Here is a 72,089-nt window from a genome sequence, read left to right on the forward strand (position 1 = left end):
TTATGTGGTAACGTATCTGTCGGAAAACTTGGCATTAAGTTGTGAGACACTGACGCACAAAGAAAAATCATGTGGAAGTGTTGCTCTTTTTCACCTCTCTGTCCTTTTGGTGTAAGAATATAATCCTGAGGTCCAACAAAACGAAGCATGTAATGTGTAGGGATGAATTTTGACCAGATTTGATCCCCCAGAAAGCACAAGACCAATGAGCAAAATTCGGTCACGTATCTGGGGTAACGTATCTGTGGTAACGTATATGGTCGATCATATTATTATGAGAGCGATATCTACCAAATATTTCTCACTTGTACTAAACTTTAATGTTGAATCGATGCGTCATTCCGAGGAGTAATGTATAATATACAATTTGTCTGACATTGCAATATCTGTCGCAGTGGATGGCGTGAAAAGTATGTAACGTATCTGTCCAAATAAAAGTGTAGAAAACCGATATTTCAAACATTATACCGTATTCTCAATAAAGAGCTGTTGCACAAAAAATCTAAGTACTTGCAGTGTATGAAGTATATCCTCAGGGTTTCATATACACAGGGTCATTGCATAGTCTTGTTATTTTCCCAATGCTGTAACACTAAAGAAACTGGTAACGTATCTGGCGGTGAATTTGGCGACAGGTTTCAAAAGGCTATAAAAAAAGAAGTCAATAAAAATTTTGGAACATTTTGAGTATTGTGATTAGCACATATGATATGCTCATCGTCCATGAAAATGATATTTGGAAAGTGTGTTTGTGGACGGAGAGGAGCAATAAAACATAATTCTGAAATAGTCGGCGACACTGCGTTTTGGGGGTCTTAACGAAGTTTAACAGCAAAATTTTATACAAAAAGGCAGACAACCGCATATGATCGTGTTTATTTTTAACAATTTAAGTCCTCGTGATATATTATAAACATTTAAATAGTATCTAATAGGTTTCAGGGAACCGCAAACTGTAATGGAATGTCGGCGACACCAAAATTCCGTATTTGAACGCTTTTACTGAGAATGGGCCATTAGAGTAAAGTTCTTCCTCGTGCATGGCCTGTTAATTGGGTGCACGTCATGAGACCGAGACCCACGAGTCATACAGTCCCCGAGTCATACAGCTCACAAGTCATACAGCTCACAATCATGTCAAACAACCCATAAGTTATACAGCTCACGCACGAGTCAGTTCGACCAACTAAGCTATTAAACAAGGCGAATGAGACCGACACACTAGCGCCGTGTTGTATCTGGCGAACTCTGGGGCTGTTGTTTTTACTTAGTGTCGAACTAATCCAATGGACTTTATTTGCCTATTATAGTCGAACTCATGGGCTGCATGACTCATGGACCTTCGGAGTTTTTTCGATGTAGAACTCGTATACGAGAAAATCAATCAAAACACAATTTTGACCTATTGCCTATGTTGTAAGGGCGCTCACCTTTAGGTGAAACTTTTGCATGAAAGATATTCTATATGGCAATGGATCGAAGCACTTACAGCAAACAACATTATAGGCCTAAAGGCTTGGTCTGAACTTGACTAATCCTTGGCAAGCCTCTGCTATGTCCTACTTTGTCCACATTTATACATGCCCCCTTTTTACATTGTTTATTTCTCACAGCGTGCACTTTAAAAGGGTGATTACATATAGAACAGACAGCATAATCATGTTGGGCTATTGTTGTCTGAGAATCTAACTAGTTACAATCGTAATAATATAGTCGAGATAAAAGAACAAATTTAAAACATGCCATCAGGCCTAGCGTTAGATCAGTAGGCCTATAGATACCAAGAAATTGAAATTCTGAACAGGTCCTTCAATTCTGTCTGCAAGAACTACAGCTTATTGAAGGATGCAGATTTAACCAGAAGAAGACGTAGAATGCACAACTTCGTCACTTAAAATTCACGATTTTCATGATATTTTTCTCACTCTCTTTTCACACATTTGAGTCTTAAAAAATACATATGAAAAACAAACTTTGATGATTTTAGTGGAATTCGATACATAGGCCCGGACGTTGAGTAGAATCAGACGGCAAACACAGCAATTAAAATTCTATGATATTAAAATGATCGGAAATAATCATTATATACAACCCCCTTTCTAGTTGACACATTGTTATTGCTCATTGCAGTAAAGTTGGATGTCTGGACAGTAAGACTTAATAGATTAGACAATCTTAAACAACCACTTGAAAAAAAAAACCAACATCAATATGCAAAATCTCTTCATTTCTTTTGAGCACAAATGTTAGACAATATCATAGAGTACAATAAATTGATATCAATGACGATTACAATTAATTCAACGCATAGTTTTTGTTAAATCTAAAGACAAAAGAGGCGGCTTCATGCTTGTTACTAATGTCCGGGCCAGCCTCCGCCATCCTTGAACGTTTGATAGATCCAGAAATCTACATTCAACCTGAATGATGAAACAAATGGTATTTTCCTGGATCTTTTGACATGGAATTTGGGAACTGAAATAATGATAAACCTGTTGATGATTCGGTGTAGCTACTGGTACAGCTTAATGCACTGCACCAGTTCTTGAATTCACTCATTATTCTTTGCTGAAAATTCCTTCTCCCTTCTTTCATAAAACTAGTAGCCTGTGTCATGAATTATGTATGTTGGTATGTGGGTTTAGCCTGTTCGGCCAACGGTAGCAGGAAACATGAGGCTGTGACCGTCTGAGGAGGCGAGGGAAAAACAAAGTTTTGTTACTTTAATAACGTCTGATGGTATTGGTGGTGCGTGATTTGTGTCGGTGTCAAAATAATGTGTGGCATGTTGTTTTGCCACCGTTAATACCTGTGTCTCACACAAACACATTTCATTCGGGAAAGTGCAGCTCTCCTGTAAGCTTTACCCGCTCAAAGCTAGTTGGCGCGCTCCTCGGCAGCGTTGTTGACCATCTGTGTAGGAGCTAATGTGTAACGTGCTGGCAGCAGCAGCGCAGTTACAAGCCACAGCTGATCGTCACTCGTACTGGCATTGAGCCCTGCTCTGTCCGAGATCACCTCACATACTAGAATCATGAAGCTAACTATATTTGGATCAACTGGGAATACTGGGCTGGAACTGGTTAAATTGGCCTTAGACGAAGGACATGAAGTTGTCACAGTTGTAAGGAATCCGGCTAAACTGAGCTCGATTCAACATGAAAAACTGCAAGTAAGTAGAGTACGGACTACTGGGTATTTTGACCGACAAGTAAATTTAGGCCTAACTTTATGTCTAATTCCGCGAAAAACTTCTCAGTTATAGCAATGACCAATGATGACATTTGCTGGGTCAGTTTTTCGCTTCTGTCTAAAGAAGCGAAAAACTGACCCAGCAAATGTTATTACTATAGAATCTAAATGAGATTTTTTTTTCGCGGAATTAGACATACTTGTCGGTCAACACCTGTTTGTAAGTGACAGTATTTCGGCATACGGTAGGTAGGTGCCTATATCGCTACGGTCACGGCTCAGTCTGGGCATACGCATAGCATAACCCGGGCCGCTTGGATGAAGGGTTTTCTGTGTTTTACTGCGGTGCTGCTCCTCAAAGCTTGTTCAGCAAATGTTCAGCAATTGGATTATGGCCAGGGTGTGGTACTGTACTAGTGGTAGGCATAGATTCCCTACCATCATGGTGTTTCTTACAGTGCAGTTTGTACTTTGTGCTCTTACTAATCTTTACTGTAAGGTGTAATATACAAATAGCGACTGCTGCAGAGGGAGATTTCGTCGAGGGACATGGCACTGTTGAGAAATCACCGAGGTCAAATAGTTTTACCATGGCCCGAAAGAAAGCAGTCGATATTTGTTTTATATCCCTCTCGAGCATTACAGAGTGATGATGGTTCCCTTTTGGAAAAATGTGCAGGTTTCCTGACGTTAAATCTAACGTAAGGCCGTAGCAGTACAGCAGCAGCAGTGCGTGCAGCGCGTAGCGAACGACACCGTTGATTCTACACACGAGCTACACTACAGCGTGCAGAACTCCGAAAGATCGAGGAGGTCCAGGACTACGTTAGAAGTAGGTCTAAAGCGGCTTGGTTACCCACATCAGCTTCAAAATTGCTTTTAGTTTATTCCTAATTCGTACCTGATCTGATATGGTGTCCTTATGCTGCAATCATTCCTCCGTTACTTGAAGCGCAGTCACTTTGTCAATAATGAGCTGAACTGCATTGATCACACTAACGAATACACACACACACACGCCGCCATCGCACCACAGATTTCTGTAATAAGCGCTGCTAGCGCTAGCTACAAGCCACGCACAGGACTGTCGCTCAAAAGTATCGCTACTACGCGCACTGCGTACATTCTTAAGTGAGAAATGTACAATGTAGATATCGATCACACGATCACGATTGGGTGCAGATCGTGGATTCTCAAAAGTACTATATCCCGCTGGCTAGTAACCAATTGCACCGCATCCAGCTGCTCGTAGCTAGCTAGAAATCTAGTAAAACTACACCATGTTCGTGCTCTGTACAATCCTATGGCAAGAAGCTTTACATGAGGGATATAATAATTAATATGCATGCTCATTGTGCAAGTTAAAAAGGTCTCTACCATTGTATGTAAGTTAAATTAGTTTCTAGTACTGTATGACTGTCTTGAACTGCTCAACAGAGGGTATATGCCCCATCGCTATTGTTTAGTTCAAATGATGTGCTGAGAGAGTCCATCCCATCCTTGACCGAAAGATCGGTCTTTATCTTTTAGTGATCGTGAATTCTGTAATCTCATTGGTCAATCAACCACGTACATATCCCGTATTACGTGGATATGACGTCATGATACTGCATTACACAGCCAGCTACGCGTGTACCAAAGACGCTTATAGGAAAGTGCGCGCTAATCCTGTACAAAACAAATGGACAGCGCGCGGTCCTCAAGCGTATTGCGCACATAACCTGAGACCACTAGTAGACGCTTGTGAAACAACAGCAACCTATCTGGCTACTGCACTGCAGTATCTTATGGCGTGCTATGTACGTGTACGTATTTGTATGCGCGCATGGCATGCAGTCATCAGCTCGCGAGACGTAGGCCTATCAAGTCAACATGGTCATGGCTGACAGCTAGCCGGCGATTTCAACATCATTCACGAGGGGAAATCAGCGAGAAGAAGGTTAGCACTTACACTAAAAGATAAAATCGTTACCCCCTGCTTGTTCTTACGAAATATGGGAAATATCTACGGTCTGGTGCCATATTCCATTCGGCCTTCGGCCTCATGGAATATGGCACCACCCACGTAGATATTTGCCCGTATTTCGTGAACAAGCAGGAGATAACTAATAGTATCTGGTCATTGGGTATACAGTATCATAGTATGTTCTGCGGAGACTGCGTCTGGGTTCACAGATCAGAGGAGAGTGATATAATGTCAAAAAGATAAAAGACTCCTCCGGGCACACAGATCTTTTTGTCTAATCCCATCCCAGTCTCTAATTGTCTTCAAGGGAAGAAACTGTGTATGGAGAATTTGTATAGGCATCCAGGGTAGAGCTGAGTCTCATGAAGCGTTGATTCTGGCGGCTTCGTGTTGTTCTTGGCCTCAGTTTGTTTGTTTGTTTGTTTGTTTGTTTGTTTGTTTGTTTGTTTTTAGGTAACTTGGTCTGGTATGAGTATAGCAGTATGGTTGTTTATTGCCTCATGCCATGGACAGTGGTAAGGAGAGCATGTTTTCTTTTTTCTTCTCGAGTTGGGAGACAAATACTTTCCCTCTCATAGTCATGCTCATTCATAGCCATGACACAAGCCACTAGCTCTCACCATCTAGTACTAGTAGCTACTTAGTAGGTTCCACACACAAAGCGAATAGCTCTTCTTTGAACTTTCTCCAGCATGCCTATTTGGTTAGGAATGATTTGTAGGAATTCCATAAAAATAATTTGATTTTGGGATACAGACTACACTGTATACACTATTTAATAGTCAGTACAAATCAAGAGCCACATTCGATGGTCACATGACTAAGGAAATAATTTTTAGAAATGGTCATTATAGTGCTACGTCTATGTCCTCTACCTTCTCAGGACTTCTCCTCTTCCTCCTCTTACTCTTCCTCCCCTCCTTCTTTTCCTCGTCCTCCTCTTCCTCCTCCTCTCCCCCCTCCCCTACTCCTCAACCCTCTCCTGTCCCCATTTCCAAAATGGAATTAGGAACAGTGAGTGAGTTGATGTGTAAGCCAATGCTTTGGGGGTGTGTAACCTTTTTTGTCTATATTCTTTCAGGTTGTGGAAGGCGACATCTTCTCAACAGAGTTTTTGCAGACACATCTAGATGGCTGCGACGCCGTCCTGTCGTGCCTGGGGTCAAACAGTCTCACTCAGGCCACTACCATCTACTCGGGCTCGATGAAGGCCATCGTACCAGCCATGCGGGCAGCCAAGGTCAGTCGCATCATCATCATCACATCGTGGTATGTCAAAGGTGAGCATGCGGTCAAATCAGTCTACAGCTGTCACCCAAGGGAGACAAAAAGAGTGGCCATTGTGGACAGGTTGATGGTATAGACAGGTTCTCTGAGATGTTTTGTGTGTCACTCACATTGAGGCATGTATCATTGTTGTATACACATCGACATGCTAAAGTACATTCAGACGTAACATGTAGTTTCATCATAACATGTACCAACGCGCTTTGCACTGTTGCAGCGTTTTGTATATCAGGTGTAAATGTAATAGTTTATATTGTTTTTATAGTACATCAGGGCCCCCATTTCATAACAGATGTTAGGATAGCAACTTTTGTTGAAATGGTAACTTCCTATAGTAACAGCCAATCAGGAAGCTGGATTCTTGTTGTTACCATGACAATTGCCACTCTAGCAAGAGTTGCAATCATATCAAATTTGTACGAAACGAGGTTCAGGTTTCTTTCTGCTGTAAGCTCTGGTCGCTATGCCCCCACCCTTTTTATTTGTGTCTAAGGGAGACATATGTACAGCATAACTATTAAATTGTGAATCCCGTTCCAATGTCTGTGTCGATGCTTGCAGTTGACCCCAATGATGACCCTGGCCGCATGGCCCGCTGGGTGATACGACCGATGCTGTCGAAGCCGCTCAACGACATGGCGGTGATGGCCAAGTACCTTGAAGACGAATGCCAGGACATTGATTACACCATGGTCCTACCCCCGCAGCTCACTAACTCTGCAAGTACAGGTATGCTCAGCCTCTGCGGAAATATGTGTCATTTTTTACAAGTGGAAGCACCCCATCTCGCAAAGATATGGTGCGTTCCCATTCCATAACGAACAGGGTTGTGTCAAAGTCCTATTATGAAACTAGTGAGGTATAATTCAGGTCCCAAAATTATTATCTGCTTATCGCTGTATGTGTGTGTGTTATTCTGTATACCGGAAGTTGGCAGCCCCCTAACCCCGGGACGCTCCGTATACACAGTTACACACTGTGGGAGCGTCCTGAGTCAATAGAGTGCTATATCGGTAAGCTTGAAAAACATACACAGTCTGTCACAGATTTTCGCACCTCCGTAGGTTTCGAATATCACGAGGAAAAAACGTACTTTTATAGTATACATAAGATTCTTATCTAATTAATACCCTTCGTTCACCTTGTTCTTGTTCACATTGGTCCAATGATCTTGAAAAAACGTTTTTTTCACGGCCATATACGGGTCCGTAGTCCTAGCTCCCCATCCCATTCACCATTTTCGAAATCAGTATGCAGTACACTGCGCATGTAAATATTCATGTGCTGGCGGAGTCGCAATGCGTTTAGCCTTCTGACAAGGCGTGCGCGCGCGCACCCACCCAGAAAGCAACGCAATATACAGCGAGAGGGTTTGCCAACAGTATGATAAGGCCTTGCCACAAAGCTACACGACTTGATGGCCAGCGCATGCGCACAAATCTCAAATCCATTTACTGTATAAGATGTAGTTCTCCCGAGTTCCTCTCGACCGAGTCGCATTTAACTCATCAAACCGAGCAGAAAGGGACTATTACCAGAACCAAAAGTTGAACGCAGTCAGTCTTCAACATTACATCTTCACCTGTAAGTCTTCATATTGCGGAATTTTTGCGATTTCATATTGATTTTTAGGCGCTATACTTCGCCTGTCATGATCATGTCTGCTACAATGCGCAGCCCCAACACTGCGTGTTGGGGCTGGTCGCAGTTAGCAGCCCCCCATCTTACGAAGATATAGTGCATTGCAATTATAACAAACACGTTTGTAACAAGTCCCATTGCAGTAAAGTTAAAATTCAGGTCCAGAGATCTTAATTATTCTCATATATAATGTAGGTATTTTATTTCATCCGCTGTAACAACAAACTTTAGGAATAATGAAAGAAAAGTGTTATTTTATAACATTAGTCGCAAGTACGATTTCTGAATTAGTGTACAAAAGGCACCTCCCAAGTCTCTGCCTGTAATTCATATAGTGCAATTTTCTGCAGTGTTGAATTAGGTTGCTGCAATGCATTCCATATTGTTTCTTTTGGTGTATTCTTGATCACTGATTTAAAGACAGGATATTTTTTTCTTCTTTAATTTTTTTTTTTTTCATTTAGAAACAATTGATGAAATATCTAGTACTTTCAAAGCTATTATTTTGATAATCCTTTTTTTTTTTAAACCTGAAGCTAAAATTCTTGCCTCTTGATCCAAAACACCAATTATCTCTTGGTTGTTTTCACAGCCAAATTTGTTCTAATGCAATTGTATTACTGTGATTTATTGATAGAATGAGAGTCAGTGATTTACACACATACCATGATGCTTTACTTAGTGGGGGTGGAGGGATGGAGGGGGGGGGGGTTCGCTTGACCCAGTTCCAGTAATTAACAGTGGAACGTCTGTCCGAAGTTTAGTGTAAATATTGCCACAGTAGTTATTACCCTTGTATGATGACCTAAATGCTGTCCTTTGAAATGAGTTTTAGAGCTCTCAAAGTCATGTTTCCCTCTCAACTTGCATGTCTTGAGACTTTTTCACTCTTATGTATTATGTGCAATCACATTACTTCCTTGTGTTCTTGCAGTGTCGATTGCCATACAGAACCCCTCCCCCCCCCCCCCCCCCCAAGCATTGTACACACTTTCTATGTCCTTGGTACAGAAAGAGTCAAAAATGTTCACAGAATCTTGAGAGTTGCACATGTTACCAACAGAGAGGTTATGCCATTACAGCACAAGTCCCCTATTGGCTTGTATCTAAAAATAGTACAATACATTATGAAAAATTATATTTGGGTCGGTAATATACTGTAGCCATTGCAAGCTCTTTCCCCCTATTACAGTCACTGTTGGGAGGGTAGCAACAAGACCAATGCGGATATTGACGTAAAAGTTATTATTTGGTGTTATTTTGGTTTACGGAAAGCATGGTGAATAATTTAATTCACTGCAAGGGATCTGTTTAGAAAACCAGTAGGATTTATACAATACATAATGGGTGAGCTGCATTTTGGATTTGATGAAAAGGAAAATTGTTTGTTGAGTGACATTTAAGTATTGTTCAATTGTGAAGCATTATATTCTTCTCTCCCTTGATGATGTTTATGGCTGTCTAGGTTAAACCTCATGGTATGCTTTAGTGTGCTGCACAGAAGGAGTGCACAATCTTTAACACTACCTACACAATACCCAATTTTCTCCTTTTATTGCTGGCACCTATGGCCTCACTGCAGTAGGGGAATAAGTTCACCCTTGACCTTTTATCAGTGATACTGGAAAATAATGCACGAAGGCTCATCATGGGCAAAGTTCAATCTGGTGGAGCTAAATTGCTTATCCCTTATTTGAGTAAATGGCAGAGTTTGTCTATCCAGAACAAACACCATTTACTACCAGTCAGAATATTTATCAAATCTTGTCCTCTTTTGTATCTAAGGCCCTCAGCTGCAAATTTTAATATGACAAGAGATGTCTCTTGAGTGGAATTAACCTCAAATAACTCTTTTGTGACTCTAACCTTTCTTCAGACCATTGATTAGAAAACAAACTTGTAGTCCCCATGAAACACAGGGGGACACAGCAGAATTTGTTGCAGCATTTGGCTGCGTATGTACATGTATGCATAGAGTCTAACTTCAAATGACACTTGTTTTAAAGCATGCATGTGTATTGATAAGGACTTGAAGTTAAGCTACATGATGATTGCAGCTGAACACTGCAGAATACTGCAGACACAAACCAAGGTTGTGGTGCGACTTTAGATGAGATAAGGCTGTCAGTGACATAATATTGTGCTGTGTGTGTGATGCAGAAAGAGAATTGAACAGTTGCTGTGAATTGATTGATGTGCTTTCGGTTCACAATGATTTGATACTCCACTTAATGTGGTAAGAAATGCTTTAGATATCTTACACTATTATAATAAAGTGGAGACTGTACTGTACAGTGATAAAGAGTGCCAAAGTGTGATGTCATAGCCATTCATAGCCTGTGAAACTGATTTTAAATAAGTTATCTCTTCTAGCCCAATATTTGTGAATTATATTGTTGCTACCCATGCTTGCACATTTTACCTAGCAAAGCTTTAACAAAACCAGGAAATCATCACTTTGGATCTCTGTAAAGGAATACATGTATACAGAGAATTCCACAAAATTTAATTTTTCATAGAAAATAACACATTTGGGCAATCTCACAATAAGTGGGGCACATAAATGGGACATTCAGGCTGCAAATTAAGTTTTGCTAATTAAATGCCATTTTATTATTTTCATGTAGCGAAATATGTGTTCTGCCATAATCAAAATGTGAAAAGATATGTTAGGACCACCTTTTCTTTCTACTGGACCTTGGATCATCATGTTCACAAAAGTGAAGGTATGTAACATGGACAGACATTGGTCCCCTTCAGCAGTATATCTTATTCAGAATTTGAAAGAAGCTGTAATTAATATTTTCAGGTACCATGCACAATGAAAGCAAAGTTGAATATTTCCGGGGTATGTACATTATTTTATGAAATATTGTGAAATGTTAACATTGATTAGTCATAACATTATTTACATGTTTAGTTTAAATTCTCTATTAAGCCAATGTGGAAAGCAAGGGCCTTTCAAAACAACTTTTGTTACTTTTTATACTGTGTATGAATTACTTAAAGTAAATGCTCTTCATAGAAATACAATTGTTTAAAGTTACAACACAATGTTAACCATGTGGTCAGGGAGCTTGTGTCATTGAAGGTACAAACATGGACAGACGTCTGTCCATGTTCGTACCTTCACTTGTGTAATGGTTCAAAATTTCTAACAAGAGACATCTGTATGCTCTGATCTGCTAATGGAAAAAAAAATTATTACATGAAATGAAATTATTTTGACCATGTAAAATTACATCACCTGAAGGATAATAATCATGAGGGGAATCTGATCTTAAAGGTACGAACATGGACAGACGTCTGTCCATGTTCATACCTTCGTCTGTCCATGTTCGTACCTTCACATGTGGAATCATCCAAAATTTCTTATTAAAACCATCTGAGCTCTCTAATCTGCTAATAAAAATAGTGTATGACATGAAATAAAAGTATCCAGATCATGTTTAATTCTATTACTAGAAAGATGTCACCATCATCTGTCAAGGAAGATACGAACATGGACAGACACATGCGTTTACTGTACAGGTTGTCTGTCCACACACGAAAAAATTAATTCACACATATTTTTGAATGATCCACAAAGGAAAGTGATTTCAGACATTGTAAGTATATGATGTCTTTCTGAGGCCATAAACCTTGATGACTCATCTTTCTGTATTTTTTATTAAATTTTATATTCAATGAAGGTACAAACATGGGTGAAGGTATGTAACAAAGTGGACAGACAAGTTTTTGGCTACTGTCAAGTCACGGCAGAAACTTGTGGGACTTCCCTAGGGAGTGGAAGTACAATGTATACTGATTATGTAGATGCTGGCCTGGCATGTCTTATGAATCCAAGCAACTGCACTGATATGGCTTATTTTTCAAAAAATGAGTCTCCTTAAAATCTGTTACATACCTTCAAAAAGTGGACAGACAAAGCAACACTTAAGTTTGATTGCCAATTGCATTAAATTTGCTTTCAAGCTAAGCTAGTTTTGGTTAAAACATTTCAACTTATCCCGTAATGAAACTACTTAATCACCAAAACTCTCTTTCTGCCCACTGGGAACAAAAGAAATTAAAGATAATAAAAAGTTTTGGTACCTCAAAAGTTTCCTTGAATTTCCTTGTCTTAGTTTGTGTTTCAGGTTAAAGTACCTTTCATATGACTAACACTGTGAGACTTACTCGCCCCAAAGTGCTCTCATGTCTTAGTAATCATGCAATTAACTACGACCAGCAGCCCCATACGCATAGCGACCAGCAGTCCCATACGCATAGCGTAATCGGACTTCGCATTGTAGCATTCAGGATCATGACAGATTTAGTATCGCAGGATGAATGTCAACTTAAAATCCCAAAAATTCTTCAATTTGAAGACTTACCAATTAAGGTGAAGTATTGAAAACAGACTTCGGGCAACGTTTGGTTCTGCCTATAGTCCCTTTCTGTTCGAATTGATGACTGAATGTGACTCGGTCGAGAGGACCTTGGGAGAGCTACCATACACTGAATACTACAGCCAGTGCATGCGAACACATCACATGCGCACAAATTTCAAATCCATCAACGGATAAGATGTTTGCGTGCGCATGCGCTGGCCGTAGTAGTCAGTGTAGTAGCTCTCCCAAGGTCCACTCGACCGAGTCACATTCAGTCATCAATTCGAAAAGAAAGGGACTATTGGCAGAACCAAACATTGTTCGAAGCCTGTTTTCAATACTTCAACTTAATTGGTAAGTCTTCAAATCGAAGAAATTTTTGGATTTTAAGTTGCCATTTACCCGCGATACTAATTCTGTCATGATCCTGAATGCTACAATGCGAAGCCCCATTAGGCTATGCGTATGGGGCTGCTGGTCGCAGTTAGCTATGCGTACAATGGGCTGCACGCTGCTGGTCGCAGTCAGTGGTTTCGTACAATATTTATCGACACCGTACGGCGACGGCTCTGGTACGAAACCATTATTGCATGATTACTAAGACATGAGAGCACTTAGGGGCGAATAATTCTCACAGACAACGTACTTTAACGTGAAACACAAACCAAGACAAGGACATTCAGGGAAACTTTTGAGGTACCAAAACTTTGTATTATCTTTAACAGGTGAAGGTATGTAACGGGATGGACAGACATGCCTATATCATACAGGCTATAACTGAAATCCATTTTCATTTAATAAATGAAGTAAATCTGAAAGGTAGAGACATTTCTTATTTCAAATCTGATGTAGATTGTACAATGGAACTCTTCTGGATTCAGTTTCATTGCTAATTTTTTTTAGATTACTGTTTAGATTTCTGATACTTAAAATGTCCCGTTTTCTATGCCTGTTTTACTGTCTAAATTGACGTTTAATGTGATATAACAAAAAATCTGCCCATTGAATGAACTCAATGTTATCTATACTATCTCTCACACTTATTCTTTTCAAGAAAATATATTAACATAAGGAGGCAAATCTGAATTACTTTTATCATCAAAGCTCAAATATCAAAAGTGGAAAAGGGAATAGTTATTGTGGGATTGCCCATTTCTTAAAGTTGTTACTGATATATGTTTTACGTAATACTGTAAAATGAGGACTGTGCACATGCATTTTAATTTCGCAAATTTTAGGAGAGCCAACATTCACGAAATTAAAATGCATACCTGATGTGAAAGATGTTGACACTATATATGCATTGAATGTCAGAGGCAGCTCACAAAAAATTCATGCCATGAAGAAGGCTGTCGGCTCCAATTTGCAAAAATTTCATGCCACAAAAATATTGTGTTTTACAGTACCATCCCCAAGTCTTATCGAAGAGCTAGCATCAAGTGCTGTTCCATTATGCAAGAGAATACAGATCAAAATACATGTACAGTATAATTTATGTTGAATTTTGTTATACTTTTGAACGTTTTACGAACGGGAAAAAAAAAATCTGCTTTAACAGTAAAAAAAAAAAATCTGGTTTGACAGTAAAAGAAAATATAACTTGGAATTCAACATAAACAATACTTTTGCTTTTCTAGCAAAATGCAGGAGCACTTGATTTAGGGCCTCTTTCAGAAAGTGGAGGAATAATATTACTCCTGACATGTCAGTAACAAGTTGAGAGAATATTGATTATTTATAAACAATTTGATCTGTGGAATTCTCTTTGTACAAGATTATCCTTTTTGTTCTGCAGTGATATGACAAACTGTTGTTATCTTCTCATCCAGTGATGGCAGACAGAAAAAAAAAATAACCTTAAGAAGCTTAACTCTGAGATGTATATACACATGGATTGTCTGATTTTTCTCAAACTTCACTGATATGTTGCTGCATTCACTCAATCCACATAATATATACAAGTCATTTCTCTTTAAGGCTGAATGCACATAAATTGGGAATGCTATTCTTTTTTATCTGACTCTTGATTAAGACCATTCCTCTTCTTTTTTTTCCACCCCTACTCCCACCTTCAGGAAAAGATCTGGTATTTGACATTGGACGACAATTTACATCAAAGGGCGATCATAAAATCCCAAGAGCAGATGTTGCAAAGTTCATGCTGCAATGCCTGAAGACATCAGACTTCAACAAAAACTGTGTTGCCATCGGTGTTCCAAAGTGAAATGTATGTATACCTGACTCTATGCCTTGGTCGATTTGGAAACCTGTACATGATGAGATTACTTCCAATACTTGTTTATTAGAAGTACAGAAGTAGAAGTTGTAGAAGTATTCAGTGATAGAATGATGAAAAGATAACTGCCACCAATTCCTATAGAACTTATAGTGAAAAAAAAATGTGTATATCATATTCTAGAAATAGATTCATAAAATGTAACTCTCTCCGTTTTGAGTCCCCCCAAACACAGCTCAACCTCCAAGAGACGTGCAGTGTTCACTCCAGACAATAGGAACTAATAACAGTCACACCACAAAGCACAAGTCTTGGGTGAGCCTGGGTCTGGGATGAGTCTGGTTTGAGTCTGAGGTAAATATCACGCTAGACAGTGTAGCACGAGTTAGCCACAACCTCCAAGAGTTGTGCTAGACTCGTGCTAAATGAGGGGACTCTAGACAGTCTCAGAGTGAACACGGCACACACTTCCGATGACCTTCGTTGTTTATGACGCACACAAAAAAGCTGCCACCTCTCTCAAGGAAAAATGACCCCCCCCCCCCCCCCCCCCCCGCCCCCACTGATTTCCATAGAAATGTATGCCAACCTCGTGCTAGGCAACCAGGGGACTCTTAAAGAGGGCATATTTTGTTCACTTTTTTTGTTTTGATTGGCATGTCCTCCAAACGGAATGTGTGGATGAATGGATTGGCGGCTTTGTTTTTGCCTACTTAATACTTAGAATCCTGTCAAAAAAAAAAAAACAGAAAAAAATGTGCCTGCTACACTGTATGTTCAACTTGTAAGCAAAATAAATGTTACAATTCATGTCCCGAGTGTAACTCAAATCATCAGTCTGAAATATATTTGTATTTATGTTCAAACAGTTAGGGAAGCGTTGTTCTGTGATACTGTGATGGTATATTAGATATTTAATAGCACTCGCAATAACTCAATCATTCCCTACATAATATGTAGTTGTGTCTTCATTTTGAATGGAGCACCATTTAAGATTTTATATTCTGTTGTTAAAGGGTGTGTACAGTTCTGGTCGAGGTGAGGATTTAGCTTTTTACATTTTGCGAGATATTAGAAACCACTCTTTGAGATGTCAAAAAACATGCAATTCTGAGGGGTATTATCAGTTTATTTGATGAAAATTGGTTTTGAAGTGGCCGAGATATCCAAAAACAAGGTGAAACAAAGAGATCCTAATAAAGTTGTTGCCTGTAGTCTTTCATTATTATCACTTTTTTGGATATCTCAGCCATTTGAAAACCAATTTTCATCAAATAAATATTGAATCCTTCTTGAAATTACATGCTCTTTCATATTTCACAAGAGGTTTCTCATTATCTCACTTAGGAATGTAAAAAACATGAATCCCCACCTCAACCAGTACTGTACAGCCCCTTTAACTTGTTATGTGGGCATTCTCTTTCATCGATTTGCTTTCATTAAATGTACAATGTGCTTCTGTATACTTCTTTTTCTAAACAAGGTTAATTATCATTCAATGATTTCTTCCTCGAAACTTGATATTCCTATGCTCATGATTTTTTATGCCTCCGCCACGAAGTGGTGCCGGAGGCATTATGTTTTCGGGTTGTCCGTCCGTCCGTCCTTCCGTCCGTCCGTCTGTCCGTCCGTCCTTCCGTCCGTCCGTCCGTCTTTCCGTCCGTCCGTAATGAATTTTGTGGACAAGGTAACTATCAAAAGCTGTTGAGGTATCCTAATGAAACTTGGCATGTATGTGTATTAGGGGGTGAAGTTGTGCCTATCAACTTTTGGGTGCACGTGCTCAAGGTCAAAGGTCAAAAGGTCAAGGTCAAATACATAAAATTTCACTATTTCCACCATATCTATGCAATGCCTGAAGATATTTTCTTGAAACTTAGTGCATACATGTATTACCCAATTTAGATTGTCTGGTGAAAGTTTGGGTCATGAGGTCAAAGGTCAAAGGTCAAAAGGTCGAGTAAAAGTATTAAAACTTTTTTTTCTGTAAATTGGAAAATTGTTCAAGGTATCTTCATGGAACATAGTATATACATGTACTGACTGGCAGTGATTATCTAGAGAATGTAGGGTTCATGGGGTCAAAGGTCAGGGGTCAAAGGTCAAGTGCAACACTTCAAAATTTTACTATTTCCCTCATGTTCATGCAATGCCAGCAGGATTATTATTTTTTTTTTTTACACTTGGTGTATGCATGTGTAACCTAATAGAAATTCTCTGGAGAGTTTTTTTTTTTCTTTTTCTTTTTTTTACCTCAAAGGTCAAAAGGTCAAAGATCAAGTGAAAGTGCTGAACTAACTTTTTCCTCCATATCTCGGAAGTGGCTCAATTTATCGTGGAACTTACTGCATATTTATGCATGTTCTACCTGAAAGTGATTATCTTATGAATTTTAGGGTCAAAGGCCAGATGAACATGGTAACAATTTACTATTCAGTACAGAAATTGCACTTTTTTTCCATACCGGTACCATGAAAATTACTCAATGCATAAATGTATGAATGGGTCAAAGTCAAGTTAAAGTCCTTAAATCCCCAAATACATGCTCTCCTATTCATCCAATTAAACCAAGGTCAAGGAAGGAGAACATTCAACACATTTGTGACAAACTTGTCATTTCAGTATTTTGCCAGTTTTGTGAAAATGTAATCACACATTGTCCACATGTACTATCTAGACCTATTAGGAGAATCATGCATTATGGCGGAGGCATACCAGTCGCCATAGCGACATTTCTAGTTTTGTTGTGTGTGTGCTTCATTTGTGTTTGTCTGGATGGTAGTGTGTATTTCATCAATTGCATTAGGAAAGGCTTTTATTTTGTGTCAATTCGTCATGTTTAAAATATATGTAATGCACACTTCCCTGTAGAGGCTCATTATGGTGGGAACAAGAAAAGGTGTTGAGGTCAGGTTGCGGGTCTGTCCACCAGTCGGTCTGTCAGTTGGTCCGTTCCAAAATCTTATGGATCCAACAACTCTTTTTTCTTTTCTTTTTTTTTTGTGTGTGTGGGGGGGGGGGGGAGAAAATGACCTGAAATTTAGTATGTGTGACCACTATCAAAGCTATTAAGTAATGTGAAAGACACCTATTTCTTCAGTATTAAGTAATGTATTGCCATGGCAACAACAAATCTTCATAACATCATGCCAAAATGTGGATCAAACTACTCTTAAATAGTATAGAAGCAATTCAGTTGCAAATCTTACCTTGTCATCCACGTAATGCATAGTTGTATAATAAGTCTTTTTTGTGGGTGTTATGAATCTATTGCCATGAACACCATAAACAATCACCGTCAGACCAGCAACTTTTTTTCAGGAATGGACCAGATATAAGTAGTCATGGAAAAACAGGGCACCTACTGGTCCAACCTGTCTGTTGGACCAGTAGAAAAATTGGGTCAGTGTGCAGCCCTGACATAAGACTCAAAATTTTGTGAAGCTAACTGCCTTCTCAGTTTTTGAGCATTTGAGTTGGAATCAGGACATGTGATCGTTACAATAATGATTTATGTTGTTGCACAAGACATTTGTTGTAATACAAAAATTGTAGTTGTAATGCGCATTGAAATTCGTAACTATTGTTGCAGTCGGAGTCATATACTGCACATTGAATTTCTGTGGTTAAAGCTGTGCTGTTGTACATGATGATGAGGTGATATTAGACTTTTGTACACGTCATTAAACTGTAAAGGAAGTTCATATGGCTGTGTTATATGAGCTCACTTGACCATTTACAAATATTTATATCAGATAATAAAGGGTTTGACACTAACGATGGCCCGGTGGCCCAGGGCCACCAAAAACGCACATCGGGCCACCCAAATTTCAGAAATGAAGAATTTGGTGGCCTTAAAGGGCCACCAATAAAGGTCGGATGTTTGCCTTTTGGCTACACTGTACCAAAAATGAACGTTAGCGTGGAGCCCTGGCTAATACAATATTGTATGAGATATTTTGTTGTTGTTGTTCATATCAGAAGCCAATTACTAATACAAAACAAAGAAAATAAATTCATTGGGATTGGATAAATTAGTCTAGTGTATCAGGTATTTTGTTATATCAGATCTCTTTATTATCGAGTTTCCACTGTATAGGCAATGTGTTTGGTGTTATGTTTCTTGTTTTTTTTTTTTTTTTTTTTTTTTTTTTTTGTCGAGCCCACCGGAGGTGAGGGGAGACTAAAGGGATCGTCTGCTGCGTCTGTCCGTCCGTCGTCTGTCCATAACGCTACAAAACTTCAATAATTCTTTACTCTGGGGTTTATTGCAATCAAACTTCGAGGGAAGAGGGGTCATACAAAGTTTCACATTTTACCATAAAGGTCACCTCAAGGTCAAAGCTCACAGGCAGGGGTCAATGAATTTTAGGGCCCAATGTTGAGTTTTTACGGTGCGTTTCTATTATGAGTCATAACTTTTGATCCATAGGTCCGTTTGTGACCAAACTTGGATTGTAGATGTCCCTTGGGGAGGGGATGGTCTCCACAAGGTCAAAGGTAACAGGCAAGGGTCAACGAACTTTTAGAGCCCAATGTTAAGTTTTTATGGCGCATTTCTATTATGGGTCATAACTTTTAATTCATAACTCCATTTGTGACCAAATTTAGATGGTAGATGTCTCTTGGGGAGTGGATGATCACCACAAGGTCAAAGGTCACTAGTACGGGTCAACAAACTTTTAGAGCCCAATGTTAAGTTTTTGTGGCGCGTTTCTATTATGGGTCATAGCTTTTGATCCGTAGGTCTGTTTTTGACCAAACTTGGATGGTAGATGTCCCTTGGGGTGTGGATGGTCACCACAAGGTCAAAGGTCTCAGGCAGGGGTCAATGAACTTTTAGAGCCCAATGTTCAAGTTTTTGTGGCGCGTTTCTATTATGGGTCATAACTTTTGATCCATAACTCCATTTGTGACCAAACTTAAGTGGTAGATGTCCCTTGGGGAGTGGATGGTCACCACAAGATCAAAGGTCATAGGCAGGGATCAACGAACTTTTAGAGCCCGATGTTAAGTTTTTGTGGTGCGTTTCTATTATGGGTCATAACTTTTGATCCATAATTCCATTTGTGACTAAACTTGGATGGTAGATGTCCCTTGGGGAGTGAATGGTCATCACAAGGTCAAAGGTCACAAGCATGGGTCAACAAACTTTTAGAGTCCAATAAAGTTCTTATTGCGCGTTTCTATTATGGGTCATAACTTTTGATCCGTAGGTCTGTTTTTGACCAAACTTGGATGGTAGATGTCCCTTGGGGAGTGGATGGTCACCACAAGGTCAAAGGTCACAGGAAGGAGTCAACGAACTTTAAGGGCCCAATGTTAAGTTTTTATAGCACATTTCATTTTTGCCTTCAATTTTTACCGTTTTTATCTCTTCATGTTGTATCTCTTTTTTATGCCTCCGCCACGAAGTGGTGCCGGAGGCATTATGTTTTCGGGTTGTCCGTCCGTCCGTAATAAATTTTGTGGACAGGGTAACTATCAAAACCTTTTAAGGTATCCTAATGAAACTTGGCATGTATGTGTATTAGGGGGTGAAGTTGTGCCTATCAACTTTTGGGTGCACATGGTCAAGGTCAAAGGTCAAAAGGTCAAGGTCAAATACGTAAAATTTCACTATTTCCTCCATATCTATGCAATGCCTGAAGATATTTTCTTGAAACTTAGTGTATACATGTATTACCCAATTAAGATTCTCTGGTGAAAGTTTTAGGTCATGAGTTCAAAGGTCAAAAGGTCAAGTTAAAATATTAAAACTTCGTTTTTTTTCTCCGTACCTTGGAAATTGTTCAAGGTATCTTCATGGAACATAGTATATAAACATGTACTGACTTGCAGTTATTATCTAGAGAATCTAGGGTTCATAGGGTCAAAGATCAGGGGTCAAAGGTCAAGTGCAACACTTCAAATTGTTACTATTTCCCTCATATTTATGTAATGCCAGCATTTTTTTTTAACACTTGGTGTATGCATGTATAACCTAGATTATCTGGAAAGTTTCTTTTTTCTCTTTTTTTTTTTTTTTGGGGGGGGGGTTTGCCTCAAAGGTCAAAAGGTCAAAGATCAAGGGAAAGTGCTGAACTAACTTTTTCCTCCATATCTCAGAAGTGGCTCAAGATATCTTGAAACTTACTACATATTTATGCATGTTCTGCCTGACAGTGATTATCCTATGAATTTTAGGGTCAAAGGCCAAAAGAAAATGGTAACAGTGTACTTTTCAATACAGAAATTACACTTTTTCTCCATACCTTGAAAATTATAGTATTCATACACTTATGAATGGGTCAAAGTCAAGTTAAAGTCCTTGAATCCCCAAATACATGCTCTCCTATTCATCTAATTAAACCTAGGTAAAGGAAGGTGAACATTCAACACATTTGTGACAAACATGTAATTTCAATATTTTGCCAATATTGTGAAAATGTAATTATGCATTGTCCACATGTACTATAGACCTATTAGGAGAATCATGCATTATGGCGGAGGCATAGCAGTCGCCTTAGCGACACTTCTAGTTTAATCTGTTATATCCCATTCGCTTACAATTTCTTGTACGCGAATGGGCGAGACACATTATGGCACTTGCCTTGTTTTCTTAAAGGGAAGGTAAACCCCAAGAGCAATGTGGATTGAGTGAAAGCAGCAGCATTAGTAGAACACATCAGTGCAAGTTTGAGGAAAATCGGACAATCGATGCAAAAGTTATGAATTTTTAAAGTTTTAATGTTGGAACCGCTGGATGAGGAGACTACTAGAGGTTGTGACGTATGAGTGGACAACAATAACAAGAAAATATAAAGAAAATTCTGCAAAAATCCATTTTTCATGAAAATTACAAATTCCATCAACTTGATATTGATATATGTTAAGGGTAGCAATTATTCCCCCTGCTTTCTGAAAGCGGTTGGTGCATTACTCTTTCATAATTCTAGAAAAGCGATTTTTTGTTGAATTTCCTTTATATTTTCTTTGTATTGTTGTCCACTCATACGTCATATCCTCTAGTAGTCTCCTCATCCAGCGGTTCCAACACCAAAACTTTAAAATTTCATAACTTTTGCATCGATTGTCCGATTTTCCTCAAACTTGCACTGATGTGTTCTACTAATGTTGCTGCTTTCACTCAATCCACATTGTTCTTTGGGTTTACCTTCCCTTTAAACATCCAGTATTGTTTGTAATTTTACTCAAGTGATACTTGAATGTTTATAGTCATTATGACTGGTTTTTATTGTAATCTTAAATTAGTTACAGTGCATGCCCATTACAGCTGTATTTGTATGTTTGTGTGCCCTTCACATTCCTACTAACAATTCTGGTCTAAGTTTTGAAATGAAATCTATGGTGTTCCCAAATTATTTCAAACTGAGAAGGTGTGGATGAGGAGCATAAGTGAAATTGACTTGCCAATTGGCAACTTCCTAGCTGTGAACAGTACTAAAAAATATTTGTATTTTAATAGTGCGTGTATTGATATTAAATTTTATGTGAATTATGCGCAACATTGTGTTTACATACCAATGTGTGATTATTACTCTGAGAGAGGGAGAGAGAGACTTGCCAAACATGTTACATTTGTCATTTGAGAAGATCATGATTTTCTGTTTGAGTATCATGTTTTTGACAAAGGAGGATTTACCTGTGTATAATTGGGCCAAAAAGATGATGTAAATCACATGCATGTGAAAAATAAAGTTTTATCCACTCACGTTGAATCAAGACTCAAGTTATTAGTATGTTTACGTCTGTTTGCGTGTGCCTGTTTGTCTTCTACTCTATAATATGTTTATGTGTGCATGTGTTTTTCGTGTGTTTTTGTGCGTGTGTGTAAAGTGTGTGTGTGTGTGTGTGTGTGTGTGTGTGTGTGTGTGTTCGTGTAGTAACATCTGCATTTAACCCTAATCCCACCGGGTTTTTTGAGCCCCCCCCCCCCCCCCCTTCAGATCTCGTGCGTGGATCTCGTGATCCTCGCGAAAATTTGCACTAAAGTAGAGGCCAATGCAATGTACAAGACTGTATAGTTAGATTTTTAAAATTTTGATTTATGTATTTTATATTGACTAATTTATGCTAATTTATGCAAAAATAAATTTATGGCCTATAAACCAAAAAAATAAAGCTCCAAGATTTCTAATTTTTGGTTAACATTATAATTCTTTTCAATATCCTCAACAATAATATTGAAGTAAAAATTCGTTTTTTATAATGATTGTTTGATTTTCTCATGTATTTCTTTGTTTTTTTTATTTTTTTAGGGTTAAATTACAGCATCCAAGCTTGCGTGAATAGCGAAATGTCATAATTGACCATGATGATACATATGTACTATGTTGATATTTTCTTGTGTGTGTGTGTGTGTGTGTGTGTGTGGGTGGGTGATTTCTTGCTGGCTTTTTATGTTGTGACATAATTGCTTTGAATAGTCTATGCAATACTGGCTGTCATCAAATCACAGTTATCGCGCAACATCGTCACTAAAAGATCATGAAAATAATTCACCGTACTAGGATATTTTTCCCAAGAGTTGCTGAATCCACAACTCCTCAAAAATAGTAATTCTATAAAATTATATACACTGTACTGGTATGAGACATGGCTTCATTGCGTTGGAATCATTTCGACGCTCCTGATTTGAACCTATCTGAAACTAGCTTGTCACGTTTGAGAACAGCGAGGCAAGCTAATGCACTAAATGCCTAAGTCAGCGTCTGATTTTTCTGTGGGTGTACCTGGTTTGTAACCCTCGAATGTGGTATCAACGCTAAATGTAATATCGACCCTAAATGTAATGCACCTTAACCCTAAATGTAATACATTTGAACGCTAAATGTAATATAATCCAGTCAACCCTATAAATGTAATGACCAGAAACAACCCTAATGCAATGCATGTCAACCCTAATTATAATAATAAACAATTATTGTATTTTAACGCTAATTGTAATAACGACCCTAAACGTAATATCCATCATAGATGTCATACACCTTAACCCTATAAATGCAATATCGACCCTGATTATGTAAAAAAATTATTAACCGCATCTTTTTAAGGGCAGCAATAAACTTGCTTAGATATCCTTTTTTAACTCTATTACCTTTATCATACAATCACACAAACATCAGTAGATTGTGACTTTACTGTAATAGAATTAACATTTATTGGAAATTGAACGGACTGCTGGAATCTTATCGTCTCGCTGTTCTCGGAGCTCCCTATAAATCTCCTGCATATGTAGTTTTAAAACAATTTTGATGCACTGCCTTTCCATAAACAGCCTTAGTGTTGAACTTACGGCTCAATTTCCTGGCTTGCATTTGATTTATAAACTAAGGTTGAAAAAACAAAACAGGACAAGAAGCCGAGAAAAAAAAAATGCGAGTAGCATTGAGTGGCATCTGACCACATTACTCCTGTTCTCCAATCCCTCCACTGGCTCCCCATACATCAACGTATCACCTTCAAAATCATCCTTATCGTTTACAAGATATGTAATAATCTTGCTCCATCTTACCTTAAAGACTTAATTTCTTTCCGCTCCTCCACTTCAACCCGTTCTCTTCGTTCTTCCTCCACTCTTCAACTATCACATGGTCCCCGCACCTGCACCCGCTATGGTGATAGGGCTTTTTCTGTTATTTCCCCCGTCTCTCTGGAATATCATTTTTTCCTCTCCATATTCGTAATGCTGATAACGTTGATAAGTTCAAGTCATTGTTGAAAACTTATCTGTTTACTCAACTTTAATTATGTTGTTTTGCTGCTGCATGTTATATCATAATACGTATATTAAAATAATGCTGTATTTTATTTTAATGTCATACTTCTTTTCTTTTTTTTTCCGGATCGATACGCTTAGAAACATCAGTTTTCAGCGCTATATAAATTTTATTCATTATCATTATCATTATCATAAGTAGATTTGTCTGACTAATAATTGCTAAAACAACAACAACAAAGCAGATTATTTTCAGTATGTGTGGTGTTTTTTGTTTGTTTTTGTTTTTTCATCGGGGCCTGCGTTTTATACCGTGACCAAAAATATGTTTCTCCTCTCCACTAACTAGGGAAAAGCTCTTTGACTGTAACCAAAGATCCTAAGAAGCTCATACACTGCCAACTCCCGATTTTACACGGCCGCTGATGAAACGGAAGTGCACATGGCTGCCGCCCGCTAGCGTTGAGCGGGTAAAAGAAACAATAGACTCTGCATGGATACACCCAAGAAACGTGATTAAACTATCACTTTGAAAATATAACTTTCAATTCTTTTGTGATTTGATTACAGTGTATTGTTTGACTCACTAATGCAAAATAGTTGTAGAATTATAATGGAAACAGAAATTGTAAATGACAAACAACCTTTTCTCTGAAATAATACAGTCGAATGACTGGGGGAGAGTGGGGTGAACTGGGACGCGGGAGAATTGGGACACCTCTCATATCTTAATAGACAACATGATAAAGTACAGTACAATAGAATAATATTGATGACGATAAGAACTTATGAATGCATAGTTTTTTGTTAAATCTAAAGACAAAAGAGACGGCTTCATTCTAGTTACTTGTCCGGGCACCCTCCGCCATGATTGAACGTTTGATAGATCCAGAAATCTTCATTCAACCTGACTGATAAAACACATGCCATGGTACTTCACATCATTTGGAAATCGAAATAATTATAAACCTGTTGGTGATTTGGTGTAGCTGTTGGTACAGCTTAATGCACTGCACCAGTTCTTGAATTCACTAATGATTCTTTGCAGAAAATTCCTTCTTCCTTGTCTTTCATAACACTAGTACCCTTTCTGGTCTCACACAAACATATCTTATATTGTCGGTAAAGTGCAGCTCACTGTCCTGGAAACTTAACCCGCTCCCGGTAGTCTATAGCTTCCAGACGCTCTGCCCAGAAGCTGATCAATGACTGTAACAGGAACGACCTATTCACGGTGATACATGACCTTACTGCCAAGCGCCCTGGACAGACCTTGCCTTCCCATGACTCACATGAAGAACTCCCTGAGAGACTCTGTAAGTTCTTTGATGACAAGATCACTCAACTGTGCAATCCCCTGTGCAACTCGGAGATGAACCCAACTTCCTTCTCAGGCTCCTTTTCAGTCCTGAAGAATCCCATGAGTTCTTTGACCTGCAGCCTAGAAACTTTTCAAAATGTCTCAGAAGAAGACATGCGTAAGCGCATAAAATCCAAGAAAATAAAAACATGTCCCTTGGATCCAGCACCTGCTGTTGTGTTCAGCAACTGTACTGATACCTTTCCTCCTGCCATTACGGACATGGTAAACCACTCTCTTGATCATAGAGTCTTCCCCAAATCCCTCAAGTCAGCACTCATCACTCCCGTACTGAAGAAGCACAATCTCGATCCAGAGTGCTTAAATAGCTATCGCCCAATTTCGAATCTTCCATTCTTGGCAAAAGTGTGATCGTGTAGTATGTCAGCAGCTTATACAGTACTTAACTCGGAACTCCCTCCTCGCCACCAGGCAGTCTGCCTATACAGACAACATCAGGTAGTGTCGAGACAGCACTTTTGCGAGTGTACAATAACCGTTTGCAGTCCCTTGACGACAAAAACGTGAAACAATTCTCGTCCTCTTAGATCTGCGATGTCCTCAGCGTTTGATACGATATAGATCATTCGATCCTTCTCTCCATGCTGAAGAACAGGTTCGGCATAGCCAAAACAGCATTGGCCTGGATATCATTATACCTTACTGACGAGGAGCAGAAAGTGACAGTTAACGGCGTCACCTCCGACCCCATTCCACTTAAATGGGGTGTCCCTCAAGGATCCGTAATTGGACTACTTCTAGCTGTTCATCTGTTACACCACTCAAGTCCAGAAAATCTTCAAAGCTCATGGATTTGGCTGTATGATGTATGCCGATGACACCCAACTACATTTCTATGAAATCCACTGACAGAAATCGGATCATCAGGAAGCTTGAGATCTGTCTGGCAGATATCCGGAAATGGATGGAACATAAGCACCTTGTCCTGGATGACAGAATGATGGAGGTGCTCCATCTGACATCCAATTTCAAGCCCTCCATTAAGAAACCTGGCTCCAATTGTATCCGGAGAGTGCCAAGTCGTGCCATCTGTAGCAAATCGTGATTTAAGTGTCTTATTAGACAACAATCTTCAAATGAATCAACATGGATTGTAATATCTGCCATAGCCTACTCCCTCATTTGCCCTTGGGGAAAGATCCGAACCTTTCACAAGCGAACAACAGAGGTACTAGTATACGTTCGTGACTTCTGTCCTTGAATTTTCCAACAGCTTCTATACTGATTGGCCTTCCAGACAAGGATATTACAAGGATCCACAACTCTGCAGCCCGTCTGGTAACAAAGTGTAAGAAGCTCGATCACATAACACCAATTCTCGCTGAGCTTCACTGGCTCCCTATATTCAACTTCGGATCCAGTACAAATCATTCTGTTAGTTCACAATGCTATACACAATGTATTTCACCCGACTATCTGAATTGGTCACTCCATATACGTCCCTACAAGAAATCTCCGATCTGCCTCCTGCGCACCTGCTTCAAATTGATAGCACAAGAAGAACAAAGAGATTATGGTGAAAGGAGTTTTGCCCGCGCAGGTCCAGTCCTCTGGAACTCGATCCAATTCCTAAGCTACTTCGATACCAAGAAAACCCTAAGCTGTTCAAAAACAATTGAAAATTCATTTATTTCATTTAGCGTACAATGTTCAGTGATTTCTTTTTCAGTAGTATACTAGAATATTACACATGTAGTTTTGCGCTTTTCAGTTGTAACTTGTTTTATTTTGTATCACGTATGTGTAAAGCGCTTTGAGAACCTACTTTGTGTTGAATCGCGCTATAATCATAAGAACATTATATTATTATTATTACAATTATTATCATTATCATTATCTATTTCGCTATTTACGATATTGACGCCCTCAACGTTGAAAACAAGTATAACTTAAGGTGGATTTTGTCCTCCAGAGGCTTTGCCTTACAGGCAAAGGTGGCGACTTCGTCGCCGTGGAGTCCAGTTGGCAAAGGGCCTGAAACCAGACTACGCTCAACGCTATTGACGCAGGACGCCTCGGCCGGCTGTTTTCTTTTTTTTTTTCTTCTTCTTCTTCTTTCTTTCTTTCTTTCTTTCTTTCTTTTTTCGGGCCATCTTACGTAAGTCTAAGATCCAGTCAAAGAGACTGGTAGTAATGCAGCCGCCCAGGTACCATGCATGGCTGCACCAGTTACAACCAAGGAGCTTTGTTTGAAGCAAAGAGTATAGATGCTACTTAAGTACTAGGAGGGCTTACTCCCGCGATTTCGCGTAGTACGCTCATGAGCCAAATACGGGCGCCATTGCGCCATTAAAAGTACATGATCGATAGATGGCGTATATATACGTGATCATAATCAGTGCCGTATCACTAGGCCCTCGTATTTCTGACTGTCTCCCTTTCATTTTCCCCTTTTTAGGGGGCATACAGTACTTATGATCTCGTGTTGTCATACAGAAGTAACTTTCCTGTCTAATCCCGAAATGCATTTGAAGAAAATTCATTTATTTTCCAATCTGCAGTTCCACAAAATTTGAGCTGAAGTAGCACAAACCGTGTTTTGGGAGGGAGAGAGAACGAGATAGACGGCGTTTGTTAGCTCAAACACAAACTTTGAGGCACTACAGAATGAAAGGTAATGATATTACTTCAAATTTTATTAAACGCATGGACAGAAATACACTTCTTGTGATATTTTGAGGTCTGAAACACAATTCTACCACTGTAAAATGAAAGGAAGGTACAGTTCGCTCCATACCCGAACGTGTTAAGAAGCTCGCGGTATTATTACTAAAATGGCCGGCGTTGGGCTCCATGTGTGGCTCCATGGCATACTACACCCGTTTGCGTGCGAAATCGTGAGAGTACGCCCTCTTAGCGTAGAAGCTCCTTGTTATACAGCTGATTGTCATTGGCATTGAGTTTTGCACCGAGACCACCTCACTATAGAATCATGAAGCTAACTATACTAGGGTCAACTGGGAATACTGGGCTGGAACTGGTTAAATTGGCCTTAGACGAAGGACATGAAGTCGTCACAGTTGTAAGGAATCCGGCTAAACTGAGCTCGATTCAACATGAAAAACTGCAAGTAAGTAGGGCGGGGTAACAAGTAACTACATGAAGTAAGTCACCGTACGGCTTACTTACGGTATATCGCTACAGTCACATAGCGGGAGTGTCTCGGCTCAGTCTGGACGCATACGCCATAACCCCGGCGGGAGTCGCTGTAACTATATTGGTTGTAACAGCGCCCCGAAGACTTGCTTGCAATTTTGTGAAGTGATCAATGTGCACTACCACGCTTGCAACTCTGCAAGGAACTCAGCATTCAAAACGAAACTTGCATTCACAAAAAAAAAAACAACATAAGTTGTAATACCATATTGCTGATTATTATAGGCGGCTATGTATCTCGCACCATTACTCGTAGTCCTCAACCTCATATCCTACAAAGTGAAGTAGCCAGTGTATGTAGCGCTGATCAATGTTTTCACGGAGTTTGAGGATGCTCTGAAGGAGGTTAAAGTTTAAGATTTTCCAAAGTGGAGCATAGGTAAAATTAATTATTGAGAATACAGTGAGACTAAATGACACCTTTGTTATATCATGACTAACAAATAAGCCTCTCTGTTTGCACCAATTTTCATGACAATATTTTCAGCCATTTTCAATATGTAGACAACAAGATGACTATGTTCCTCATTTCGTATCCAATATTTGTCATTTTAAAATATCTTTTATTATGAAATTTTGATTTTTTTTTTTCGGAAAACATCTCTTGACCAGTCATTATGAATATTGAAATGAGGGAGTTGATAATGTTACACCTCACAATTGTTCATGTATAATATTATAATGTAAATGTAATAATAACGAGAAGATTCTATTTTTTAGCTACAGTTGTAATACACTTGTAAAAGAAAAAACCATGCTCCAATACCAAGAGAAATCAGTGTTAACATTTGTTCTTTTAATTTTCAATGGTTTTAAGGAAGTTTTTTTTTTTTTTTTTTATCCTGATGGAATCTGAAACTCTTTTATTGTCATTTCTGTAGGCGCTATACGATGTGACAGCATGATGTCGTCAAGTTGCTGAATTTGATATTTTAAACCCCTGGTCAAAAAGTGTTTTCCCAATATTAAAAAAAAAAAAAAAATCCAATTTTTCATGTATTATTCTTTTTAAACGATTCTTGTCATTTTTGTGCTGTTCTGCAGGAATTATGTTTCTCTTTTCAAGCTTACTCATATTTGGGGTAGATCTCTTTTTCAATTTCTACGTTTAGTAAGCCTATACTGTAATTTTTGTGCATTATAACTGTCCCTTCACACTTCGACTTTATGACACAAACCTCCCGAAAAATCATCGCCAGGCATTACATGTACATGTATTGTTGTAATAAGGATATATTTGCATTTTCTGAAATATTACAAAATGGTGAAAAAAAAGATTTTACCTTTGACCTATGGCAAATTTAATGACCTTAAACCTTATCTACAGAATCAACGTTTATCTGATGATGCATTCTATATACGCTCAGTGTCATGAAAATGAGTTCAGAAATTGTACTTGTTGGTACAGGGGAATCCCGTTATAACGAGATCGGATACAACGAGAATTGCTTACAACGAGATAGAATTTCCGGTTCCAACTACAATATAACTTTGCATGTTAGCTCATGGGGATGCGAAGTTCCGGTTATTGCGAGATATTTCGGGCCTTAAAGCAATGAAAAACAAAGACGACTTTGTGCGCATATAACGACTATTTTTTTTTTACGACAAAACATAAACAGCGGGCCAAAGCACGAACTATTTTCAAACCAGAAAAGGTCCATTCTCCGCGTAATTGTCTGAATCATCGTTGCGAGCAAGTAGAGACTAACATCTGCCATCCAGTGTCTTAAAGTCTCTTTCCGAGGGCCATGATAGAACAGCATCGGAATATGTAGTAGCTATACAACCTTCGCTAAAGAATAGGCGTATGTGTTCATACAAATGCTTCAGTTGTATTAAAAGTTAAAATTCAATAGGTGTGTAAAGGGAATAGTAACTGTAAACGAATGTTTGTGAACGTAGCGAATTGCAGGTTTCGGCAGAAATTCAGAAAATGTTCAAAATTTCTTTGCCATAACAAAAACTGGTTACACTAACAGAAACTGTTTTCGAGATTGATTACAACTATTACTGAAGCTTGCGAAATTTAAAATCTGTTATTATTCGATACTTTTGCTTACATTATCCGCTCAGTTAGCCATACCCCAATAACGCATCTTTGATTATGAAAGAAATTGAATTAGAATCTGATTTCAAACCCGCATTTATACAATGAGGTCGCATGCTTTTGAATTAAACTCAACCCTGCCTTATCTCAATGCTACTTCACTTGATTTTGCAATCAACAATTACCGGGTACTAGTTTTCGTTTTCGTATTAAAACGGGATGTACGCACCCGTCAATCTCGTCGGGTTAAACATTCACGCTTTGGCACGCACTAACCTGATGCATGGCAACAAGTCGGAATCACATGGCGCTCTGGCAGTAAAAGTCATCTATGCTATGGGTATTGATAGAGCACGCGTTTTTGGCATCGCACTGTACAGTATGATAATATAGCGAGAGAAATAGTAAACAGGATGTTGGGCACAGTTTCCTTCAAGGAAACAAAATATGATGATATAGGGCCTAGACCGTGATGCAAACTTTCACCATAATACACGTGATTTATACAGTGTGTCTCTGAAAAAAAGTAAACCCAACTTCAACAGCAAATTTTCCGAAAACTATAAAATATTTGCACATTATTTTTTTCATGGTTAGATAGTCCAATAAGTCCTCTGTCCAATGATAGGGCCTACCACGTAAGTTATGTAATTCTCATGCATGACTGAGCATGATACAACTTATGTGAATGGGTGTTAAATCATCACTGTGGCAAGTTATTTCTTGCTATTGTCATGCATTCAGGACATATTTGAAGTTAAATGATTACATAACAACTTCAGCAAAGGTTGTTCCTGACACATTCACACTTCACATGCTTTCCAAACATGGTACAGTTGACAATTGAGCAGAGAGTATTCATGGTAACTCGATACCAGGAAGCAAGAAGTTTCGTGGAAGTTCAAGAGGCTTTTCGGGTGCAGTTCCCCGACAGGGCAGCCTCCAACAAAAAGAGCCATCTGGTACAATTTGAGAAAGTATGCTGATCACGGAACTTGCCACAGTGATGATTTCACACCCATTCACTAAGTTGAATCATGCTCAGTCATGCATGAGAATTACATAACCTACGTGGTATCATTGGACAGAGGACTTATTGGACTATCTGACCATGAAAAAATAATGTGTAAATATTTCGTAGTTTTCTGAAAATTTGCCGTTGAAGTTGGGATTACTTTTTTTAGAGACACACTGTATAAGTAATTTGTAGTAGAATAAAATGTATATTCGGATTGAAGTAACAGCTTTTATCCACGCGAGTTACGCTTAACGCAGCGTTGAAAGCGCGATGACCTTCCCAAATGAAGTGAAAGTCACCTTCCCATGCATATTATTATCTTTTTCTTCATCTCTCTCTTCCCAGACGTGCAGATTTACCAATAAGCATGTGGATAACAAAGCGCAGGTCTCATCTAGGTGTATGATACTAGCATATTATGATTTGTCAAATCTAAAACCTAATTATTACGATAAAAACCGTTAAGAGAAAAAAAATGATATTTGCAAAAACCGATAGGTCCATTTTTGAAGATTTTGATGTATGGTCTCTGTCATAAAATACAAAATAATACCTCTTAGATGATATATTGGTCACTACATATAAAGCAATATTTTTGAAGTTATAGTCAAGAGAAGCCAACATTTTCTTATAATTCTCTGTATTTTTCTTGACCTTACAATCGCTAATATCTCCATTTCGCTAATATGGACTTATCAGTTTTTGCGAACAAACTCTTCAATATATATATAGATTATAATTTTGATTATCGCAAAAATTTCCCCGCATTTTTAGTCGCATTTCCTGTTTTCCTATTCACAAACATGACGTCTCATTACTGCTTAATTATTCAGTGCATGTAACCCAATTATAACCGAGCATGTTACACAAGTGTCCATGCCAGATACAACGAGAATCCGAATATAACGAGAAAAGTCACCAGGGCCCTGTTTTATGAAGAGTTGAAATTGACTATAAAGTTGATTTCAACTGTCAGTCTATGGGAGACTGTGTAGTAAGGAAATTTAAAATCGATTTTATCTTTTGATAAAACGGGGCCCTGGAAACCGATGATCTCGTTTGTGACGGGATTCCCTGTAGGCCTATATACTAGAGATTTCGGGAAATAGTATTTGAAATTGGCCTATCAATGTATGACAGTTGCCTCTGAGCATTTCCACCTAAAAGTTGACTGGCACAGCATCGTGCGTTCATACATTATGCATGGGATTCATGGGAATAACACTGGACGTGCATGATTATCACCTTCCCTAAAACCAGGTATTATCACAATCCTGAGGGTGATGAACTTATAGACAATTACACGAGAATGACATGATAGTGTTTAATTAATTTTGATACAAAAGAGGTTCAAGAGAATGGAGTCACAACCGTCTTATTTCCTTTGCTAGAGATTCGATGCCACCGCTCACAAATATTTGAAGCATGTGCTAAACAGGATCTGCCACGCATATAGGAAAACATTTGACTTATGTCTCATTGCATACTCACCACCCATTTTCTAAGGAAGATTTGTCCTTGTGATGGTCATTACTTTTCGATATAGGTAGGTGGTATATATAGACAGGAGGATGCGCGAATAGAAATTGCGCAAAAAATACTGAAACAAAGATGAAAATTACTCGACTGGGCATACCCGGGAATTAAACTGATATATCTATCAATTTATGCTTTATTATTTTTTCATATTGGTTATATTCGTGGAAATATTAATACCAAGTTTAGGTAATTCTCTGTATTGATCTACCTTTAATAGATCAATAGGTACTTTTTAAATTTCTTTGGCAGACATGATTGCTTTAGGGTGACTTATTTGGGGTTGGAAAAATGGGTTTTATGTAGCCTGGTCTTGTAAAACGTGGAATGTTCGCGCGCATTTTAATTTCGCGAGCGTCAACATTTGCGAAATTAAAATGCATGCGAAAGTTCTTGTCTACACGATATGCATTGAATGCCAGTGGCAGTGCGCGGAAATTTCGTACCGCAAAAAACGCCGTCGGCTTCCATTCCAGCGAAAAATTCGTGCCGCGAATATTATTATGTTTTACAGAATGCTGCGGTGCTGCTCATCAAAGCTTGTTCAGCAGTTGTGTTATGGCCAGGGCAGGGATGTGGTAGTGGTAATCATGTGGTGTTTCTTATACGGTAGATACAATTTGTGTTTTGTGCTCTTACTAGTCTTTACTGCTGGATGTGCTAGGGTGCTCATTGTGCAAGTAAAAAAAAAAGTCTGTGTAGTTGGCTATGTATATTACTGTCTTGAACTGCTCAACAGAGGGGAGCCCTATATAGTTCAAATAGGGTGTGCCAAGATCCCATCCCACCCCAGTCTGTATTGTCTTCAAGGGAAGAAATTGTGTATAAATTGAGAATTTGCAGGCATCCAGGGTAGAGCTGAGTCTCATCAAGGCTTTGATTCCCGCTGCTTTGTCTTGTTCTTTGTCTCTGGTTTTGTTTGTTTGTTTGTTAGCTTGCTTCTTTTCAGGTAACGTACGTAAACGAGTCTGGTATGAGTAAAGCCATGGCATGAACCACTCTCACCATCTGGTACGGTGTACTTAGTAGCAGTGAAACTGGGTCCCACACACAGAGTGAAAAACTCTTCTTTGAACTTTCTGCATTATGTCTATTTGGTTAGGAACTGCTTGTAGGGATCTCATAAAATTTGAGTTTAGAGACCTGAACACTATTTTACAGTCAGAACAAATTGAGGGCCATATTTGATGGTCACTTAATTAAGAAATCATTTTTTAGAGATGATCACATAATGCTACATGTATGTTTCTACTTCCTTCGCCTCCTCCTCCTCCTCCTCCTCCTCTCCCTCCCCCTCCTCCTTTTCCTCTTCCTCCTCTTCCTCCCCCTCCTCCTCAACCCTTTCTTTTCCCCATTTCAAAAATGGTAGTATAATAGGAACAGTATAAGTGAGTAGAAGTGTAAGCCAATGCTGAGTGGTGTGTAACCAATGTTGTCTCTATCATTCAGGTTGTGGAAGGCGACATCTTCTCCACAGAGTTTCTGCAGACACACCTTGATGGCTGTGACGCTGTCCTGTCGTGCCTGGGGTCAAACAATCTCACTCGGGCCACTACCATCTACTCGGGCTCGATGAAGGCCATCGTACCGGCCATGCGGGCAGCCAAGGTCAGTCGCATCATCACCATCGCAACCTGGCATGTCAAAGGTGAGTATGCAGTCAGATCGGTCTATAACAGCGGCCACCCATACCGCCATAGATAGGTTTTCAAAAGAGGTGGACAGTACAGACAGATTCTCAACAGGTTATGTGTATTACTCACAAACATTTATGTATCATCGCTGTATACATCTAGGCCTACATGTATATGAAAGTACTTATTTTCACACATATTGTACACTTGTAAACATGTTTCATACATTGAACAAGCCATAATTGATCTCGTTATTGCGCCCTCGATCCTATAGATATATAGCAAGTGAGCTTTTCACAAATGCACGAGACTGTCTCTGTGAATGATTGTTGCACTATTCGCTGTGCATGACAGGCATGGCTGCAATGCAGAAAAAAAAAAAAACAAAAACAAAACAAAATGTCTCTGCCCCGCCCGTTGTGTCTACCGGAGAGGGTATCGGGGACATGCAGCATACAGTGTGTGAATCCCATTGTTCCATTGTCTGTGTCCATGCTTGCAGTTGACCCCAATGATGATCCTGGCCGCATGGCCCGCTGGGTGATACGACCGATACTGTCGAAGCCGCTCAACGACATGGCGGTGATGGCCAAGTACCTTGAAGACGAATGCCAGGACATTGATTACACCATGGTCCTACCCCCGCAGCTCACTAACTCTGCAAGTACAGGTATGCTCAGCTTTGCAGAAATATCTGTCATTCTCTACAAGTAGAAGCACCCTGTCTTCACAACGATTTAACAGTGCGCTCTTCTTCCATAATGAACATTGTTGTGACAAAGCCCCATTAAACAGTGAAGTAAAATGCAGGTCCCAAAATCACAATATGTCTTTCACTGTAGGTGTGTGTTATTCTGTACAGTTGGTAGCCTTCCATCTTGCAAAGATACAGTGCGCTCCCATTATACCAAACATGTTTGTAGCAAGTCCCATTGCAATAAAGTTAAAATTCAGGTCCTAAGATCACAATTATCCTCATGTACAATGTAGGAACTTTATTTCCTCCGCTATACCAAAAAAAAAAAAAAAACAAACAAACAAACAAACAAACAAACTTAATTTTTGGAATAACGAGAGAAAAAGTACTGACCCCAAGGACTATGTCACAACATTGGTCGCCAGTGTACGATTCCTGAATTAGTGTATGAAAGGTAACTCCCAAGTTTCTGCTTGTAATTTGTATTTGACAGCAGTTTTTTTTTAGTGCAATTTTCTGCGATGTTGAAGGGGATTGCTGTAATGCTTCCATATTGTTTCTTTTGGTGGATTCTTGATCACTGATTTAAAAACGAATCATTTTTTCCTCTTTTTTTCTATTTAGAAACAATACATGGAATATCAAGTACTTTCAAAGCTTATACTATGATAATCCTTTTGTTTTAAAACCTGAAGAAAAAGTTTTTGCCTCTTGAACCAAAACACCATGAATTTCTTGGTGGTTTGTCACAGCACACTTGTTCCCAAGTGACTGCATGACTATTATTTACTGATGGTTCGGAAGTCAATGATTTACATACATACCGCAAGGATTTCTTAGTGGAAATGGGGGGGGGGGAGAGACGCTTGACCCAGTTCCTGTTATTAACCTTGGAACGTCTGCCCAAAGTGTTGTGTTGATATTGCCGCAATAGTTGTTACACTTGTATGATGACCTAAATGCTGTCCTTTGCAATGAGTTTTAGAGCTCTTAAAGTCATGTCTCCCCATCATCTTGCATGTCTTGAGACTTTTTCGCTCGTATGTATTATGTGCTGCAATCACATTAACCCCTTGTATCCTTGCAGTGCCGATCGATACAGAAAACCCCAAAGAATTGTACACGCTTTGTGAAGTCCTTGGCACAAAAAGTATCAAATAAAGATGTTACAGCATCTTGAGAGTTGCACATGTTCCCAACAGAGATATTATGCTATTACAGCACAAATCTCCTATTTGGTCGTTTATCTTCTTTTTTTTTTCATATATATATATGAATATATATATGTATATAATGGGTCAGAATTTTGAACGATGTACAATTGAGCCAAAACAAGGCAAAATTTAAAAAGTAGGAAATTCTCCAAATCATTCATCTTACCTGAAAGAGTATAACTCAAGCTTTAATATGAACCCAATTATACTAGGATTTTCCCAGAGGAACAAGTTTTTATTCACCGCTGAAGTTTACCATGTCCAGAGCAGCGAACGTCCGTGAGGAATAGTACTGCACATACATTTGAATACCATTTAACATAGTTTCCAAAGATCTGATTCAGTTCAAAATCCTAACGAAATATCTTAAGAGACATGTGTACGTGATTGCAGAATATTAAGCTTGTACTCTTAACCTGTACGTAATGATAGACAACTGATGATTTAACTAAATTCGTCATTTCTGTGGAAATATTGCTCTTCCGTTAAACACTTTCTTAACTTTACGCGCATTTTACAGAAACTCAATATTTTCACCTCTTATTTCACTATCCCATACTTTAATCCTCACTCCCAAATAATAATATACCTTTTTAAGATGTATCTCATCTGGGCAGTCTCTATAACCCAAGAAACATAGCATAGTTTTCATCACGGAGGTTCGCATGTAGCTCACGGACGTTCGGAACAAACAAGATATTGAACAATGCAGCTCTCTTGAGTTGAAAACGCATTCTACTCACAACAAACAGCAATTTCATGTCGAGAACAAACTCCTCTGCAAAATCCTGAATAGATATTACCAATTCTCAATTATATAAGCTTGTTTATCTTCTCATACTGAGGAATCAAAGAAAAAACAATTTTTCCATCTCTCGTAAATGAACGTACAAACGTACGTGTAATCTCAGTGACGTAGTCGATCCTTGAGAACGAATATATTTATCAAAATTTCGTTATCATGAAGTAAATATTCAGGTCCTAAACTTGTTATATAAAGTCTACAATGCAAAATTTGCTTTTTTATATAACGAACATGATCACAGCTAAAATCATGACGAAGAATTAATATAGAAAAACAACAGAAATGTGCTCCGTTATAGAAATACGAAGTTTAGCTGGGGAGGGCAAACGAATACGTTAGGAAGAAATCCCTCTGTGTTTGCTCCTTGTGTTACACACTGTTACCGAGGAGAATTTGTGTTATTATATTAGTCAGAAATGATAATAGGTTCGATACTGCGAAGTTTCGTCATAACAAGACACAATAAGTCCATGTAACTTGGATGGATGTTTGTGACTTCGATATTATACAATACGGTTTGTTATAACAAACATTTTGTAGCGCGTCATTTCGGAGGCTCGTTATTCATACAGTTTGTCAATAGGAAAATTGATAGAGTTCGTATAATTATGAAGCTTTTTTATTCGGTAAATGATAGGAATCTCCGAAGGTTAACCGAAAGGCTTATTAATTGGAACATGAAAAATTATGTTCGCTTATCCAAATGTGGAGAAACAAGTTAACAACTAAAATCCTCCAATTTCAAAACCTCATAATAACTGCTTTCACCTAAACGAATATCAGGCCCATTCCACTTTTAGAAGAACGGACCTAAAATAATGATCCTTAATATCTATTTTTCGAAGAACATTTCTAATAACAAACCTCCTAAATTAACTACAATTTTTTTTTTCCATTTTGGAATAACAAACCTTTGGACATCGGAGTAACGAATCTTTGGAAGAGCGAACGTATTAAAGTGCAACCTTAAACCTATTCTTAATCATTACTTTTTTTAACATGTGTTTTCAAAGTAAGCACAAAAGCACAAACAAATTGACGATCTCTCTGTCTCTTATATGCAAAATGAAAAAAAAAATCTTGGAAAAATTACAAATGAATATTGCTTTTCTTTGATGAGTATAAAACAACACCATGTGATGATAAGCAGAGGATTTGTGTGTTTTCATCAGACAATAATTGTATACTACATGATTTTTGTTCGCTTGTGACGGCATTTCGATGAATAAAAAACAAAACATAAACAAACAAACAAAAACTTCTCCAGAGGAATTTGGTATAACGGGAGTGCACTGACAATTCTTTTCTCTGTGTGTTGGAGCTCGATCCTTCTCTGTTTCTCAGTCATTTTCATTCAACTGCTTCCACGTCCTTTTAAAACTTTTCCGTTTCTTATTCAACACATGCTCATTACAGACTTCTTCCGTCATTATCTTGAATGTGATTGCGTAGGACTTTTCGGATTTGTTTTGGTTTGTTTTGTTTTGTTTTTGTTTTCTGTTTGGTCGGAGCATGTTCAGGCTACTGAGGGAATGAGAGAAAATCGTCATGAAGAGAAAAAAAACAATGAATTAAGGCATTTAATATCATGACAATTACAGCGAACGTCCGTTATGGAGACCAAAACTGAATGTGTTCTGTTTGAGACGGCAGCTACCATACTTAAAAGATAAACACTTAGAGCACCTGTCACTAAAAAGTGGCACTGATCCTCTTTCTCCTACTATGTAATCCACTGACTTATTCAACCAACGAACATCCGTGAAAAAAAGGTTTTCCGTTTGTTATTACAGGTAAATTGAGTGCTGAACGCTATTCACTTTCGGGTATGAGCGGCTCGGTGATTTGGTAATATTTTCAACTAACATTAATCTTATGTGCAGGGATATATTTGTAATTGTCAGAAATTTCCTTTCTCGGACAGAACGTCCGTGAGTGAAACTTTCAGAACCTGTAACAGTACAAATTGTCTCCAGAACCTCATTAGAAAGAAATTTAAACGCACAGAAATTACAGATTATGCAAAATTCCATTTTCCTATAACTTTGTTTTAAGTGTTTAGCTGTTTTTTGTATAATTGAGGGCAAACAAGCGTAAAATTGCGAGTAAATTTTCAATTGTTTGTTCATCATGATCACATAACGCCTTAAAAATTCTGAAACTAACGTTCTAAACTCATTTTCTACTTTTTAAAACTTTATTTGTCGCTATTCGAGCCAAAAGTTTTAAAGAATACAGGACACTTTCGGGACAAGTTATCCCTATCGGAGGGATTGCGTACGTCACGGACGTTCTCTGGAATTATCACGGACGTTCGTTCTACTACTAGGGTCATGTTCCAGGACGGATAACTAATCGGCAGAGAGTACCTAGCCTTCCTAACTCTTTCAAAAATTTGAAAATGTATTGTCAATGCAAATTATAAGAAATTTGACATCCTTACAACATATGTATTGCTCAGAGGGGGATCAGGAGGTGAATTTTCAGAGAAAATATTAATTATTTCCTTGGTTTTTGGTGAATTGCATGGTCCAAAAACTGCGGACGAACCTCAGTCCGCTCCAAAAATGGCATGCAGCTCCTCGGCTAGAGAGCCAAAGGTAAAATGCACCTTCGCCATCAAAGCAAGATGGTGTCCCACTCGAAAACGTTTTAATCATCACGGACGTTCTTTTTTTCTTGGAGGTTCGTCTAAAAATGTAATTTCGGTTCCTATTTGACAACGGATGGACAGAAACTCAAAACAAACATATCATCGTGTTGCTAGATCTTAGTTGATTACGACTCAGAACAATATAGCCAATAACGTTTCATGGGCTACGATCTTTATTAGAAAACAGCGGAGGCACGTCCGTGACGAAAACTGAGTATAATTTTGCATAAAAGAATATTACGTCCCATGTACAGCCAGCAGACGTACAATTTTTGCAGGATATGTTCATGAGGTGGAACACCAAATTTTCGTATACGTTACAGTTGGGACAACAAAGTAGAATTTGCAGCAGCGATAGAAATAAAAGCATCACGGACGTTCGTCTGTTTAGGACTTTGATATTTTAATTGTTCTCTGTAATTTTATACGTGCTCATGAAGTTCTTATAATTTTGTGGTACATACCCATGATATGTCAGATCCAGAGCATGGTCAGATATTAGATGCCACGTACCATTAAAAATGCACATCATTAGTTTGAAAAACAAAAATTATTGTGAAAATAGCGTTTTTACCGTATTTTTACGCTTTAAGTCCTTGTGAAATGAAAAATATCAGGCAAAAGTCAACCAAACCATATATTTCCTGAAAGGAAATTTACCAATCTTTGAGATGACATGAAAAAATCTGGTTTCTTAGATCATCCTGGCGTGTTCTAAGGAAAAGAATGTCATAAGGTACGAAAATTGGCAATTGTACATCGTTCAAAATTCTCACCCATGATATATGAAGGGTTTGTTTGCAAAAACCGATAAGTCCATTTTTGAAGATTTTGAAGTACGATTTCTGTCATAATGTACAAAATGATACCTTTTAAATGATATATTGGTCACTACATAAAAAGGTATATTTTTGAAGTTATGGTCAAAAGAAACAAAAATTTTCTTATTATTCTCTTTATTTTTCTTGACCCTTAATCGCAAATATCTCCATTTGGCAAATATGGACTTATCGGTTTTTGTAAACAAACTCTTCATATATATATATATATATATATATATATATATATAATAAAATTGTATTTTCAGTCAATAATATAGCCATTTCCAGTACTGTTCTTCCCCTAAAGTCATTGTTGGGAGGGCAGCACAAGACCAAACAGAATATTTATCTATTCCCATCTTTTTTTTTTCTTTTTTTTTTTGTCTTTGCTGGGCCCTGAGCTGTCAATTTTGATATGGCAGCAGATCTTGCCTGAATGGAAATTAACCCCAAATAATAACTCTATTATGACTCTGACTTTCGATCAGGCCATCAATTGAAAACAAACTTGCGGTCTCCTTGAAATACGCTGAAGCACAGTGGAATCTGTTGCAGCATGTGGCTGAGTACATATTCATACAATCTAGCTTCAAGAGACACAGGTTAAGAAGCGTGCATGTGCATCGATAAGGAATCAGAGCTGCATAAAGATTATTTACAGATTTACGCTGAAGACTCTAGCACTGTGGTGTGTCTCTTAAAGGGGATGGCTAGTAACTGATCAGTGGGAATCAGTGGGAATGCTGGAGGATGATTGTTCCAATCCTTGTTGGATTCATTTAAGAGTACATTATATATCTATTGTTGTGTGAAAATTATTTGCTTCAGAATGGTCTCATATTCTAGTAATGTCCAGTCTAATGTTTCCAGGTTGGCGTGCCTGGTCAGTGACGGGGCATTAATCTGCACATTACTAGAATATGAGACCATTCTGAAGCAAATACTTTTCACACAACAGTAGATATTATAATCCATCCCCTTTAACCTCTTTGAATACTAGTCCCAAGAATTTGGGCAGATATCAATGGGAAATACATTTAATAGCAAAATAGTTCATCGTCAATGGGTTAAATGAGATAGAGCTGTCAGTGACATATATCGTGCTGTGTGTCTGATGCAGAAAGGTGTGTGATTTGTCATGTAGTCATTGTAAATTGATATGCCTTCCGGTTCACAATAACTGGGTGCTCCACTTAATTGGGTAAGAAATGCTCTACCAGACACTACCTGATTTAGTGGTGGCTACTGTACACTGATAAAGCGTGCCAAAATGTGATGTTATAGCCATTCATAGCTAGTGAAACTGGTTCTTAACAACCTCTCCTGGCCAAAATATTTATGAACATTGTTGTGTAAACCATGCTCGCACCTTGTACCTAGCAAAACAATAACAACGTTGAAACATCATCACTTTGGTTCTGTAAAAAAAAAAAATAGAAAAAAGATAAAAAGGATATCCTAAAAAATTGAATTTTTCAAAGGAAATTACACTTTCCTGCCTCTTCGTACTGACATAGAGTTATTGTGTTGTACAAAAATACCACCCCCTGCCTTCTAAAAAAGCTAAACCAAGTGCTTTCCATCATGCTGGGAAACATATAGATTTATGTTGAATTCTTTCTGAAAGGTTAATGCATGCGAGTAAACGAAAATGAAATTCAACATAAACTGTACTTTCACTTTCCTAGCATAAAGCAAATAAAGCACTTGATTTGAGTCTTTCCGAAAGTGTGGGAATAATACAACTCCTAACATATGTCAGTAACAAGTCAAGAGAATCTTCACTTTTTTTACACAATTTGATTTGTGGAATTTTTCTTTGTATCATCCTTTAAAAAATGTCATTATGAAGTGATATTGCAAACTGTATTGTTATCTTCTCATTCAGAGACGGCAAAAAAAAAAAAAGATTTTAGAAAGTACATTGTAAATATCTTCAAATGTATTGTCCATTTTTTCTCATACTTACTGATATGTTCTGTTGATGCTGCTACATTCATTCAATCCACATATATATGTATTTGGATGTCATTTCTCTTTTAGGCTGAATGCGCAGTAATTTGGAATGCTATTTTGGTTCAGTGTATCTGACTCAGGATCACGACCATTCCTCTTTTTCTTTCCACCCCCTACCTCCACCTTCAGGCAAAGATCTGGTGTTTGACATTGGACGACAGTTTACATCAAAGGCCGCTTATACGATCCCAAGAGCAGATGTTGCAAAGTTCATGCTGCAATGCCTGAAAACATCAGACTTCAACAAAAATTGTGTCGCCATTGGTGTTCCAAAGTGATTTGTATAAATACGTGACTCTATGCCTTGGTAGATTTGGAATCCTGTACGTAATGAGATTACTTCCAATATTACAAACTTGTTTATTAGAAGTACAGAAGTAGAAGGAATAAAAGTGTTCAGGGGAAGTCTTATGGAGTGATGAAAAATAACTCCCATCAATTCCTCTTGAACTTATAGTGAAAAAATATGTATATCATATTTTTAGATATAGATTCATAAACTTAATGTAATTGTAATCCGTTTCGAGTCCCCCCGAACAAGGCACAACCTCCAAGAGACATGCAGTGTTCACTCCAGACGATGGGAACTCTAAACAGTCACGCCACAAAACACAAGTCTTGGGTGAGTCTGAGTCTGGGATGAGTCTGGTTTAAGTCCGAGGTAAAGGTCATACTGGACAGCGTAGCACGAGTTAGCCACAACCTTCAAGAATTGTGCTAGACTCGTGCTAAATGAGGGGACTCTAAACTGTCTCGGAGTGAATATAGCACACACTTCTGATGACCTTCGTTGTTTATGGCGCACACAAAAAAGCTGCCACCTCTCTCAAGGAAAAATGCCCTCACACCGATAGCCACAGAAATGTATGCTTACCTCATGGTAGACAACCAGGGGACTGTAAATGAAGGCTTCTTGTGTTCACTTTTTGGTCTGGCATGTCCTCTGTGTGTCCTCCCAAGGTCCTCCTAGAGGCAGAAGGACTCCAAACGAAATACATGTATTAGATGAATGGATAGGGGGCTTTGTTTTGGCTTACTTCATATTATTAAGAAGCCTGTCCCCCAAAAAGAATATATATATGCTTGTTATGTTGATCTTGTAAGAAAAATAAATGTTAAAAGTCCTGCCTTGAGTGTAACTACAACCATCCGTCTGAAATATACATTCATATTTATGTTCAAACAGTTAGGGAAGCATTGTTTTATATGACTGTGATCACCTATGGCACTTGCAATCTCTATCGGACACTAGCTGTGTCTTCATTTTGATTGGAGCACCATTTAAGATAAATTCTGTGGTTCACTTGCTCTGTGGGCATTCTCTTTCAATAATTTGCTTTCATTTATTGTGCAACGTGCTTGTGTATAATTCTTTTTTTTAAACGAAGTTAATAATCAATGTTTCTTTCCTCGAAACTTGATATTGTTATGTTCATGATGGACTTTTTTGTGCGCCATTAATGTGTCTGCACGGGCGTGTGTGAGCCATTAATTGCAAGAGATTCTTTTTTATTTAATGTTACTCTCTCATGCTTCCCTATGTCCTCTTGTGGTATGTGATTCTCTGTAGGTTCTCATTAAGGTGGGAACAAGAAAAGGTGTTGACTACCCCCACCCTTCTAAAGTGTGTATGGGGGTAGGAATTACTCTGAGATCAGGTTGCTAGTCCGTCCACCATCCGGTTCATCTGTTGGTTTCTTGGAAAATCTCATGGATCCAACTACATACTCCCTTGTGTTCTTTTTTTTCAGAAAGTGACTTCAAATTTGGTATGTGTGACCGCTATCAAAGCTATATGTGACTCTGCACCTCAAAACAAACAAAAAGTCGCCAGACATTAATTTTTAGTTGAGACCATATTCTTAAAGAGCAGACTTTAAGCTTTAAAATGATGTATAACTCAAATCAAATGGACTCTCCTAACCTATCTAAATATTGGAGAGAAAGCACAAACTCAGGAAAAGTGTGAACTGAGAAAAGAGGCTCTGAAGTACAGTGTCTATTCAAGCGCTTAATCTTTACCACACCGTGCCTGGCTGTGCGATGAATGGGACAAAAAACAGGAGGTAAACCACCAGAGTAACAACAATGAAGGGATTACCAGATTAAACTGAAATTAAGCATGCCTCATTAACACATTCTGTCCATAATTAATGCCAACTTTCAAAGCAGTAGCACTATCTTTTCAAAAGTTATTAAGAGTTGAAAGTGAAGAGTGTGGACAAGGTTTTTCAGAAATGAAAAAGGGATTCTAAAGACACACATAATCACACTATTCTACCAAAAATGTTCGAGATAAACTGCTAAAAAAACACACTTTCCTGCCCGTTTTATGATACCAAATTTTAGCATAATGTAAAAGAAGACCTGCTCTTTCAGAAAATATGAAAAAGTCAAGTTCGGCTAGGTTGACCCATTTCACTTATTTTCAGTCCTCACGCAAAATCAGTGTGCGACTTTATGTTCGTTTTGAGGTGCACGGTCACATATACTAATGTGGAAGATACCTTTTTCTTCAGCATTACGTAATGTATTGCTATAGCAACCACACATTTTCATTAAAATCATACCAAAATGTGGATCAAACTACTTGTAGTATAGAAGCAATTCAGTTGCAAATCTTCACTTGCGATCCACATAATGCGTAGTTGTGTAAAAAGTCTTTTTAGGGGTGTTATGAATGTATTGCCTTGGACACCATTCAAAATCATTGTCATACAAGTAACTTTTTTTTTTCAGGAATGGAACAGATATAAATGGGAAAAAAATGGGTACCTACAGTTTGACCTGTTTGTTGGACCAGTAGAAAAATTGGGTTAGTATGCAGCCCCGACAAATGTTTCAAAAAAGTTGTGAAGCTAACTGCCCTTTCAGTTTTTGAGCATTTGAATTCGAATGGGGACATGTGATTGTTATAATAATATGTTGTTGCACAATGGTATACGTGCAATGTTATAGGTGAAGTTACGTAAGACACATTTTGTGTTATTTCCTGATAAGGTGCTGTTATGGTAATGGTATAATTATATATATATATATATATATATATATATATATATATATATATATATGGGTGAAAACGTTGAACGATGTACAATTTGGCAAATCAGGGGTCAAAATTTGAAAACATGACTCACTGATATAAATATATCTCAGTCAAATGTCATTGATATCAGCTTTCTTTCAAACCCGATTATACTGGGATATCTCCAAGGGTGTTGTTTTTATTCAAGGTTAGATAGAACTGTGACATATTGGCGAACGTCTCTGACTAAAATGAACATTGTTTTAGTGAAATTCAAATGAAGGGTAGAAAAACATTCAAATGAATATATTTTCATCTTGTTCATGCTTTTGAAGACTGTGTTAATTTGTTCCTAAAATAGTGTTTACCTCCTGTAAAGTTTGCAAAAGCTAATACACACGGAAGTTAAAGTAAAAGTGGAGTTTTTGTCATTAAAGCAGAGATTTTTATATTCTTATCTTCACTTTCATCTCATTTGAACGAAACATATAGCAGGGGTCTCATTTGTTTAAATGTTGATGTTCAGTAGATACTAATAATAAATTTAGTGCATTTCGTTTGGTCAAATCCCCATAAAAGCCCTTTACAGATGCTGAAAGTAAGCCATGTTTTGATCAGAGACGTTCAGGTTTCACTCATAGACGTTCCTCAGACATAGACAATAAAAACGATGTCCTTTGATCCATAATTACGAGGTTTGTGGACAAACAACATTGTTCTTTTATTAAACACATGTTTATATTTTGTCAACAATTCAGAATGGTAATTTCAACTTGAATTATTTTTCATAATAACCGATTGTAACTACAAACCTCCAAATTGTAGGAGGAATTTCGATTTCTACACCAAAAATCAACAACAAACCTGTCCTTGTTATATCATTCATATCTTACAACACTTTTGAATGACAGACAAACAAAAATTACATGAAATACTTGAAATTTTGACTACCTTACCTAAATTATTTGTTTATATCAGAGACATTTGTTTTTCTATCAGGGACGTTTCGGCTGTAAGTCATCACTAGAATTAAACACCAAACTCCCTATTTTAAAAGATGCTCGTAACTCAACATTCCACATTCATTGAGAAATCATTTACCTAGGCATATATGTCAAGAATTGTTTTTGTTTATGATGACCACTACTTTGTATTTCACCTTCCGGTGTATACGAAGGTGTGCCCACATGCTATCAATATTGTATATGTTTTCTTTCAAATGTAGTCCAAATCTATAACAAAGGTAAACACGAATTTACTAATACTATTTCAATTTGACCACTATACCTCAAATATGATTGTATGTGTATGTCTGGCCAGTTCGGATTTTTATTAGGGGCCATACCTGGGCCACTGTTATTATGATGTCGTCTCAGAAAGCTGTAATTAACCTATACTCATCCTAGAAGCATCAAATTCTGCTGTGCTTTTTTTTTTTTTTTTTTGGTATACTATGGCAGATATAAATTGTAAACGCCAAACTCATAAGAATATCAACGGTGTGGTAAAGCAAGCGTTTGACCAAAAATGAACTGAAAACCTCTTTCAAGAGGTTGACAATGATAACATTACAATATCACATTTTACCTGTCATATCGGTAACGGATTATCAATCCTTCTTTCTACTCGAAGGCGATACATAAGTAGTGTTGTAGAGGAAACTAAGTAAAGGGACATTCTTAATAGACGTTTTCTTGTTTCATCACAGATGTTAGTATTTTTCCTTTTCTTGTGTATTTGGCTTACAAACCTCAAAAATAATACCACTAGAATATCTCACCTTATTTCTAAGAGAAAAAGAGTCATTACAGGGGAAATTCAGCCCAAATATGAGCTAGCCGCTGATAAGAAAGAATAAAATCTTACGGGCTCAAGAAAAATAAGGAAGTTATGACGTTTTGAAGTTTCGCTAATTTTTCAGGAAGCAGTTTTTGAACGGTCATTATGAATATGCAAATGGCAAATTGAGTTTGTCATTCCCTCACAACTTGCCATATGATGTTTGCACATAAATAACATTTTGAAATTGTCAGTTTTTCATTCAAACATAATTATGCACGAGGCTTAAATCCCGGTATATCTAACTGATCACTATTCTGAAGGTAATCAACCAGGAATAGCATCATGTTTCACATTTCAAAGACAGAAAAATTGAATTTTCGTTATATAATTTTGTACACGATCAATGGAAAATTGTGAGGTTATGACATGGTTAGCTCACTCATTTGCATATTCTTATCAACTGTACGAGAACTTGTTTGCAGAAATTAGCAAAACTTCAAAAAGGCAGTTGATTAAGGGTGCAATTAAGCACAAAAGGGTGCAAGTATGCACCGCAGGTGTGCTGCTATTGTTACAAATTAGGTGCAAATTTGAACATTCATTTCTTAGCGTGTAAGCCTCAGATTTTACAGGCTCAAAAGCAAACGTAGTGATGTGCATTAAAAACAGATTCCGCATTATAACATTGAATTGTATTTCCCCTCCACATGGTATTCAATGTCCTCAATCAGTGCATGGTACCGACTGCGTCGCTTGCTACCTGAAACAGGGGTTGGGATAGTCATTATTTTGTAAACAGATGGCACCTCCAAGATGTCCGTGCGGTCTTGCCAGTACCACGGCCGTTGTCTGGAACTTGTATTCTCCATGAACATGACTGAGCCTAAAGATCCTGAGCAGGACGAAATTCTAATATTCGGAGCATTTAAAATCCATCCGGTCTTCCCATCTTGCTGTAAGAAAAAAAAAAGATAGAGTTAAAATGATATTAAAATAAATTTATCATGCACTGGAAGAACAATGTGGGCACAAATGAACGTCTCTGATCAAAATTATAAAATCAACATTGTTTTTAGATTGCGTAAATTGCCTAGAACGATGTATGTACACGAGGGCCATATACTGTGGAATAATGAAAGATCTACTCCTTATTGTAGTAGTTGAAAATATGTAAAACGTTTCAGTGTAACGTCTCTGACGTAAACATCTTTGCTTATCAGTACTTAATGGGTTTGATTTTTACAAGATATTGGCATTATATTTGGATTGAGGAACATATGTGCTACAAACATAGGTACCAATTCGCCATGATGGGTCATTGATATTGGTTTGAGAGCAGATCCTATTTGTTCAGAGAACGTCTCTGACCTAAACCTGTTTTTCTTACATTTCTGCCTCTCTCACAAAAAAAAAAAAAAACGTAAACTAAAGTGACTACTACATAATAATCATAGACTTTTGACCTATTACTAGTCATAAAACATAGTTTCTGTCCTGGCAATGTGTTTACACTTGCTCAATCAACAGAAAATCTTAAATTTAAAACTCTTTTACATATTGTCAACATCTTTCAGGAAGCTTCATTTTTCTTAATATTATAACACGCCCGTGTTAACTTGGTTTTACTTGTTCCTATTATACTAACTGAGCCCATCCAGACATAAACTTACTTTAATGTTCTCATAATTTGTATAGTTGATGTCTTTGTTTCATGAAACAGTAATTTTCAGAGACGTTTTTCATTTCGCTCAGAGACGTGCGGTCTTTGATCTTCGTGCAGATTCTTACATATTTACTGTCTATCCTTTTTTAATTTACCTCTAATCCAAAGAATGATATACATAATTTCACGAATGATACTGATTGGCAAATCTACGGAATAATAATTCTAATAAATCGGCACAAACACAAAGAAAGTTTTTGTTATAACTCACATTTTCAAGATTTGTGGGCATATCTGTCGTTGAACTGTGCTGACTCGATTCCAGGATGGCTCGTCAGTGCGTAAAATAAGCACGCAAATAAAGTATCATGCAGTGCGAAAGTGTCAGATGAGGGAATATCCCTTCAGAGACTTTCAATCAGGGACATTCGTTTTGATCAGAGACATTCGCCAATTCGGGTTTTCAACCAGATCTCATATTTGTGGACAGTATGCTACTCAAAGTTGCCAATCATCATAGACGCCTGGCTCACACTGACATACCGATAACCACTTTTTATCTCAAGCATAATCCACTTTCATTAATGACACCATTAAACAACTGAACATCTCTGATGGTTATTCAGTATAATTTTCTTTAATGAGCCACCACACGATTATTTCACACAGCTCACTCACAAATTTTGGTGGAATGGTAGTATGGATAAGACGCTAAATAAACATGGCCTTACATGTTTTCATAGTCATCCTGAATTTTTGGCGTCAAGGAAAAGATAATTCATTCAGAGACGTTCTTTTTTCAGACATAAGTGAATTCAACATTTCCTGATAAGATAAATAATACACACGTTCATGGCAGAAGTACTTGATTAAATAGTTGAAGTGTGTGGGATTACTCACAAAGAAAAACAAAGCTGTAGAATTGCATTAGAACAAAAATTAAGACGTGTGATTCTGGTGTTTTTTTCCCCAAAATATGCATTTTTGTCAATTTTTTCAGCTTCAAGGCATTATTGTTTTAAGAAAGTGCAGTAAGAACACTACAAAGAATATATTTTCTGAAAGGTACAACCCTCCCCTACCAAATGATACCTAAAACCATGAAAAACACCCCCAGGTGACAATTTTACAAGGGTTTGAATATCGAAAAGCCCGAAAATAGCCAATTGTACATCGTTCAACGTTTTCACCCATATATATAATTATTTCGGGGGAATTCTCTGGAGTGAATTATAAAAATATAAATTGCGATATGTAGGTGATATATTGTTGGGCGTACGATGTTGATGGTGTAAAGGATATTACTGAGTGTATTTATGAGTGAATGATTGTATAAAAGTGATAGATATTAACAGTTTTTGTATTGTTATAAATGTCGGGTAAATATATTATGTTGTTATGGTGTATACATGTATGTTATTGTATCTTGATATGAGTTAGTTTCATTCGTGTTCTGTGACATGTCTGTGGTGTACCTGTGATGTATTTAATGTTTATTTTGTTGTGATATCCAATGTAAAAAAAAAAAGAATTTCCAGAGTGGACAATAAAGTAATCAATCAATCAATCAATCAATCAAGACATGTGTTGTAATAGTTGTAATGCACAATGACATTCTGAACTATACATGTTTGTTGCAGTCATAGGCATATACTGCACATTGAATTTCTACGGTTGAAGTTTTACTCTACGTGATGATGAAGTCACCATCATGTCAAACTGTAAAGGAAGGTCATAATAATGGCTGTGTTTTATGAGCTCACTTTACCACTTACAAAGATTTATATCAGATATATTATATCAGATGATTTGTCAACCAGAGAAATTAGTCTGTTTTATCAGGTATTTTGTTATATCAGGGCCCTGTTTCATAAAGCTGTTCGTAAAGTTACGAACAACTTACGAGCGACTGGTGATCAGTTCGGATGTTCAATACTCATCGAGTACCTATTAGAATTTCCATAATTCAGCACAAGAACTGATCACCAGTCGCTCGTAAGTTGTTCGTAAGTTTACGAACAGCTTTATGAAACACCCCCAGACCTCTTTATTATTAAATTTCCATTGTTTATGCAATGTCTTTTGCATTATGTTTCTTGGTTTCTTTTTTCCCCCAAACAACCAATATTGTTTGTAATTTTACTCAAGTGACACTTGAATGTTTATAGTTATTATGACTAGTTTTATTGTAATCTTAAACTAGTTACAGTGCTTGTCCATTACAGCTGTATTTTGTGTGTTTGTGTGCCCTTCACATTCCTACTAACAATTCTGGTCTAAGTTTTGAAATGAAATCTACACTGTAAAAACATCGGTGTTAGATTTAACACCACTGGTGTTAAATCTAACACCGATCAAACTTCAATAAAGGACCACACCCACAGGTGTTAAAAATGCACTGTGATGGTGTTGAAAAGTGTTCACCTGACACTTCGTGGTGTTAATATGACACTGTACCTGGTGTTATTTTGACACTGTACTGGTGTTAATTCAAAAATGACACCACATGGTGTTGATTTGATATTTGCTGGTGTTAATATCAATGGTTTAACACCCGTCCAGCTTCAATAAGGGACCACACCAGCTAGTGTTACTTTGGTGTAAATTTATTTTCACATTTTTTCAAAAATGTAGTATTTTAATGTAAAATTCTTGATCGTCTTGTTTAAATAAAAAATCAACAAGAAGTGCAGTTACTAAGAAACTCTTCAAAAAACAGTTTAAAATTTGGAAATGACACCCGTTGGTGTTAATTTAACACCATAAATGAGCACCGAAAATTTAACACCAGCTCGGTGTTCACTATTTAACACCGGACTTTTTGCAGTGTATGATGTTCCCAATCATCACAAACTGAAAAGGCATGTATGAGTAGTTTCTGATATTGAAATTAGTTCGCCAGGTTGCAAATTGGTAGCTGTGAAAAGTAACTAAAAAAAAAATGTATTTTAATTGTACATGTATTGATGTTACGTTAACTCTGAGCATAATTATGTCTGCATATGTTATGTGATTATTCATATTCTTAAAGAGAGAGAGAGAGAGAGAGAGAGAGAGAGAGAGAGAGACTCACCAAACATGTCAAATTTGCCATTTCAGAAGATCATGATTTTCCAGTGGAGTATCATGTTTTTTGACAAAGGAGAAGGAAATGACATGCGTGTAATTGGGCCAAAAAGATGATGTAAATCACATGCTGTGAAAAAAAAAAAGTTTTAACCACTCGCGTTGATTCAAGACTCAAGTTATTATTATGTTTACGTCTGTTTGTGTGTGTCTGTTTGTCTTTATATGTTTATGTGTCTGTGTTAGTGTGTGTTTTGTTTGTTTGTTTCTGCGATATGAAATTGAACGACAGTCGAATAAAGAATAAAAAGGTGGAGCAAAAACCTTTACTTAAACTACATCATACAAATTTGAGTAAATGGCGAAATCAAATATCATAATTGACCATGATGATACTATGATATGTTAATGCTTTCTTTTGTGTGTACGTGTGTGTGTTTGTGTGTGTGTGTGTATGTGTGTGTGTGTGTGTGTGTGTGTGTGTGTGTGTGTGGATGGGTGGACTTTTATGTTGTGACATAATTTTATAGAATAGTCTATGTAACCAAGGTCGATCTCTGCCTGGTATTTCATTTCAACAGCTGATCGAAAAATATGTTTCTTTTGAAAGATATATTCAGGATATCTCACTATGAAATGCATAAGGACTATGGACACATGAAAATGGTTATGATTTATTTAGGGGAGGGGAGGGGGGAATTTTTGGTGTTATACTCTTCTTCAAGCCCCAAAGTTTCCTAAGTAGAACGAATTGACCATTATTATGTAGTGGATTGAGACATAAGCGTATAAATCATTTGCACGTGCTGCAGGTGGGATATTTCAGGCTGTATCCCATTCCCTCCTCCACAGACATTTTTTTCTTCTTGAAACAAAACAACCAAACGGAAAACAAGCTAAAGATATAACGTATAAGTCCCATGGGTTGGGATTGCTTTCAACTTATTTCACTTATATTTGACTAATGTGAAACTGGCTTGTCCGTTTGAGTACAGCGAGGCAAGTTTCAGCCCTAAATGCCAAAAGTATAGTGTCAGCGTCTGATTTGTCAGTGTGTGGTGGCTTTCCCTCACCCTGTAAGTTTTAAACAAGACGAAAACATCTGAACTTTGACACAATGTGTTTGTTCGTTTCTTTGTTTCGTGTGTGTGGTTTTGTTTCTTTGTTTGTTTGCCAAGCAAGTGCAAGGGGATCTCCATGAGATTCTGTTCCTCCTTCTCACCGGTCCCTGAACGTGATCAAAGGAGATGCGGTAGCCTCCCATCGCCCTTACTCATTGCTAGTGTCAGAAGGATTCTCGCTGAACGAAGCGTCATCTCTTCAAACCTACGGTTTGTAATATCGCCATCTTACGGCGGACGCAAAAATAGTGAAAACGAAGAAAGAACACCAAAACAGTAAAAAAAAAAAAAAAGATTTAAACTCCTGTTCCAAGGAGTTCTTTTTTCATATGTCACTCATCAAAATTAAAGTTTGTTGCTTCCATCAACCATCATCCGGAGTGTTGGATCACAGTCTTATGAAATTAAATCCGACTTGTGTTGGTTGACCATCAGGCAAGTTTCAGACAATATTATGAAAGAACAGACATTAAGCTTCAAAATGATGTATACCTCAAATCAAATGAACTCTCCTAACCTATCTAAATATTGGAAAGAAAGCGCAAACTCAGGAAAAGTGTGAACTGAGAAAAGAGGCTCTAAAGTACAGTGTCTATTCAAGCGCTTAATCTTTACCAAACCGTGCTGGCTGTGCGATGAATGGGACCAAACCAAAAAAAAAAAAAAAAAAAAAAAAAAAACAGGAAGTAAACCACCAGAGTAACAACAATGAAGGGATTATGAGATTAAACTGAAATTCAGCATGCCTCATTAACACAATGCCAACTTCAAAGCAGTAGCACTATCCTTTCAAAAGTTATTAGAGTTGAAAGGTAAGAGTGTGGACAAGGTTTTTCAGAAATGGAAAGGGGATTCTAAAGACACACCTAATCACACTATTCAACCAAAAATGTTCGAGATAAGCACACTATCCAGCCCGTTTTATGATACCACAATTTTAGCATAATGTAAAAGAAGACCTGCTCTTTCAGAAAATATGAAAAAGTCAAGTTCGGCTAAATTGACCCATTTCACTTATTTTCAGTCCTCACGCAAAAATAATCAGTGTGTGCAACGTTATGTTCGTTTTGTGGTGCACCGTCACATATATCGCACGTTATTACTTCATCGGATCACCATCTGACATGTCTTAGACTGACCTGATAGTCGACCAGCAGTCGGATTCATCAGACTGTCATCAAATACACTACGGTTGTTGGCCTTAATCTAAAACATTCTGAGTTCAACCATTATGTGTGATTTGGATTTTAAAGGATTTGTAATTTTGTTGGGTACAAGATGGGGAGCATGGAACAAACTTTCGTACATTCGTAAAACATTATGTAAAAAAAAAAAAAAAAAAACCCAAGGGGTTGTGACAACAGGTTATTTATTTAGTGAGCGTAGGGGTACAACATAATCACAGGGTCAACATGGAACATGGGTCTAAAAGAATAACAAAATCGGCGGGGGATTGCGTTGTCCAGACAGGACCTGCAAGCTCAGATTAAGATATAGTCATTTAAGGGGGGGGGGGGGGGGAGAACAGGGCCTACGTACGACTTTATGAGTAATGGCAAATCGTTTCCTAGAAACATTGGACATAATAAATACAAAACATTCGTCAAGATATTATACTAGAAAGGATAATCCGTACCTACACAAGACAAGTTGACAATAGGCATTACATAAGTAATGAATATTGCAGTCAGTTTCCTTAAAAGTAATAACATACTGAATTTGATTGACTGTTGTTATTTTCTGTTCAGATGATTCTAAGAAGCCCGGGGCTCTGATGTCAAAAATGAACCAAAATGAAAGAAAACTCAAAATAACGTGAGCAGCATGACAGAACGACAAATATTATTCTTGTAATACCAGAGACAAAATACGAGGCACTGATTTTGATCAAATATTTCCTTTTTCTGTGCACTCACTAAACTCTTGTCCTACACACACATACACACACACACACACACATACACACACACACACACACACACACACACACACACACACACACACACACACACACACATATATATATATACTTACACAAGCACAAATTGTGTTAATCATGATGTTATTAATAGTAAAGTTAGTTGAAAATGCGTATATCTTCCGTATTTGAGATAAAAATGCCATTAAAATGATTGGTCAAATTGAACGTATTTCTATATTACATCCACTGAACACAATTAAAAACAAATAGCTGAATAAAAGGAAAGATATATATTACACATTTATAATAGGGAAAACACTAGGGAATAATGTTATTTTGATGAAGATGAAAACAATAAACAAATATTCGAGTGTTAAATAAGTTGGAGGATGGAGATGAGGACCTGGTCTTGTTATAGATTGTGGGCCTTCAGGATTGTCAAAAAATTGAATTTATGAAAGTCACGCCTTTGCAGTTTCTTACAGCGTACATGCTTGGGAAGTAATAGTCTGTCTACCAGATCGTCTTCTCCTAGGCCTACTTGGGTTCCCTTACAGAACAATTATCATAATCAACCTCTAATGACGTATTACAAGTAGAAGGTTTAGCTGTTTTGCAGACGCATTTTGTAAAAGGAGTGCAGTTGGCAAAAGGTGTGGAAACCAAACTAGGCCGCCGTTGCACTAGGCTGCACTTATTGACCGAACTTATACAGTCAATGAGCTCTTTAAGCTCCTAAATGCAGTCCACAACACGCCGACACGTCGTTGTGAGTTTGCCTGAATATAAACCCCTTTTCAAGCTGGCCACTAACTAAAAATATAAAAAACATCGCGGAATACCCCCCCTTTTTTTTGTTAAATTCTTTGTCGATCATAATCGATTGTGCTGCCGTTTCTCTCTTCTGTTGTTCTGCAGCATGTACACGTTATACGCCCTATTCATTGCGCATGCCGCTTGAGGCTTGCAAATTGTTGCTTATGCTTGCTTTTTTTTTGGGGGGGGGGGGGGGGGGCGAGGGGTAAATAAATCATGATTATGTTGATTAATGTAGCTCTTTCAGTGCCGCATCTACTCATTAAGATAAGCAAACCTACATATATGCTTTGGGAGGGTAGGATGTATGTGTTAGATACACTCTAGGCATAGAGAGAGCGAGAGTTGTTGGTAGGATATGATTATACCAAATACCATTCACACTCTGTGTAGTGTCATGTAAGTAGAATTATGGCTTTATCCGTGACACACACACACACACACACACACACACACACACACACACACACACATACACACACACAGTACACACACACAGTCACACACACACACACACACACGAAAGAATAACATGAATTTCTTCGGGGATTGCACCCCCCCCCCCAAAAAAAAAAAAAAGACGAAAGAAAAAAGACGAAAAGAAAACAATGCTGAGAGGGTTGGCACCGTGGAATCCTGTTAAAAAGTCTCCATTTTCATTGGTTTATCCGTTGATCATGTTGAAAATGTTCAATGCGCTGTAGCTTCCAGGGTAGCGCATAAAAGGTAAAGATGAATGGGGATGTAGGGTATAATATTTTTATGGCAAGATGCCGTACTCATGGCCTCTGTTATGACTTCAAAAGACTGACAGATGTTTTTTAATATCTCGGCGATTTTATTCCAGCTTTCCAGGACAAATCCTCAAAAACCGACCTTACGGCCCCCCATGCATTCACTTCTTTTATGATGTGCCATTTAATAGCACGCCGTTGCTGAACGATGACAGCTATTACATGCGCCCTTCCAGGGAGAATGTGTACATCGCTCGTCATAGTTGAATTGTGTTGTATGGAGCCAACACTGCACAGCACAATGATAATAATAATCATCTCTACTTGACTATGGTGCGATGTTCACAGCTGCAATCTACTGATCTAGCAGAAAGCATTTGAACTTCCTCATAGCCTTATGTATAGCCAGACAACATAATTCAGCAGTATACGATTCTCACATCATTAATTTTGTGAATGCATAGTAGAAATATACGTTGCCTTGATATCTACTTTAGAGTTAAAACTATAAAAGAAATGGGCAGTGTCATAGATATGCGTGTTGGTACTATCAAGTGGGTGTAGCCTATTCGGCACGCATTGGAAGTCAAGATGACTCGAGGCTGGGACCATGTCGTCTGAGGAAGCGAGTTTGAATGGTGGTGGTGATTTGTTTCGGTGTCGGAATATGCGACATGTTGTTGCCCCGCCAGGTTTTACCCTCCTTCCGTGATAGTCCATGGGCAAAGACCCGAAAAAAGGGTTATTGGTACCACCTGAGGTGGCAAAACCTTTTTGGTGTCAGTTTGTTTGTCGAGCATAGATATGCTTATCAAGCTATGATAGCATTTCCAAATGAGTAGCTTAGTCATAATAAATGCATTTTTAATCAATTTGGTCTCGTTTTTATATCCCTATACCACGCGCACCGCGTTTACAACAGAACACCTGCGAACATAAGAAGACAGTGCTCTTCTGTGTATAGCGGTTAGTCTCGATTCAGAAGTATAGGGATATAACAACGAGACCAAATTGGTTAAAAATTCATTTATTATGAGTAAGCTACTCATTTGGAAATGCTATCATAGCTTGATAAGCATATCTATGCCCGACGAACAAAATGACACCAAAAAGGTTTTGCCACCTCAGGTGGTACCAATATCTGGCCTGGCCCATGGACTATAATAGCAGACTGTGGTAACTCCAGAATAGTGAATCAAATTGGATAAGTGCATACAAATTTTGAATTACTTGGCATAATAAAATATTATGCTTAAGAACAGTTTTTTTTTTCATAACAATACATATCGATTAGGGCTATATCTGTAAAATCCTTTTTGCGTAATTTAGGCGTCTATATAGACTAGACTGAAATTACATATTCCTCGAACGTTATTACTGTATATGCATCGTTGATACTGCCTTACATGAATTAGGGAATTTTAGCTTAGGGTAATACTCATCAGACGCTCCTGAAGAGAGTACTATTTATACTGTAAAAAGAATGCCTACCCCCCCCCCCCCCCCGTATCATTTATCATTCTCCCATACTTTCATCACACTAAGAATTTATTGTTTGCCTATCGTTTATTAAAAATCAATGAGCTGTTCTTATTCAACATAGGTCAATTTATGTACCTGTATTACAACAGTTTATTTCCATCTATCTTTGATCCAATGTTCGTCAAAAAGCAATCATTCCATAATCATCCCACTCGACGCTCAAATGAATTTCACTTTCAATTCAATTCAATTTTTTTTCAATTCATTTATTTTTCATTCTTCTTTTTTCAACAAAACATAACGCATAATATATTTGGAATTACATCATAAACATAAACATTCGACTTTGTAAAAGATAAATGATACAAGTAAACAAAAGAATGCATACTGGCAAAAAAGTGCAAAGTTATGCTTCAGTTGAGGAAAAAGAAAGAACTGAGAGGTCCACTAAAAAGCAAGCTTGTATGTTGTGAACCACTCAAAAAATGAACAAACTTATGAATTACTTATTTACAAATACTTATCACAGTTATAATTTACGACAGAACGGAACAAGACAGGAGAAATACAAAAGACATGACACGACTTGACAAAAAAAGACGGAAAGAATGGGGAGAGAGAAAGAAAAAGAAAAAAAAAAAGAGAAAGAGAATAAGAGAATGCCTACACGCTGAACTAGGGAAATGGAACAGGGGGTGATTGAGAATGTGCTTCAGAGGGCTGGTACTGCACGCAGCTGTACAGGGATTTAATGGCTATTGCATAATAATCCATGCAATCCATTATGTAATAATGAAGTCAGTAAACGAAAGATTGTTGGATGGATGATGAACCCTGAGGTTGATGAGATCTAACTAATGACGAAATATATCAAAGAGGATTTAACAGAAATGATTTCAACTTGCGCTTAAAAGAATGCAAAGAAGGGGAATTTTTTATTTCACAGCTTAATGAATTCCCAAATCTAGGACCGGTGTATATAAATGTACTCTGAGCTAATAAAGTTCTCAGGAGGGGCAAATGAAACTCATTAGATTGTCTAGTCGGATAATTATGAAAAAACTGATTCCGTGGAAACATTGAATTGAAAATACTGGGAAGTGCATTTGCATTGTAATTAAACATAAACTGACCAAGCTGAAAAAAATACAAATCTTTGATTTTCAAAATCTTATATTTAGTTAACAATGGCTCTGAATGGGAACGTGGCGGGACGCCGCATATGATACGAAGTACCTTTTTTTGCGGTAATAGTAATTTATCTAATAAAGTTTGATGGGCACTACCCCATGCTAGGAGTCCGTAATTAAGATACGGTAAAATCAGAGAAAAATACAAGGTCAACAAAGAGGACATTGGAATATGAGACTTGAGTCTATTTATGATACCAATATTACGTGAAATGATTGTACTAATGTTAATAATGTGCGGTCTCCATGAAAGTTTATCATCCACTGTGATACCAAGGAATTTTATATGAGATACACGTTCTAACAGAGTGTCGTCAAAAATGATATTTGTGCGCAAAGCTTCTACAGAATTGCTAAAAAGTATATACTTGGTTTTCTTGAGATTAAGTGATTTAGCTCTTATCCAATGAGTAACTTTTTTCAGTTCAGAATTAACAATGCTTACGAGAGTATCTGGATTTCGGTGAGAAGAGAAAACATTGGAATCATCAGCAAAAAGTATAAATGAGAGTATATTAGATGATCTACAAAAGTCATTAATATAAATAATAAAAAGTAATGGTCCTAATAAGCTACCCTGTGGGACGCCACATTTAATAAATTCTAGATTTGAGTCATTCTCGTTCAGAGATACATATTGTTTTCGATTTTGTAGGTAACTCCTGAACCACTCCAAAGCCTTCCCCCGTATTCCATAATGAGACAATTTATATAATAACATGTCATGATTTATCGTATCGAAGGCCTTGAAGAAGTCCAGGAAGATACCAATAAGATGAGAATGACTTAACACTTGTCGAACACTTTTTGTTTTTGTTTTTGTTTTCTATTGTCCCATATTCCACATTATCCAACAAAAACACGATACAAAAGCTTGGATGAATTGTCAAGTACAGCTTATAAGACAACAAAACCTGTGAAATATGAGGAATCTACAATGAAGCATTGTTTGTAGGGTGTAGAGTCCCAGATGCGGATGTGTTTCTTACTTAGTATATGCTTATTAAAGGAATGACAATTTGTGAATTGGAGAAATTTAAACGTCGAAAAGTTGAAAAAAAGAAAACAAACATAGAAAACAAAGAAAACAATGCCCGTGGCAATTTCGACTATTAAGAACTCACTGTTTACACTGGTAAAAACTACTGGAATTCTTTGAATCATGACATCTGATATATGCAACTTTTGCTATAGGCTGTAGCTTGTCACATATTTTCATACTTTACTGTTGCCTCTCTGTTAGACTGCAATATCTCTCTTTGAGGAATATCTCATTTCAATATTACCATGTCTCTTCACGATCCATTTGGAACCAGTGCATTTCATTCATTGTCTTGTTTACATCTGTGCAGAGGTTTCATATTATTGGCAGTTATAAACTATGCAACGGATAATTCAGATATAATTATGCAACATTTGCCATAGCCTGTAACTTGTCACATACTTTCATACTCACTGTTACCTCTCTGTTAGACTACAATATCTCCCTTTGAGAAATATCTCATTGCAATATTGTCATGGGAACTATTCTTATGTTTTTGTTGTTTTTTGTGTTTGTGTTTGTGATGTATTGTATTTTGTAAGGCAGCTCACCACAAGCTCTGCTTTGAGGTTCTGCCTTCCTGTACAATAATTTCATGCATGTGATTTCCTACTTGAAAAAGATGGAAAATAAATGATTCACAAACTTGATTGAAACTTGAACTTGACATCTAAACTGCTCCTTCTTTATGCTCATTCAAAAGTCTTTCTTTGCAGTTTGACAATGAAAACTTCTTAGAATCAGATAGGGTAAACGCTTATTTTGATACCCTTCTGCAAAATCTGCATTGCCACTTTCATAGTCGCCTGCACTGCCTGATTACAGCTATTTTTATGATTAGAGTTTCTTTACAAGCTAATCCCCTGTGGTGGGTGTTTCTCTGAGATGTCCATGCTGTATATTTTAAAGAATATAGTATGTTTATGCTTCGGTTTGTCAGTTTTGTCTTGGTGTTGTTTGTTTGTTTTTGTAAGCGTCGAACCGTTCTGTGGATCGTTGTTTTCTGTTGTTGTATTGTAGTCTTTCCTGTCGAGTTGCCAATCCAGTCTTTTCTGTGAAATTTGTCTCGTGGCTGTCCCGGTCTCGTTTCATATTTGTTTGTTGTTGTTCCCACTGTGCATCTTTTTCTTTCTTTGTTTGATTCTATGTGGGCTTCATTTTCTTTTTTAAGGTTTTTTTTTTTTTGGCTCCTCCTTTCTTTTTGGTTCAAATCTTTTTTTTTTGTTTTTACCAATTTTTAATTATGATTTTAAAAATTCGAAAAGCGTCGTTCGACGTCGAACAAACATCAATTTCACAGACAAAATGAACTAAAACTCAAAACACTACCCTCTATATATGGCATTTAGTGCTAGGTTTACTTAGCTGATAAGGGCCTACATCAACGAAAATGAAAACCGTTCGTTTTAGTGTGATAAAGAAGAAAGCGTGGCCACTGATACGTGTACGGGTCACCGGTAAATGACCTATCAATCACCCGTCGGTCGCTGATCGATTTTGTAAAAATCAGCCGCTGGCCGGTGGGAGATCGTCCAGTTGCCGATGTGCGTATCCGGGCAATTACCCCCAGAGGGCAATTACCCCCCGGCTAAATGCTGGTTAGTGGTAAGGTGAGAGTAAGGATTAGGATTAGGGTTAGGTTTAGGGTTAGGAGTTTAGGTTAGGGTTAGGATTAGATTTAGGATTAGGACTAGGATTAGGGCCAGGGGAAGGGTCCGGGGTAATTGCCCAGGGGGTAATTGCCCTAGACCCGCCGATGTAGTATCGCTTGGTGACTGCTCGGTATCTGCGCGTTGCAAATCTCCAAACTTTGCCAAACTTTGCAACTGATTGACAAATTGCCCTACATCGACGTAAATAAACACTGAATTGATCAGTGTGTTAGTAGTAGCCATGATAAAAAATCATGGGCGTACATACTCGAGCAGGATTCGAACCCACGACCTCCTGATCACCGGACAGGCGTCATCTCCACTAGACCACCGAGCTTTCGCCCGACAGCAAGTGTTGGTTCTAATCCTTAAAGCATGCAGCGGGTACTGCTTGTACTCGCTGCATGCTATAAGGATTAGAACCAACACTTGCTGTCGGGCGAAAGCTCGGTGGTCTAGTGGAGATGACGCCTGTCCGGTGATCAGGAGGTCGTGGGTTCGAATCCTGCTCGAGTATGTACGCCCAAGATATTTTATCATGGCTTCTACTAAAACACTGATCAATTCAGTGCTTATTTACGTCGATGTAGGGCAATTTATCAATCAGTTGCAATGAAAAACATCTCGACGGAAGAACTTCAGAAATTTGAATTTGCCAAACTTTTACTGAAAATCGATCGGTGACCGACGGCAAATCGACAGGGAACTGCTTGGTTATCGCTAGGGTTTTTTTAGCTTGCTCGACATCTCCAAAAACTGCTGAGCGGTGCCAATCAACTACTGAGCGGTGCCAAAATCTCAGCAGCGACCGAGCAGGCTACAAATCGGTCGGTAGCTTTGTGTTGTCCATTCCCCTGACATCATTACATTTCGTTTTCCTGCAAGACCTTTTTCAATGAATTTTAATCTGATAGTTTTTATAGGTTTTTTTTTTTTTTTTTTGTCCAGTGATTATGCATTGTGTTCGGTTTTGCCGTGGAATATGAGAAATGCATTCAATTCAATTCAATTCATTATTCATCTATTGCGGCTCGGGCTGCCGCCGAAATGAAATGGTGGAGCCTCTGGCCTTTAGTTGAACTCTCTAAGCAATATAAACTTGACAGTGTATTGAAACACATGCATACATCCGTGCTATCTGATTGGATCAATACGGGTCACATGACATTCAGAAGAAACATCTATCTCTCTATGCTCACCCTCAATAGAAGTGCAAAAGTCGACTACTGAACGGTAAATCAAGCGAGCCAGCAGTGCGATATAGTATACAAATAATGAACGTTTATGAGTGCAGTGGTCATGAGATGAAAGATGAAAATGATCCTTTCAATGGATCTACATTTCATCCTTCACCAAATGAAATATTCTGTACATTGCACGAATGAAATGATTATAGATCCTTGTCGTTTGATGTTTTATTAATCGAGAAACAAGAGAGAATCGGAGATAGCGAGAGTGTTCACTGAGCGTTTTACGCTAGCGCGCTGTTACACACGCACGCACACACACACACACACACACACAGGAGATTGAAGGATAAACAGCAATTAGAGATCATTACAAGCATTAAAGACAATCTTTAATCATGTCCTAACAATTTTTGGACTTGAGCTCTTTTACTTCCTGATTTTTTTTCCTGATGTATTTGCATGGAACAAACTTTACTGAAAATATTATAATGATGATAAACGACAAAAAATGATGTCTTTTTTTTATCATAGACCTACATCAAAATGGCCTAAAACTCTGCACACGTGTAAATTTGTCTGGAAATAGTGGATCATCGGTTTCATTTGTTTGACAGTACGTAATTATGCTTGTCTCAGTGTATTCTGTGAGAAAGATGTGTGTGTGCGTGTGTGTGGGCGCGTTTGTGTGTGTGCGTTTGTTTGTTTGCATGTTTTCATTTGTTTGACTTGTGTGTGTGTGTGTGTGAGTGCGGGGGCACTGTATGCGTGTGTGTATGTTACTCTTAAATGTGGAAGAAGTGAACGGTTTTAGGAAAAAAACAAACAACCAAGAAATCACAACTGAAAAGATATGAGACGAATTTGACGGAAAATTTGACGAACATGATTGCTAAGAGACGAAATTGCCTTCGCTGTTATGTGTGCAGGAGTGTGACGGACGAATTTGAATTGTAATTTAAAAAAAAAAAATGTATGACAAATGACTAAATAGACTGAATGGACTTTGTTCGAAAACGATCGACAAAAGACGAATTTGAAACTAGGATTGGCATATTCCAGATCTCTTGGGACGAAATCGAACAACAAATCTAATAGACCGAAGGAAAAAAAGTTTGAAAATGAACGGGAAAACCTATACTATTGAACAGCTCAGAAAGTTACTGGAATGCGAGTCACTTCGCATTACTACTTTTACAGGGTCGTTAAGGTAGAATGAAACAACAATAACAGGCTAGTTTTAATAGCGGTCTGTTACAAACGTTGGTAATACGCATATGTGTAGTGCGTGGCATGACCATGAGCCAATGATTGATTAGGGTAAATCTTCCAATGAAAATGTCAAAGAGAACATGCTTGTCGCAAAAACTAAGTGATGATATGGTACTATAGATGAACAACTGTTGCATTTTTTTTTTCCACTTCAAATCAGATGGAGCATTTCTTTTCCCGGCCTCTCCGAGTCCTATTTGCTTTGAGGGAAGGAGGAAATGAAGATAGGTAATGATAGAAGATGTCAAGTGTCAACCGAAAGAGATAGTGGCAATGCATTTCAGGGCGTTACACTTGAAGTTCTTATATTTCCTTTCTGGCAATCAGAAGGACGCGCTTTGGGTTTCTCATCACGGACGAAACACGAGTAAAACATGTGATTACCACTTTGCTTTCTCGAGATAAAGTACATGTAGAAAAATGGCATGATAAAAAAAAAATTACTTGTATCTCTGTACATATCGAATGGACTGATATAACTTTGTTTTGAAAGGACATAAGGGTTCCTACTTGAACAGCTATCAAGTACAAACGCGCTCCTACACTCACTTATATCGACTGAATCATAAACTGTTTGTGAATATTATATTCATTTGAAATATTCTATGCTTATAATACGTGATATTATGTGTTTTGTATTCATAAATAAACGTATTTAATGGGAAAATAGAGACATAAAGAGAAGAAAACTGTAAATCTAACTTTCTGCACCCAATCTGTCCTTCTCTCTTCCGAACTTTCTGAATAATTCATCGAGTATTACGATCCTTGTTTTTTCACTTTTTTATGTATCTCATGTTCCCTCTCTATGTATCCATTGTTTTTGATGTTGTTGTCCTACTTTTGTCTCACTCTCTCTCTCTCCATCTAGGTACAATTTTCAAACGAAATAGGTATTTTTAAGTTTTATGAGTATTTTATTCTTCATTTCGACTTTTTGTTTGTTTTGAGGTGCAGGGTCACAAATTATCTCGTGGGAGGTCGACTGCTACGAATCTTCCCCTGACATATCCACACTCTAAAAAAAATTCCAAGTTAGAACTGACCCGGCACTGGGTCCGCTGGGGTCACACACCTCTCCGGGTCAAAATGACTTGGAATTTGGTCATGAAGACCCAGAATGGGGCCACCCTGACCTAATTCATGACTCTGAGTCGGTCATATCTGACCCCATTCCTTGTCATTTTTGATCCAGTGTGTTACCCGAGTGGACCCAGTTCCGAGTCAGTTCTGACTCGGATGTTTCAAGAGTGTAGGAGATAAAAATTAAAAGAAAGAAAGGAAGAAATGTTTGAGATATTAAAAACTGGAGAAATTTTGCTGTAAACTTATTAAAAAACTAGGTCATTTGTTCTGCGGCCTGCTGGTAACGGACGGCACGATTTTTATATAGGTTTTCCCATTCATTTTCAAACTTTTTTCACTCAATTTCACTTCATTTTTTTACTTCAATTTCGTCGCAGGATGTCGGGAATAGGCCAATCTTACTGTCAAATTCGTCTTTCGTCCTTCATTTTCAAATAAAGTCCATTCAATTTAGTCATTTGGCATACATTTTCGTCATTAATAGTTCAAATTCGTCAGTCTCACTCGCAGCACTCAAAACAACAGGATGATTTCGTCTTTTGTCAATAATGTTCGTTAAATGTTCATTCATATTCATCTTATATCTCTATCCGGTGTGATTTTCCAGTCATTCAAGTATTTTTTTTGTTACAGTTCATATTTTACATTCAGGAGTTAACATACATACAAGTATCCCCCCCCCCCCCACACACACACACACAGAACCACTGATACGGACACACACACAAGCAATCCGAGTACACACTGACACAAAGAGACCTACTGTCTCGCAAAAAAAAAAAAAAAACACAAACGATTTCTTGGCAAACATGATTTAAAGACAAAATTTAAGTGTAGAAATGTCGCCTGTTTAATGTCAAAGAATGGATAACATAATTATGTTTGTTACTTTCTAGGGTACAAAATGTAAAGTTTGCTTCATGCATTATGATGCGAAAACATGAACATTACGAGTTAAAGTTCAAAATGTGACACTGACATACTGTCCTGGGATATGACTTTCGACTATCGTTTATCCATCAATCAATTTTGGTTGGCAGTCATGTTTTTCGTGTGTATTGTCTAAGAAAATGGTGAGGGAATAATGTGTAATGATACGATATACGAGAGAATGTAAAAATATGTCCGCTTAAAGTTGGTTCACCATCAAAATAACGAATCGACAACATCTGACTAATTTGAATGAAAAATTCATGAAATTGTGTGAACAAAGACGAATTTGATCTTCACATTCTGCGTTCCGTTAGCGGGAGGGACGAATTTGAATGACAATCGACGATTCTGAATGTTATGTCTTTGAAAATTGTTGACGAAAAAACGAATTACAATGACAATTGACGAAATTGAAGTTAGGATTTGCGTTCCACGTGCTTCTCGGGACGAAATTGAATAATAAATCTTTGAAATTGAATGACAAAAGTGCGAAAATGGATGTGAAAACCTATATTTCACTTTGAGCTCCGAGAAGTTACAGATATCTGATTGTTGGACACCTCGAGGTTATCAACTCCTATACGTCGCGAGGGAGGGGGGGGGGTGGTGGTGGAGAAAAAAAAAAGAAAGAAAAAGAATACTGAAATGAGACCGTGAAAGAAACAAATACGGAAAACTGATTGTTATCTCTCATCCGCAATGTAGAAAACATAATAAAAGAGAGTTGTGTTATATGTGTTTACTGTTATGTTTAGCATAATAGGCAATATCCACAAGATTTATCATCCAAAGACATTTATATAGAAAGGCTTAACATTGCGTATTACACCAACACAACAGGTAAAAAAATAATACCCTGTAGAGTATAAACAAATTAAGAGTATTCAACAAAGTATAGCACGTTGTGAATGAATTTGTTATCAACTATAGAAGCAAAAGTACGTATACGTCGCTGAACCGATTGGGTGAAGCAAGTCGACTTGCTTGGTTACCGTGACAACCTGAGTTGAGTGATCTTGTTTGCCCTATATAGCTCTGCCACCTTTTACGTTGCACTGAATCATTGGCATTTTCTTGAGGGTTGGGTTGTTTTCTATTAAGAAAATATAAAGAAAATTCAACATGCTTTCCCTTTTCTAGCATAATGAAAGAGCACTAAGCAGGGGGAATGATTACTATCCTTAGCATAATGTCAATATCAAATTGATGGAATGCGTAATTTTCATTAAAATGGCGTTTTTGGTGGAATTTTCTTTAGATTTTCTTTATATTATTGCAATCCACAATGATGTCATAACCTCTAGTAGTCTCCTCATCCAGCACTTCCAACACCAAAACTTCAAGAAATCATAACTGTTGAATTGATTGTCCGTGTTTCCTCAGACTTTCACTGATGTGTTACTAATGCTGCTGCCTTCACTCAATCCACATTTGTCTTTGGGTTTCCTTTAAAGTGGCTTTTATTTTGAGCCTAGGTCAAAATGTGTATAGCAGGTACATTAGGCATTAAGAGTCATGTCATGTCATGTCATGTAGAAGTAGTAGATTTTAGTATATAGTCATGATAATGATGGTGACGATGATGATGATGATAAAAATTATATTAATCGAGGGCAACACCATTGTGATGATAACATTTTAACAATAAAAAGAAGGAGACTATTAAAAAGTAACGATTTGAAGCGAATATCTCATCAGGGCGATTATGGATGGTATAACTTCCGCGTTCAAAAAGAAATCAGGTGCTGACATTGATAAATTTAATTCATATATACCCATCTTAAGAGTCGAGTAGTGTCAATGACTATTACAGTATACCTGCGAGAAACTAGGGATAAATGTTGTGATTAACAGTGGGTAGTTGCAACGTTGCTGAAAATCATTTAGCTGATTGATTATGACAAAATGCTTAAAATGCATAACCGAGGAAAAGGACAGTATTGTTGACACAAGAGGTAGAAATGGCAGACAATAAACAGTTGAATGGAAAAACACTTTCAACAAGACAAGAAAAATGTACTTCCGATAAGACTAAATGAACAACTTGTAGTCATAGATCAGACTGAATACATTTTCCCTACATAATCATTATTATTATGTGCACGGTCTCCTGTGAACTGGAAGAACTGACTGATATTTTGTCTGTGGATGTCTTACAAGAATGACAGAAATTTATTTACAAAAAAACCAAAACAGACAGATCTGACAATTTGTACAGCATGATTCGATTGAATGGGTATACTGTGTGATGATTAAGACCTAATTTTTTTTTTGTCTTTCTTTTTGCGGTATTCACGTCTTTCCTCTTCGTTAGGTGGTCTGCACAGCTTGTCACTCCTCCCTACCGGTCTGGGTAGGTGATGTGAGGTCCACGGAGGTCTGGCGGAAGCCTCGTCATCCGTACACATACTCTCAGAAATCCTGTACAGCCTCTTCAACCCTCTGGTTCGTATCATCGCAAAACCCAATGACAGTGGCAGCGAAAATGGAAGCATTAATGTGCAGACATCAACCACAATCAATGTCTAAGGTTGAAATTCCCTGAGAATTTCGATCCCTTTTGTTGAGCAGAAGCGAAAGAAAGGTGATTTATTTTCGTAAAGTCCTTTACAAGTACTAAAGATGATAGGTCCCGACGTGAGCATAGGAATACAATATAGACACATCAACGTCAAATTGACCATGGGCCATACCCCCTCCCCTCCCAAAAAAAAAAAAAAAAAAAAGAAGAAGGGGAAATTAATATAATAGTCCGTAAACTTTTGATATGAAATATAGGCTTACCTAGGATATGCTTATTTCCCCAATGAAGAGAAAAGAGACTTTATTTCCTACGAATAATATGAACCAAGTAACAAAACAGACATAATAATCCACGCACAAATAAGCACACACACAGACATAGATAATCAATATCTTAAGTTTAATCGTAGTCCAAAAATAATGTCAAAATAGAACAGAACTCAAGATATGTATCATGCTGTCGATACCAATGATTTATCTTTAAAAACATAAAATTTTCGGGCTTTCATCACACCTTATAGTGTTAAAGCACATGAATGCTCCAGCAGTTGAAGGTACCATTGTATACATGCATGGGTTCCAAAAGACCTTCAGCAGTTATTACATGGGTTATAGATCCTGAAATCGCTGAAAATAAACACACACACATACACACACACACACACACACACACACACACACACACATCATTTTGTTCAGTGTTAATCGACACAGAATAGTATCATTTAACATATTACCAGGTAAATTTTTCCATTTTTTTTTCTGACAGCTTTGTACAATACATTGTTAGCATCGTGACAGCGAGAGATCTTTATAGCTCTTTGACCTTAATCGCTTATGCTAAGGTGTATCTCTCCCATTAACAATGTCTTTGTGTGCACCATTAACACTCCTCGCTCTGTTCGCATATTATTTTGTTCAAATGCACATTCCCGCCAAAAACGGTCGATAAATCGTTAAATGCAAAGAATAAAATCTTCACCTGCAAATTTGTCCTCTCACATGTCTCTGCCTTTGTCTTTATCCTTACCTCGGTTTTTTTAATTTGTTGCTACCATGGATTGTAATACTCATTCATGTTAAGTGCACTACACTCGTCACTCGTCTTAGTTTTGTACTTAAAGTGTGCCCCCGGCATTTTCAAATTGACCACATGTTACTTACAATTGTATGTATTCATAATTTCCTGGGAAAACAAAATGTTGTTGTTACTTGAACTTGAACATGCAGCGTTCATGTTTGGTGTTGAATTGTCAAAATGTTTCCCTGTTGATGTTTTTTTTTTTTGGAAATAATTAGTTTTTTATCATTTTTTTTTTTGCGAAATAGGACAGACTGTTAAATGATATTGTTATAGGTAATTTGAAAGAAATAATCATAGATCTGTCGTAAATGAACATCATAGCAGAGCTTGGGATTTTCTTTACAACAGTGTACATTGCATGTTTGACACACATTAACAAAAAGTCATAAGAAGTTTATATGGATGTGAAAATTAGCATGACTTCCGAAAGCATGCATGCCTGCGTTAGTCTCAGGATAATATGGCACACAGGGGGTTTACAGTGTGGAGCCCCGTGCGGAGCAGAAAGAATTACTGTACACCGAACATTGGCCGCGCTTTTTCACTGCAATACATAGACATACAGCACGAAGGCAAAGGATACATGAGGTATTTTATTTTCTGATTACAGAACCTAGGAAAAAAAAACGAACTGTATTAGCCATTGCTTACTCATGCGATGACGTCGCCGTGCGTTGTATGGAAGTAGTGGTGCGGACGATATGAAATACGTTTTGTATGCGTGCACGGAATATTGTGAAATACAAAATTTCTCTTACGCCGATACCCATGCGCAAACTTTTGCACACAACCTGTTGGATATGCCATTTGTATGCTGCTGCAGTTATAATCTGGACATAAAACGTTTGAAGTGGGAGCATTGGATCGTGGGCAGTTTAAGAGTTATTCCGGGCGTGCGTTTTCGTGATGGATTTTTTGAAAAAGTTGGGGAAAACCTCGTCGAAAGGTAAAGAAACTGCATGGATTTTTGAGTGATACGATAGTCATAATGATAGTCCAGCGAGATAATAACAAAAGTAATTTGTATGGTTAATTTCTGATATGTTCTATTGAAGGTAATCGGACCTAAAATTGTTAACTTGTACACTTCATGATAAAGTCCTAAAAAAGCGG

At 37.7% G+C, this 72,089-nt stretch overlaps 2 protein-coding genes across 2 annotated transcripts; both read left to right on the forward strand.

Annotated features, from left to right (window-relative positions):
- The first annotated feature begins 3,010 nt into the window (after positions 1 to 3,010).
- Positions 3,011 to 26,148, forward strand: LOC139726221 (uncharacterized). The gene is made up of 6 exons (XM_071637288.1): positions 3,011 to 3,172; positions 6,240 to 6,438; positions 7,007 to 7,174; positions 14,535 to 14,669; positions 14,931 to 15,010; positions 25,585 to 26,148. The coding sequence occupies exons 1-6, from the start codon at positions 3,035 to 3,037 to the stop codon at positions 26,146 to 26,148; spliced, it is 1,284 nt and encodes a 427-aa protein (XP_071493389.1). The 5' UTR covers positions 3,011 to 3,034.
- Positions 26,149 to 28,729: 2,581 nt separating this feature from the next.
- On the forward strand, positions 28,730 to 43,675 carry LOC139726222 (flavin reductase (NADPH)-like). Its single transcript, XM_071637289.1, has 4 exons — positions 28,730 to 28,867; positions 35,007 to 35,205; positions 35,694 to 35,861; positions 43,527 to 43,675. Exons 1-4 carry the CDS (start codon positions 28,730 to 28,732, stop codon positions 43,673 to 43,675), a joined length of 654 nt encoding a protein of 217 aa, XP_071493390.1.
- The last annotated feature ends 28,414 nt before the right edge of the window (positions 43,676 to 72,089 follow it).

The sequence above is a fragment of the Diadema antillarum genome, unplaced genomic scaffold (assembly GCF_040938485.1).
Source record: "Diadema antillarum isolate AM-2024a unplaced genomic scaffold, OU_Dant_1.0 seq00000081_RagTag, whole genome shotgun sequence".
Classification (NCBI taxonomy): domain Eukaryota; kingdom Metazoa; phylum Echinodermata; class Echinoidea; order Diadematoida; family Diadematidae; genus Diadema; species Diadema antillarum.

What these genes read in the sequence shown, in the direction of transcription:
- LOC139726221 (XM_071637288.1), top strand. Translation starts at nt 3,035, where the DNA reads ATGAAGCTAACTATATTTGGATCAACTGGGAATACTGGGCTGGAACTG. An exon ending in CACATCGTGGTATGTCAAAG is followed by an intron (nt 6,439 to 7,006) that starts GTGAGCATGCGG and finishes CGATGCTTGCAG; the next exon opens with TTGACCCCAATGATGACCCT. An exon ending in CACTAACTCTGCAAGTACAG is followed by an intron (nt 7,175 to 14,534) that starts GTATGCTCAGCC and finishes TCCCACCTTCAG; the next exon opens with GAAAAGATCTGGTATTTGAC.
- LOC139726222 (XM_071637289.1), top strand. Translation starts at nt 28,730, where the DNA reads ATGAAGCTAACTATACTAGGGTCAACTGGGAATACTGGGCTGGAACTG. An exon ending in TTCAACATGAAAAACTGCAA is followed by an intron (nt 28,868 to 35,006) that starts GTAAGTAGGGCG and finishes TCTATCATTCAG; the next exon opens with GTTGTGGAAGGCGACATCTT. An exon ending in CACTAACTCTGCAAGTACAG is followed by an intron (nt 35,862 to 43,526) that starts GTATGCTCAGCT and finishes CTCCACCTTCAG; the next exon opens with GCAAAGATCTGGTGTTTGAC.